Source organism: Podarcis filfolensis (genome assembly GCF_964270895.1).
Source record: "Podarcis filfolensis genome assembly, chromosome: 2".
Taxonomy (NCBI): domain Eukaryota; kingdom Metazoa; phylum Chordata; class Lepidosauria; order Squamata; family Lacertidae; genus Podarcis; species Podarcis filfolensis.
In genome coordinates, this window is record NC_139605.1 from 28471474 (window position 1) to 28532773 (window position 61300).

General features: G+C 42.3%; 1 protein-coding gene across 1 annotated transcript; it reads right to left on the bottom strand.

Moving 5' to 3' along the window:
• Positions 1-6888: 6888 nt before the first annotated feature.
• MDFIC2 (MyoD family inhibitor domain containing 2) lies at positions 6889-46812 on the bottom strand (the record flags this gene model as incomplete). Its single annotated transcript, XM_083602535.1, has 6 exons — positions 46725-46812; positions 45783-45873; positions 25233-25271; positions 17641-17709; positions 14189-14404; positions 6889-7148 (listed from the first exon to the last, which is right to left on the bottom strand). The coding sequence occupies exons 2-6, from the start codon at positions 45871-45873 to the stop codon at positions 6889-6891; spliced, it is 675 nt and encodes a 224-aa protein (XP_083458661.1). The 5' UTR covers positions 46725-46812.
• Between the last annotated feature and the right edge of the window lie 14488 nt (positions 46813-61300).

Here is a 61300-nt window from a genome sequence, read left to right on the forward strand (position 1 = left end):
ACCATTGGCCATGCTGGCTGTGGACTTGTAGTCCAAAACATCTGGAGAGTACTACATGTTAGTTTCTGTTTTGCCACTGAGCAGCTGCTTGGAGTCACAGGACTCTGTTTACATTCCAGAGACCTTCCAGTCTCACAGGAAAGGAGACGGGATGTGACGTTGGTGGTTTCCTGTTTCCTTTTTTTCCTTTGTTCCTTTGTTCAGTTGCTCTCTGTTTTCATAGAGAGAGGATGTCTTTTCTGACTGCGTAGCTTAGAAATAAAACTCTTTACGATGTAGCCCAAACCTCTTCTCTCTTCCCTGTGCTGGGAACTATGCTGAATGAAAGAATGTGCCTTGGAGCCTCATCAAAGGCTCGAGGTCTTTAAACACGTTGGAGGCGATTTCAAAGGCTCGGCTTGGAGAAAGATGAGGCCTTATCGGCTTCGCTGAGTGGAGATTCCGACACTACATTGGTTACCCTTGCCTCAGAGAGTTGTGAGTGAGTCCCACTCCCATTCATAGTTTTGGGATTAAAAACATTCACTAGTGATGTAAATAAAGAAGAATGGGTGGGTGGAGTCGTCCTTCTTTTTTTAAATCAAGTTTAGGGTACATAAAAGTAAAACAAATAGAACAATACCAACAACAAACAAGTGTGGGACAATCAAATTTTAAATCTATGAGATAGGTTCCATATCTATATCAAATATCGTCCATAAATGTCAGGGACTGGGCAGAGGAGGAATGGTGGAGACAGCCTCCCCAGCCTGACCTTTCCAGAGAAGAAGACAGTTCAGAATGACAACAGGGGTTTGAGGGAGATCACAGCTTAGAGGCAGATGAGGGGGAAAGCTGGGAAATAATGGGAGAGGACGAAGAAGAAGCACCAGAGGGGGACAGCTGACAGGCACAATGTCTTTAGAAAGCATTCCAAACCCCCACCCCCCGAATCTGGCGAGCATTGAAAGAAGGAGAGCAGAGAGCTCAGAGGCAGAGGGCGCTTCTCAGCACCCATAGTAATGACGCATGAAAGGAGAGAGGAAGGGGGTGGAGACTCACTCGGGGCAACACCATTATTCCTTTTATTTTAAATATATTTTTATTAAGTACAAATTAGAAAACATACATATTCACAACAAAAGAAAAAGAAAATACATCTAACCAAGGAAAAAGAATTAGAGAATATTTTGTCTCTTTTCATATTTACAGTTATTTATACCTCTGTAAAATGCTATTCACAATAAAGCAGTGAAATGAAAGATAACATATCAGAAAAAAGAAAAAAAAGAACAAAGAATAAAGAAGAAAAAGAAAAAGATCATAAGTGAAAATTTTTAAAAGTAGATAAGTACTCACAATACATAGCCGTTTCCCATCCATATTTATATTCAGTTGTATAATTTCATGTTGTCCTTATCTACCTTAAATAAATTGTTGTGGTTTTTTTTTTTTTTTTAAAAAGACTTCCACCGTTTACCTCACGCGTTTTTAATAATCCGTTCGTCAGAACTTCTGTTCTTCATATTTTCACTTTGGATTTCCTTAATGTCTCACTTTGTATTTTTTATATTGTGGGGCAACACCATTATTCCAAGAGGCTGCATTCCAAGACTCTCTCCGTGAATACTGAATAAAAAGCAGTTGGTAAGAACTTTTCCTTGTCTTATCTGCACTGGCGGAGGAAGATGGCTGTGGGGGATGCAGTGAGCACTGAGTGTTAGCCGTGAGAGTGGGTGACATCGCCGCGCCACCCACCACCGCTCACTGGGCAGGCGGCACCCCCAGAAACCTGCAGTGCGGGTGGAAGGCTGCTAGGGACGATGCTGCCGCAGGCGGCTAGAGGTGCCCCCCATGCTTGCCACGTGGGCGGCAGACGGCTAAGGACGCTCACCATGCAGGCGGCTAACCCTGCCCCCGCAGGCCAGCTAGCCCCGCCCCCCCACTGCTCTGGGTGCCGGGGCAGGTAGCTCCGCCCTTGCTTATCCGTTCCTGGTGGCCTGCCGTGGGGGTTGGATCCACTGCCGACCGGCAATAATGTTCTGTGGGTTGTGGGAGTCATACTTGTAGCTTCATAAAAGCAAGTGTTGTAGAAATGGGTCTTGGAAAGAAGAAAGAATAAGTTTCTTCCGCAGACCTCACAAGGAGAATTACACTGGTACCTCCGGTTACAGATGCTTCAGGTTACAGACTCCGCTAACCTAGAAACAGTACTTCGGGTTAAGAACTTTGCTTCAGGATGAGAACAGAAATTGTGCTCCGGCGGCGTGGCAGCAGCGGGAGGCCCCATTAGCTAAAGTGGTACCTCAGCTTAAGAACAGTTTCAGGTTAAGAACAGACCTCCAGAATGAATTAAGTTCTTAACCTGAGGTCAGTGGCGTAGCGTGGGGGGTGCAGGGGGGGCGGGCCGCACCGGGCGCAACATCTGGGGTTAGGGCAAATCCATGGGTTAGGGGGCGCAAATCCATGGGTTAGGGGGCGCAAATCCACGGGTTAGGGGGCGCAAATTACTTGCCTTGCCCCGGGTGCTGACAACCCACGCTACGCCACTGCCTGAGGTATATCCAGGGACATTTATGGTGTCCCATTTTGGATGGGATTATCTACATCACAGGCTGAAATTGGTTTAACAGGAACTCAGGGAACTGTGGTTCTCTCATGGTGGGGGAGGCTGTCAGAAATTTCTTAGCACTCTCTCCAAGCGCCAAGTTCTTTGGGGGAAGTATGGGTGGTATTCAACTAAATAAATGTGTGGGCAGAATGCCTTCTGCTTGCACAATGGGATTTCCCCCTTTCTTCTCTCCCCACGTGTCTTCCATGCTGCCCCCAAATCTGCTCTGGGTGACCTTGAGCGATACCTACCTCACAGGGCTGTTGTGGAAATTGAGGAGGAGGAGAACCACATGTGCCAACTTGAGCTTCTTAGGAGGAAAGGTGGTGTATAAACAAACAAACAAACAAACAAACAAACACACACACACACACACACACTCCCTCCTCCTGCAGTTTCCAGCAATTGGCATTCAAAGGCATTTTAGAGACAAAGATTTTAATAGTTGAGTTGATTAACTGCCCACCCTTTGAATAGAAGAACCTATATAGCTGTCTAGTAGACCGGCCAGATATTAGCTTAACAGCTTCCAGATGGGGTTTCCATGGTGACTTCCCATCAATAAGTAATCCTAGATATTTAAATCTGGGTACTTGCTCAAGGGTGTGGCCATCTAGAGTCACCCAGACTTGGTAATCCTCTTGCCCAATCCGGTGACCTTGGTTTTATCGTAGTTAATTTTTAGGTGCTCTTTTTTACACAGCTGTCCAGATTTAACCCACATCCTTCAAAGTCCGAATTTATTCTGAGATAGCAAAACTAAATCATTGGCATAGAGCAGAATTGGTACTTTATGATTCCCAAGGGTGGGAGTGAAAAAGGAGAGGGATGCCATATCAGGGATGAGATTATTTATATAGTAATTATATAGGAAGGGTGCCAGTATACATCTTTGCTTGACACCTCTGTTACCTGGAATTGCCTGTGAGAGGGCGCCTTGAAGGCCCAGTCTCACTTGCATGAGGTTCCCTTGATGTTGGAGGAGCCAGAGAAACCTTTTACTGATATTTGAATGGGCCAGTTTGTTCCACAGCTGTTCCCTGTCTATTAAATCAAAGATTGAGGAGTAGTCAACAAATGCAGCATAGGGAGTCTTATGTGGGCTTTTGGTGAATTTATAGATTAGGTGGTAGAATCTGTTGCATGGTGACATGTGGTGTAATTCAACTATGGGAGCTTTATACATAGACATATTTTGTTGCTAGCTTCAACTTGCAGATGAAACCAAAGGAAACCAGAGATTGGATTTTTTTTAATAGATTATCTGTAGTGTGGACATTGCCAGAAATATCCCTCTGGATTGTTCCAAAAGCACTGCAGTTAAGAAGGACAGGCTGTCAGTCTTCCCCAGAGCTCTTTGTAACTGAGTAGAACATGCACACAAACAAAGGAAGTTTGGCAAAAGCCACTTTAAGAATCCATTTCTGAAGAGGCCATTCCCCCGCCCTAGCACATCTGACTCATACACAATGATCTTAAAACGCTGTTTATTTATCTTTTAAGAAGAGACAATAGGATCTTTTCCATCTAATAAATAAATACAGTTGAAGATCAATCCTATAAACGCGTACTCAGAAGTAAGTCTCATTGAGGTTGATGGTGCTTACTCCCAGAATGGGCAGAAGATCGAAGCCTTTGCTCCATTTAATTTGTCTCCCAGCCAAACTGCTAAAAGGGGCTGGGGTTGGGCTGCTCAAGATATTCCTCATGCACTTATTCAAATCCCAACTGGAATGCATATTCCCCCCCCCCCCCATATAGATTTTACGTTTGAAAAAGGAAGAGCAATCATCTTCTTAATACCGCTTCCAAAAGATTTCACAATTAGCTTCACATGGCAACTATACTTAAAAAAATATCTTTGGAAAAGAAAACACATCTGTTTGTGTCAGAATATTGTACAGCTTAAATCATTTAAGTTGTGGGTTCCCTCATGGCAAAGTGTTTTAAATCAATTCAATTCCATTAAGAGAAACATGTAAGAAATCTAGCCCAGTATTCTGTTCCTAATATGCTCCCTTTTCCAGCTAGTTTTGCAGTTTTGAAAAGCCGTGGGGGGGGGGGGCTCAAACATCCCCAAAGCTGCCTGTCAGCATGTAGCAAGGCCACAATTGCTGCTCACTTTGCCCCTCTTCTGGGTTGGCTGCTAAATTTCAGTCAGCGCTTTTTAGGAGAATGGATTTGGATTAGGAGATTCCAGTTGCTGCCATATCCTTTTTATCAACCAGAGAATAGACTTCAAGTGTTTTATGAACACAGGTTATATACTCTCAGTGAAATCTAGATACCTGAAAAGTAAACAACATCTGCAAAGCAGTTTATAAATCTGCATTTGGAACAACTAACTTTGCATTTCTCTTTGCTTGGTATTTCACAGGATTTTAGCGTTTTAATTTGTATGACTCTCATGGGTTCATTTCTTTCGCAGCTCCAAGACCCTTTGGGGGGGGGGGAATAAGAATTTCCATTAAATCTCTCCAGACTATCGTTTTTAACAACAACAAAAGTAAACAAAATGTATTTTCTTCTGCTCATATCTGGAAACTTCTGTCTAATTCCCACCAATATGTTGGCACCCAGAATGCTCTTATTGTCTGTCATATGGCAGGCATGACCAAACTTGGCCCTCCAGATGTTTTGGGACTACAACTCCCATCATCCCTAGCTAACAGGACCAGTGGTCAGGGATGATGAGAATTGTAGTCTGGAGGGCTCATATGGTCATGGGGGGGGGCAGGATGGGGTGGTACCTGGCGAAATGTTTTAGAGCAACTTCTTCCTGAAATGTGGCCTCATTTTCTATTAAGGTCAATCTCCACTAAGAAGACACAAATAGGTATGACACATTATAATACAGTGAATACATTATAATACAGTGAAAACCTCTAATGTGAAAACACGGTTGACGTTCTGCAAAAGAAACAAACCCAAACACATTCTTTAAAACTCACTTTAGAAGACACCTTTGCTGTAATGAGTACCTGGTTTCTAATTCATTTAATTTTCCTTGACCCAAACAAACCCTGTATGTGTGTGTTGTAAAAGGTCATATGAATAAATCTTTAATTATCAAAGGATGTAACATCATCCATTATTGATAATAACCAACAATGTGGAACATGTGTTTATATATAAAATCCATTAGGAAGATAAGCTGACTCCAGTAAAAAAAATAATGCTAGAATTTCTCCTGCATATGGGGGAGGAGGAGCGATTGTTGTCAAAAATAAGAAAACAAAATTTTAAAAAAGTTATGGTTCTACAGCTAAAAAAGTTGTTTTAGAATTCATAGCCTGCCTGCATATTTTTGCTGAAATTCACACTGTTGCCACATCTAGCTCAAGTGTCAATTTACTGTTTAGCTGCTGTGTTTTATTAGGGTTTGAATTATTGTGTGTTTGTTTTTTTTATTATGCTTAAGTTGCTTTGAGTGGTGGGCTATGCTACAAAAGGTAGCCAGAACTAATTTTACGAATAAATAAAGTGTTGGGTAAAGAACTATTTTCTTTTGTCTACCCTAAAACAGCAAGCAATTGGCCTCACTGTGTAACCCTGAGAAAAAGATGACTTCTAACCACTTGCCAGAATTCGTCATATACCTGAAAATTTACCTCCTGCTAAAGGCATGGGATGTTCTTCACCTCCCTCAAAAGGTGAGGCAGGTGGTTGCTGAAGAGAGGGCCTTTTCAGTGTTGGTACCCCTGTTATGGAATGCTCTCCTGAAAAAGACTCACCTGGCACCAGTCTTTCTAGTGCCAATTGAAGAGCTTTTTATTTCCCCAGGCCCTTTAGAGATGCCCCACCCGACTTCCTGCTAAGTAGTAACAATCTGTAATGCTACCTGAACTGGTTTTTAGGCAGAAAATTGAACTGATTGTGTGGGGGGGGGTTTAGCAATGTTTTAGTATATTGTTTGAACACTTTGAGAACCCTGCAGAATGCACTGATTGGGCAGCCAAAAGACATTCTAAATAAAACAAACAAACATACAATTCATAAAATCTGTTGCAAAACTGTGAAGGGAATTTCATGGCTTCTGTTCTCTCCTCCACGCCCCCCATGCCCCACAGTTAGGAAATCCTTAAAAAACCAGAATCTTCTTTGTGCTGCTATACAGAATGTACAAGATTTATAACCAGATGCATTGACACAACCCCGGCTAGCAAACAGGATCTCTTCATACATGTTGTTTATTTATTATTTACTGCTATTATTCTGCTTTAAACGAGTATATCCTTCGGGGAGCTAGGTCTGTTTCAGCAGGGATGGTTCTTGGACATGCCGCCAACTGTTTTACATTAGTGATAACAGACTTGAGAGATCTCCAGGGCCAGCTCCAGACACTCGCTGGTTTCATGACAAGACTCAAGGATGCTGCAATCAATGTCACAATCACAGCTGCAGTCGCCGTTGTTTGTGTCGTCGCCTGAGGTTTGGTAATATCTATGGGAAGGGCAGCACACATTGGTCAACCAATTTTCACAGACATCGGGCAACATGAACAGAAAGTCCCAAAACTGGCAGAACAAGCAGGCCAAGATGAGTGTGGCACATTCATCTGTTTTCAAAAGGAGAAGAGCAAGGAGTGAGATTCACAGGAGGCAAAAATCCATGAACATTGTTGCCCAGCCAGTGCATGATAAAGCGAGACTTCCCACACTTTCCCGAACTCAACCAGAAACTAAATTTCTTTTAGTTAACACTCTTGTGGGTGTTATTATGTATACATGCACACACGCCCCTTAATTATTCCAAATTAGGGATGTCCGAATCTATCCGTTCTGTGTTACTTTCACATATTTCTTACCCATAATGCGCTTCCGTTGCATTTCCAGATCTATCACCTCTTTAAAGCGAAAAACCCTCTCAAACTTTTACAAATATTAATAGGCATTTAAAGGAATGTTTCACTAGCAACATTTCAGTGTGTTAAAATGATCACAACCTGATTAGTAATTATGCCGCACTCTGCACATGCATCTGAGAGGTGTGGATCAAGCAGGGATGGAGCAGAAATTCAGTATACTTTGCAGCTTAAATGGGCCCATTACAGTGGTAACTTGGTTCTCAAATGCCTTGGTACTCAAACAACTTGGAACCCAAACACTGTAAACCTGGAAGTCAGTGTTCCGGTTTGCAAACTTTTTTCAGAAGCTGAACGTGCTCCATTTTGAGTGTTACGCTTCCAATTTGAGCGCCACACTTCCATTTTGAGTGTTACGCTGAGGTCTGTCTGTTTTTGCTATTTATTCTGCGTTTTTGTTTTTGCCTGGTTGGAATCTGCACCCTGGCCACCCAGTGAGACCTTGCTTGCTTCACTTGCACCATGGCAAAGTTCAACACTGACCAACTCCCAAGTTACGGGTTTGGGGCTGTTGAAACCTGACAGATCCATTCTATCAACATGGGGCTTGTGGAAGGATGAACTGATCCTGGGACCCAATGCCATGCCAACCCTTACCTTGCCCGCTGCTGTCAATAAAGATTTGGCCTGATTTTATCCCATCAATGTTGTACAGTCTGGTTATTTTGCTGCTCTCATGGGTCACATAATGCATCTGCCTGGGCAATTGCATCCCACCTAATATAAGGTGGCTTACGGGGGGGCCTTTTTTGGGGGGAGGCGGTTATTGGGTTATTGTTTTTAATCTTATATTTATAAATTGTGATCTTGTTTGTGAACAGCCCTGAGACCTCCGGGTATAGGGCAGTGTATAAATTCAATAAATAAATAAAATAAAATTGTTCTTACCCCGCCCCATTATATCCTCACAATAATCTCATGTAGAAAGTAAGGTTGAAATTAAGTGCCTGTCCCAAGGTCACCCCATGAGGTTCATGGCTGAGAGGGGATTTGAACTCTCGTTTCACAGGTCCTAGTATGCCATTCTAACTACTACTCCACTGGCTCTACATAGACAGAGTGTATACAGTGGTACCTCGGGTTAAGTACTTAATTCGTTCCAGAGGTTCGTACTTAACCTGAAACTGTTCTTAACCTGAAGCACCACTTTAGCTAATGGGGCCTCCTGCTGCAGCTGCGCCACTGGAGCACAATTTCTGTTCTCATCCTGAAGCAAAGTTCTTAACCTGAAGCAATATTTCTGGGTTAGCGGAGTTTGTAACCTGAAGCGTATGTAAACTGCAGCGTATGTAATCCGAGGTACCACTGTATATTGCATGTTCTCACATCAGTGAGAAAATGTCAAGTCATCGTATTTATTTGTTTAGGAGTCAATAATGAGACCGCCATAATGGGCACATTAATGTTCTGTTAAGTTGGCTAATCTGCACTATTCTGCGAAGTGGTTAGAAGAATTTTAACACACACCTGCACCTTTGTGCAACTGAAGAAGCAGGCAAATGGTATAGTCTCCTGCTGCTTGCAGGGATATAGAGATTGCCAAGTGGCGATATGCAGACTACACTGTCTTGCCACTTGGTTAATTGTGATCTGTAATCACACTTTGATGTGCATTTATGCATAGAAGTCTCATTATACATCACAATCTCTTTAACGCAGCGAGCAGTATTAAACAAGAATTTCACCCCTAAGTACTTAAAAAAATAATAAGAGCCATGCAAAAGCTTCCTTAAACATCCCAAATGTTATATTAAAATGTAGTTTTACAATATCAGGTAATAACCCTAGAAGCACAGCATTGAATTAATTTCTATTAGTAAGCTATCACCCATAATATTATCAATTTTAATAGTTATCTAAATTTGTCAGGGATCTATTTAAGTTCAGACAAGCGAAAGTAACTTCCAAGTCAGTCCCGGAGAATGAAAATAACTAGATTTGGGAGATACTTAGTAAATTCATGCTTGTATTTTTTCTGAGTAAATGAACTGAAATAATTATCAAATTGAAACATTTTATAAGGTGACACTGCTGCATTTAATTGTATGAATTTACAGTGTAGAAAATGTAATCATTTTATCCAGTAGTCCATGGTGTAATTAAGGCTCTTCTCTTTTAGGTACTATATATTTATGAAATTCTTCCCTCCCCCACACCCTTTTGCACCAAGATAGAAGGAATATCAAATTTGAAATTACTCATCAATTAGGGATCTTTTCAGTTCTTACTTGAAATGTAAGCTCTGTTTTCCTAATAATATGCACGATCTTCAGTTTATTAACCTTGTTGGCATCTGCATAATTTTAATCAGAGAATGGATATTGCTCTTAAGACTTTGCCCATTATTCGGGGGAAAGTACCACACAAAAAGCACAACATTTTAATAATAAAGTAATGTTTTAGCACATAGACCGTGCCGTACACTAAAGATGCTTTTAAATCCCCATCAGAGCACACGCCATGAAACCGTGCTAATGGAGAGAACATATTTTGCAAAATCTGCATGTATGAGCCTTTTTGCTTCCCCCTTCCCCTCATTTTAAGTGGGCGATGTATAATAAATAATAGATATTAGCAATTAAGCATTCATTTCTATGCATTCGTTTATATATATTTGAAAATAAATTAGCCACAAATTACAGCAACGCAGATGCAACCCTTCTGTTTTCTCTTCTGCTTTCCAGACTGCTCGCAAAAAAGGGAAGACATTATTGCATTTATCTCAATAAGAACAATGACCTCACCTCTCCATTGGTAGATTAATTATTACAAAAAGAACTATATTTAATAATGCTGCTGGTCTGACTTCACCCTACATTTCCATGCTCTCGGTGGCTCCTGGCTGTCAATCCATGCTTGATTTGTGCTGCTATGTAACCTGATCCAAACGTACAACATTGATGTAGGAGTTTTCCAGTGATGTTGCTAGGCTGGAAAGGGACTTGCCTTCTTGCTTCCAATTGTAGCGCTGGGCTATGTGCCTGACTTCAACAAAAAATGAACTATTTCGGTGCTTGTGTTGTGCATTAATTGCATTTTAGTGACTTTCTCTAAAACAAAGATTTAAGTTTTTCTTCTTCTGCATGCATTGCGATTTTGAAAGGTTTAACCCCGAGGTAATGTTTTATCTCAAGATAATTATCATTTATCCCCATGTTTCATTAAAGGTAGGCTAAATCTGCCTCCTGATCGATTTGTCACATGCCTCTGGTTAATGATTTCCACCCCACTTGCTGCAACTTAAAGTGAGAGCAGCTGAATGCGACCGAGAGCCTTATATAATTCTCCTGATCTAGAGTTACTTACACACGCGCACACTTTGGTGCTTTCCTAGTACTTCTGTATAAGCGGATTTCACTAGTCAATGTTATTCAGCGGTAAAGATGCGCGTCCATTTGTGTGTACGGAGTTGTCCCTTCAATTTAAGTTAAAGTGAAAGGCAGAGAAGGCTCTAAGCCCCCACCCAGCCCTTGCAACGTATCAGTGCTCGAAGCGTGTGCACAAACTCTCTTTGGAAATCGATAGGTGCTTTCAGGTATGTGTGAACTGCTGCAAGCATTCAGAGGCAACATGTTTTAGCCAGAGATCCACGTTTGATAAGCTGAACATGTTGATAATTATCTTTGCTGTGGTTTAAATTCAGCGGTCCACGAGGCTATGTTTGGTAGAGGGCATCTACATTTGCTGAGCCCGTTCCCTTAATAGTTGCCACAACGGTTAAATGTTTTCCTGTTACGGGAGATAGGAGAATTCCAATTATTGCGAGAGATCAGTCATAAAATAGATGCGACCCTAATGGTTGCTTTGGAGCATTGTGGTTTATTGTGCTGATCTGTACTTAGTACTTCTTCGTTCAAGGATCATTAATATGATAGATGTGACAAGATCCATCTATTTGATGGCAATCCCTTCCAAGGCTGCTTTATAAATTGCAACATCAGCAACTTTTCATCCAAGGGCCAAACACATCCCAGATGTTATACTGGGGCATTTTATGCCTCTGGACTGTGAATGTTTAAAATTAAGGAATTAGAGGCAGTATAAACAAAGGCACGCCACTCTGCAGGAGCTAAAGAGCACTGGGCTTCCATAGCACAACAGACTTGAATCTTTATACCCTATTTACTCAAATGTAATGTGCACCTTTCAGGGGGACAAATTAGGTCACGAAAATCAGGGTGCACATTAGATGTGATGGCACATTACATTCGATTGCAAGCTTGAAAAACACTGCTGACATAGCAAATACTTTTTTGGTTTAAAGGTTTTGAAAACTGAGGTGCGCATTAGATTCAATGGCACACTGGATTCGCGGAAATACGGTAGGTGTCAGAAACACAGGGAGCTGCCTTATGCTGAGTGAGGCCATGGGTCCATTTACCTCAGTATTGCCTACACTGACTGGCAGAGGACTTCCGGGGTCCAGACAAGGGTTTACATAATTTTGGGTGGCAACTCGGGGTATGGGTAAAAAGTGAAAGTCAGATGGAAAGTTAGGAACAAAGCTGTCAGGATTGATGCCACATCCTGGAGCAATCCAATACCCATTGAGACACAGATCACATGGTAATGGCCAACAGTAAATACAGTGAAATACTGGATGTTTTGTTTATTTTTTCTTTTTAACTGTTAAATCAGTCTTAATAAGTTTCTGAGCACAATTTGAAGTCCCTAAACAGCCTCGGCCCAGTATACCTGAAGGAGGGGTCTCCACCCCCATCGTTCAGCCCAGACACTGAGGTCCAGCTCCGAGGGCCTTCTGGCAGTTCCCTCACTGCGAGAAGTGAGGTTACAGGGAACCAGGCAGAGGGCCTTCTCGGTGGTGGCGCCCTCCCTGTGGAACTCCCTCCCATCAGATGCCAAGGAAATAAACAACTATCTGACTTTTAGAAGACATCTGAAGGCAACCCTGTTTAGGGCAGTTGATGTTTTATCGTGTTTTTAATATTCTGTTGGCAGCCGCCCAGAGTGGCTGTGGAAACCCATCCAGATGGGTGGGGTATAAATGGATGGGGTATAAACTCAGCCCTTTCCTCCTGCCTCATTGCTACGCCTGGTGGCAAGCTTGTTGAAGGTGGAAACAGGGCGGAGAGCATTTTGTAACCGTGGGCAAGAACTCCATGCCCCCTGCAGCCCAGGGTTGTGAGCAAGGCTGAGCTCATCACTCACTCACCAGAGAATGGCAGCACAATTCTTGCGGCTGAGCAAAAATATGGAAACCCAATGTTCCCACACAACATGCTTGTGAGAACACGAACTACCGAATAATAATAATAATAATAATAATAATAATAATAATAATAATAATTTTATTTATTTATTTATTTATTTATTTATTTATTTATTTATTTATTTATACCCTGCCCTCGCTGGCCAGAACCGGGCTCAGACTGAGTCCAAACCAAAGGCCTGGCGGAACAGCTCCACCTTGTAGGCCCTGTGGAAAGATGTCAAATCCCGCAGGGCCCTGGTCTCCTGTGACAGAGCGTTCCACCAAGTCGGGGCCGGTACTGAAAAGGCCCTGGCCCTAGTTGAGACCAATCTAACCACCTTGCGGCTCAGGACCTCCAAAGTGTTGTTATTTGTGGACCTTAAGGTCCTCCGCTGGGTATACTGCAAAGAAGAACCTGGTGGGGAAATGTAGCCTCAGGAACCAGAAATGTAGGGCCAGCCAGGAGCAGAGGAAGTCAGATGCAGCCCCAACTCAGTATAATACCACTTTTCTTTTCACAATGGAGATGCCAAGAGATAGGATGATAACGTCTTAAGAAGGGGTGGAAACCATTTTGGCCGTGAGGTCTTCATGTGTTGGCGAGCAGCAGATGGAAAGCCTCTCTCTCTCTCTCTCTCTCTCTCTCTCTCTCTCTCTCTCTCTCTCTATCTATCTCTATCTCTCTCTCACACACACACACACACGTATGCATGTTCCCTAAGCACTTGCCACCTAAGTTGGCTGCCTTACTCTTTCTAATGGTGGAAAGATTGGATCTATTATTGGGACAAAGCTGCAGCAATAGCCTCCTGGCAGAAAGGGGAAAGGTAGCAGTGAGGTCAGGGCTGCACAGCGCCCCAGCAGAAGCACTGCAATTGGCTCCATACAGCCCTGACGTTGCAGCTGCCTCACCTCTCCTCGTAAGCAGCGGCAGCTTTGCTTAGAAAATGTCATCTTTCATGATCCCTCTCACAATCTCAATCCCTTCCTCATGAGTAGAAGAAGAAGAGGAGGAGTTTGGATTTGATATCCCGCTTTATCACTACCCTAAGGAGTCTCAAAATGGCTAACATTCTCCTTTCCCTTCCTCCTCCACAACAAACACTCTGCGAGGTGAGTGAGGCTGAGAGACTTCAGAGAAGTGTGACCAGCCCAAGGTCACCCAGCAGCTGCATGTGGAGGAGCGGAGACGCGAACCCGGTTCCCCAGATTACGAGTCTATCGAGGTCTGCTATGTCCAGCTGAAAGTAGAGTTAACCTATTTGCTAGAGAAGTTTGGTTGGTTTTAATCGGAATTATAGTTTTATGAATGGTTTTATTGTCTATTTTAATTGTTGCTTGAATGTGACTGCTAAAATGAAGAGCCACATAGAAATGCAGTAAATAAGTAAACACATTAATATAAAGAGTTGTGCAACTTAAAAATGGAAAGCGTGATGCTAGTATATGTGTTTGTGTATGTGTGTGTACAGAGCATTTAAATGGATTACGTCTAGGGCTCTGCACAGTTTTCAAAACGTACCATTACTGTCCCTCTCATGGACTGATGCATCATCTTCAAGGTAGCTGAACTGTGTCCTGCATTTCTCCAGGGACGACAGTGTAGATGCACTAGATTCTGACAGTTTTCTTTCCTTTTTGGTGTCCTTGGATGGCACATCCGTGATGCCGAATTCTGATACTGAGCTGAGAACAATACCTTTCATAGGCTTCTCATCCTTAATTGCTAGCTGATTTTCTAGAGTGGAGAAGATAATAAAAATGGTCAGGAAGCTTAGACATTTAGAGATTGCTCCAATATATAGCACACATGTCGTATGCAATGTCCCAATCCCATCAATGAAATGACAAGATTCAGGTAGTTCCTGCTGTAGCTAACATAATGTAATGGGCTCAAATATATATATTTGTAATTCAGAAACATTTTAATGCTGCCCTTTTACTGAAAAAAAATCAAGGCTATTTATTTAAATCATCATCATCATCATCATCACAAAACACAACAGAACAATAATCTATAAATCTTGTTACTCACTGACATATAGACAAAGATCATGAGGCTAGCAAACTTTGACTTAGAGATGTCCTGGGATTAGGAAACAGGGAATTGACTCAGAAGTTCAGGCTCTTAACCAGACACCTCTTACAAATTAAGCAAGGAAACTTCAACTAGATTTCCCCTCAGATCCATTTCATTTGCACACAGTCATATATTGCTCCTGTTCCTTTGAGGCCAAGTCCCAGAGACCCTTCCCGTCACTGTTTTTAGAAGATGCACAGGTAAGAACAATTTGGCTCTGGGAAAATTTAGCTACACTCAATTTAAAGTGTAACTCTCCCCCCCCCCTTTTAAAGCACCCCCTCAAATTCTGTGCAATTTCCAGTGTTCCCACTATGACCCAAGAAATGCACTTAAGCATTCAATGGCACTAGACGGAGAGAATCAGAAGGAAATAATCAGTAAATGCTAGATTAGCATTTGCTATATCCACAAGCTGCCCTGTGCATCAAGCTGAGTTTTATCCTTCAAGTGCTGTTGGAGAGGAAATCAAAATGAGAAGTATAAAAGGCATAGATTTAACCTGAATTCCCCATTACAACACCCTCAAAGAAAAGGGTAAGAAAAAAGCTGTCATTCAAGGACTTTTGTTTGTTCAAGAATGAAAATAGAGTGCATTTTACTGTCAGGCTCTTATTCTGAAAAGCTTCCACTAAGTAATGTTATACGTGTCTTGTTACAGCAAGATCAAGTCCTAGTACAATCACCATAACAAGCAACTTGCTATGACAAGCAGGATCCTGTCTTCCAGAAAACATTGTAGTCGAGAGAAAGCATTGCACAATTATAGGTCTCCATTTCAAATTTTTTTAAAATGCAATTACCCTCAGCTCAGCCATGGGCCCATCTACATTGTGTCTTTTATCAATCTAATGCTTGCAGAACGTGCCTACAGAAATATAAAGGAAGCGGGCCAGCATGAAATCACATGGTTACCTCTTTCATTTAGAGTCCAGTATTCTATGGCTATGATAATAGGTGCGGAGGGATGGGGGGATGAAATAAATGAAGTCTAATAAACATGCAAAATATATAATGCTTGGTTGCTATTATTAATGGACAGTTAAATGTTAGCTCAACAACAGTTTAAGTTACAATTAAATGTAGCCAGGATGTCCAATTCCAAACGCCAGTTTCTAACAATCAGAGCACACAGTCCAGCCTAACTGATACAGATTAATAACGGTCTGCAAACTCAGGAGTCAGATCAGCTTCCCTTCAACTGCTATTGACAGGAGTCAGCAAAACAATACTGAAACTAAGTGGCACCTTGATATGACTTTAAGCATATTTCAAAGACTTCCTTACTGGGGCACACATATTTTCCCCCCACCCTGGACTTTGAGGTCTGCTATGTCCAGCTGAAAGTTGTGCAACTTAAAAATGGAAAGCATGCTGCTGCTGGTCAACAAAAGAGGTTTAAAGACTCTCTCAAGGCAATGCTTTAAAAATGTAATATAAACACCGACAATTGGGAAACACTGGCCTGCGAGCGCTCCAATCGGAGAACAGCCTTTACCAAAGGTGTCATGGACTTTGAAGACAAAAGGGAGTAATAGCACCAAGAGAAAAAGAGGAAGGCAGTTTTGGCAAATCCTCACCGTGATCAACCCGGAAACCAATGTCCCCACTGTGGAAGGACGTGTGGATCCAGAATTGGCCTCCACAGTCACTTACAGACTCACTTTTTAAACCGTATTTAAAATCTTACTCAGCTACAAGTGATCTCCAAAGAAGAAGACAGCCTCCCCACTCCCTTTCCTTTGGAAATTAAGACTATAGGAAACCAAGAACATCTATACCACTTAGTTTGTCTTCAGCTTCTGGTAGCCTAGTCTGCAAATAAGGACACTTTCTGAAGAGGATTAGGAGCTCATGCTCGATGGCCGTGAGCCCATGCCTGAAAGGGATAATCACCTTATATCTAAGCTGCTTTAAACTGTTTTTAACATTTTGTTTTAATTGTTGTGACCCACCCTGGGACCTTAACGGCATTTCCGTGCGCTGCTCTGGTTTGCCAGAAGTGGCTTAGTCATGCTGGCCACATGACCCGGAAGCTGTACGCCGGCTCCCTCGGCCAATAAAGCGAGATGAGTGCTGCAACCCCAGAGTCGTCCACGACTGGACCTAATGGTCAGGGGTCCCTTTACCTTTTACCCTGGGACCTTAGGGTGAAGAGAAGGTAGCTAACAACAGCTAAATACTTTCTTCATCTATGAGTTGAGAATTGGATGTTGAGAGGCAATGCACTTCACATCAGATATTGCTTCAAGGCCTCCAGTGAGCAGCCTCTGAGACAACTAAGCTTGCAACACTTCTCAAAAAGATTCCACACTTTAGAAATTTTTTACTGTCTGGCTGCAGCAGCAATATTATCTATCAATCTTTACTGAGAGTATGATTCTCTTCTGCCAGATGTTTATCCAAAATGATGGTTACCTTCTTTGTAGCTAAAAAGCAGGAGGTATGAAAACAATCAACTGTTTCAATGATGTCCTAAGATTGATATAGATGCAAGCTTAGGCTTTAGGTATGTATGAGTGATTAAGGATTTGATTAAGACACTTACAAGTAACAAACAGAAATAGAAAATATAAATATGAGGGTAAAATGTTAAGAATGTGTCAATAAGGTATGATTTCAATTTCAGTATATAATTTCAATATCTAAAACTACACACAGAAGAAATGAATAAGTGATAAACCAAAAAGGGAAGCTGGGGGAAGGTGGGGGGGGCAGGAATAGAAATGTAAAATGCAATTTCTGGTTTTGTTTTTTATTTAGTATTGATTATGGTAAATATTGTTGGAAAATATTAATAAAAATATTTTTTTTAAAAAAGGTATGTATGGGTGACATTATTTGTGGGACAATGCTACACAATTATTCATGTGTTTCCACAAACAGAATCTTACCTGGATGATCTGCTGTATTCAGAATTACAATAGGGAGAACTTGCAGAGGAAGGGAGCTGTTGCAACTGTCTTGGTGGAAAAATAAACAAGGATACAATCAACAAATGCTATTCAGGGGTCATTCCTTAAGAACATAATACTTCAGAGTAGTAACTATTTGTAATAAGACAGGGAGGACTTATTGGGTGAAATATTATTTTTACACTCATTAATTTTCCTTCAGCACATTCATTTTGTTATTCTGGGGCAACTTTTCTTCCTCAAAGGGAAAGTACTTTTGGCCAGGTCAATAACAACCCCATGGGAACTTTTGTCTAGGGCAGGACTGACTGCTCAGTAGCCTCCAGATCTTGCTGAATCCATAATTCCTGAGCATTGGCTACACTGCTGGGAGTTGGAGTTCAACCAATGGGTTCAAGTTACAAGCAAGGAGATTCCAGCTAAACACCAGGAAGAACTTTCTGACAGTAAGAGCTATTCAACAGTGAAACAAACTCCCTCAGAAGGTGGTGGACTCTCCTTCACTGGAGGTTGGATGGCATGTGTCAGGGATACTTTAGTTGAGATTTCTGCATTGCAGGGGATTGGTCCTTTCCAACTGTACAATTCTATGATTCTTTGATTCTACAAAAATATAAATGGCCACAGCTTAGCCACCCCTGTTCTAGACTCTAGACCTTTCTGGATTATAGATGGGAGGTCTCATCTGATTTGATTCAGCTCTCATCTGTAGCCAAATCTATCAAAGCTGCACTTCCTGAAACAGCAGGTAAGTCAAAACACAGCTGTCCTTTGAAATTCACACTTACTTGCATTTTTCAACCACCAATAGTGCTGTCCAAATGCCTGATACCAATCAATCAATCAATCAATCAATCAATATATATTGCCCAATAGCAGGGATGATAAATCCTCCCTGGGAGAGCATACCACAATCATGGGACCACCATGGAAACAGTCCATTCTCTTGAGGCAGGGATACAGAGCAGGGCTTCAGATATTGATCTCAGTGTCCAAGTAGCCTCATACAGGGAAAGGTGATCTGTGAGGTACTGTATATAAGGCTTTATAAGTCAAACCTGAAATCACTTCTACTTGCACCTGCAAGTTTGCTTCCACTTGTCAGATTGCGACATATGTTCACAGAAAACCAGCAAACCACTGTGGATACACCAAGTTTCCAGAAAATACTTGGCTACAACAAATTACAATTCAAGTGTGTATGCATGTAGTGTGCATGTGTGAGAAAGAGATGAAAGACATGTGTGTGTAAGCACATAAGCAGCGCACTGGTCTCATTTTCAGACTGAATACCTGTGAAATTCTGTAAGCTACATATTGCACATGGTGCAAAGAAAATAGAAAAACAAACTCCAACAGAAACTAGAAGACTGAAATAAAGATCTGGTTGTGATCTGAAATTGAAAACAAATTGTGATTTGTTTTCATACACTCGCAACCTTTCTGTTTCCTATATTGAGGCAAAAGGATCTTAAGGGGGTTGGAAAGTGTTTATTTTAGTAGCATAGAAGCAGGAAACTGTACCAGCCTATAAATATACTATGAGTTGCTTATGACATCATTAAGCCATGCAAACCTCTTCTCTTTTGATTTATGATGATGTATGAGTAATTCAGATTGGTTTGAGTTTACTGGATTTGCTAATGCAGTAACAGGGAAGAGCTGATGAAAGGAACATATAATCGGAAGTGAATTTTTGATGTCACCTTTTAAGTTCATATATGAGTGACTGGGTAGATTAGAATGTTTTTGGTGGACTTTTAACTTTTATTTTTATTATTTATTAAATTTCTATAGTGCCCTTCATCCAGGCATCACAGGGTGGCACTTTGTCCCCATCCAAATCTCACATCCCATTCATTTCCATTAACGTCATTGTTATTAAACTATATCCTGTGCACATGAATGTATCCTCAGAAACCACCTGCCATCCCCATATAAAACTTGGCCTTTCAAATTATTCCCATCCTTCTGATGAATAACCCAAGCATATTTAGTTTCCAAAGAGAAAAGGTCCCAGCTTTTGTATGTGATAAGAGCACTATAGCCATTTTTGGCAAAATAAAATTTGCTGTTTTAGTAATAATAATAATAATAATAATAATAATGATGATGATGATGATTGCAAAGAAATTGTCTGACAAAAAAGGCTTCATTTTATTAAGAAATTCAGTTCATTTCATCTCTGTTCTATGTATGAAAAGCTGAAATTCAAATTAAACAGATAAGTGTTCAACTCTGATTTTCCATTGTGTAGCATCGCCCATCTGTATGCAAAAACCTCAATTATATAATGTTCATGTAATATGTAATGCCAGTAATGTGCAATGACCAACATGCAAGTAAAACCAAGCCGAATGTGAACCTATATGGCTGCCTTAGCTACAAATGGATTTTTCTATTTTTTGGTCACATCACTTCTTGTCCCATGAGTTAAAACCCTCCGACAGACAATATGCATTAGATACCACGTGTGTAACTTTGACTTTCTGGAGTAATCTCTGTTGCATACATTTTCTTTTTCTTTCTTTTTCTTTTTTTAAAAGAGCATGTTAACTTTGCACATATTACAATGTGACATGTTAAAAGTATTAAAGGTAGACACTTGAGACACAGAAGGTTAAACCTATTTTGAAAATATGTATCTTTTTAATAGGTCTCAGCTACTGGAAATATTAGAATAAATATATGGTAGGGCTGACATTTGGAGCTCTTTCGTCTCATCTCCTCCGCCCACTTTTTTCAAATAAAGAAATATCTCTCTTGGAAGACATTTTGTAGCCAGACTTCCTACAAAATAAAAAGTGGAGAGATGAGAGAGAGAGAGAGAGAGAGAGAGGATGGCAGGAAAGGGAAGTTAAGAAAAGATTCTCTCTCCCACATTCAGTTTAATAAAATTAAAGCAATTTACGTAATATTGATATGTCGATATGTTTTTTCAATAATTTCCCCCCTGCAATTTAAATAAAACTCTCATCACTTCAAAAATTATAATTATATGTCTTCCTCCCACTTTGAAAATGGCAGAAGGTGCTCATTTGCAGAGTTCTACTCTTCAGATTTTCCCTGAGAATAGAAATGTCATGACTCAGTTAACAATGCTTTATTATTCACATTGATCTTTTTTTATAGTGTTCTTTATCTCAAAAACATTGTAAATCAGATAGCTTCCTCCCACTCTTTTGTTCATTTGCAAATTTTTATTATTCTCGTTTAAGAAAGCAATGGAGTGTCAAAAGTCACTATATATTGTTTATATTCTTTTTCTTCCTTTAAAATTACCTTTAACAATAAAAAAATAAAGCTTAGCATTTAGGGGGGAAATACCTGAATTTTTTAACAAGCACAGAGTTAAGAAAGGAAGGAGTAAGATTTGCGGTAGTGCATGTGTGTGTTTGTGAATGCATACATAACCAGCCCAGCCAAAGACATTTTGCTGCCTGAGGCGAAGAAACATAAGAAGCTGCTATTTCCATAATCAGACCATTGCTCCGACTAGCTCAGTATTGTCCGCACTGACCGCAAGCAGGTACACACGGCTGTTGCTCACCCTGGCTTCTTCTTCTAATGCTTCACAAACACAACTTATTATTGTGAGGCGCCAAGTCCTTGTCATTCTTTCTCCCCCATTTTGCTATTTTTGGCAAGCCAGGGGTCGGGGTGGGGTCAGGAGGTTATCATGGCCATGGTGAGCCTCAGAAATAATATTTTCCTCCAACCCCCCAACAATGAATGAACTTGAGATGCCTGGGATTGGAGATTGGGAGAACACAGCCCAGCAGATTGAGGAACAGCTGGATATTATCTGGAACACAGCTAGAGGTTATCCTGGAGTGTATATTTTGAATACTTTGAATAATCATTATGTACATAGTTGGCAGGCAGAGAATCGGAAACCCTTCTCATTTCTTTTTCTTTTCTTTTCTTTTCTTTTCTTTTCTTTTCTTTTCTTTTCTTTTCTTTTCTTTTCTTTTCCTTTTCTATGACTTCTATTTTTTCTTTCCTTTCTGCTAACTCTATCTATAGTTATGTAAGAGGATGCAGGTGGCGCTGTGGTCTAAACCACTGAGCCTCTTGGGCTTGCCGATCTGAAGGTTGGTGGTTTGAATCCCCACAACGGGGTGAGCTCCTGTTGCTCTGTCCCAGCTCCTGCCAACCTAGCAGTTCGAAAGCACGCCAGTCTGAGTAGATAAATAGGTACTGCTGTGACAGGAAGGTAACTGGCATTTCCATGCACTCTGGTTTCTGTCACGGTGTCCCGTTGCACCAGAACCGGTTTAGTCATGCTGGCCACATGACCTGGAAAGCTGACTGTGGACAAACGCTGGCTCCCTCGGCCTGAAAGAGAGATGAGTGCCACAACCCCATAGTCACCTTTAACTGGACTTAACCGTCCAGGGGTCCTTTACCTTTTACCCTTATATTTTTGTTTTTTAAATGTTTAATGAAGATACACACAGGAAGGTGATGGGTGGAAGATGAAGGGGCAGGGTATGGGTGAACTCCCAGGTGACAGCTGGGAGGGCTCACTTTCCTTTGTGTGGAATAAGGGTTAAGATACAACCTTAAAGAGATTGCTCCATCTTCATGAACCGCCACCACCTGAGTCCTTTCAGTTGCGGCATCTGGTATTTGGAATGACCTCCCGAAAGAAAGACACCTGGCTTCATTCCTGCCTCTTTTTAGGTTGTGAAGACAATTTTATTTTGTCGTGCTTTTCAAGAAGTTTGGCTTTACTGTGAATTGTGTTTCCGTTTCAAAATTCTTGTGTTGATTGCTGTTTAATTTATATCTTTTAATTTTACTTTATGTTAAATCTGTTTTCTATTTTGGATTATATTGTCTTGAACGCCCTGTGAACAGCCCTCCCACCAGATGTCAAGGAAATAAACAACTATCTGACTTTTAGAAGACATCTGAAGGCAGCCCTGTTGAGGGAAGCTTTTAATTTTTGATGTTTTATTGTGCTTTTGATATTCTGTCGCAAGCTGCCCAGAGTGGCTGGGGAGGCCCGGCCTAGTCTGACTGTAAAGAGGTGCAAGGAAGTTGCAGCAATGAGAAATCCTAGTGATTTCCTTGTTCCTCCTCTGCCCTGGGCAAAGTATCTTGCTGGTGGGCTGCAGTGACAGCACCCCAAACAGCAAAAAGTGTTTGGCTGTTCTTTCAGTTTCCAGTGATGTCCCAGAATGCAATTTGGTTAGCAACATTGTGGGAAATGAAAAGATCCAACATCTTGGCACTGCTTGGAATGTCGAGCTGGAAAATATTCATTATGAGTATGCTTGGTGCTGGCACCAGCCCTGATGCTTAGATTGCTAGAAGGCGCAACTGGTGGCTATAGCCATCAGTTCAGACAGCAGGTACTACAGTCACTCAAAATCTGCTCAACATATGGCTGCAGTACAAACTGACCCAGTATTGCAATCCAATTGAGCTGAAGGTCATTTGAACTGCTAGTTCTGCCTGCCGAAGGTGTTTTCTTAAATGGCTGTCTACTTGATAAAACTGGATCTGATCAATCCTTCCTATATTTTTTCCCCTGAAGCTTGCTGAAACCATCTATCCTGAATGTGCAAAACTGGGCTGAAAAATCTGATGGGAAACTTAGCAGTTGCTCACAGCGCAGGCTTGAAATTGTCTTAAACTAGGCTTTGTTTCGTTGTGTGGTATGTATATGTCTGGCTGGGGTGTGCTTATTTGACAGGAAGTAGTCCTTCCGAGGACCTCTCTAAGAGGAAGGTGTACCAGCTTCTTAATGGAAGAAAGGCGTCTCTTAAATTATGGCCTGTATAGAGCTGTAACGCCAAGGGAGAGTCATGCATAAGATGTAACTCTGCTTCTGTATCAAAATTAGGCAAAACCCACCTTTATTCCCACTTGAAAAGAGGGATCTTGCTCTCCCTCTCCCTCTTTTGGTATCTGCTATATATTCAAAGCAAGCACTTTTTGCTGTCAGTATACTGCTATTGTTCACGACTCCAAATGTATTAAAAACACAAGGGCATTTTACGATGTGTATTGTGCATGAGAAATATTGTTACATGACAAGCTCCAATTGGCAAGTGAAAAGAGGTTTTATTGAAGGAAATCGCAGCAGCAAACAGTGAACTATGCAGAATAATGGTAATTGTTCCTTTAACATTGGCAGCACACGTTCACTTAATATGACTTGTTCCTCTGTCTCTGCCTCATCAAGACCCAGAGGACCTGTTAGACAAGCAGCCAGCCACCTCTCTCTGGGATCAAGCTGTCAATGCAAACTTGCTTTCTTTTTCTTTCTTCGAGCTAAGCTATACCCCCAGAGCTCCCAAAGCTTTTCCTGACTGAAAGCTTTTCTGAATTTTTTTTTTTTTTTAAAGCGAGCTCCGTTCTAAATTACATCACATGAGCACTTCTGTTCAGATTGACAGAACAAAAGAGGTGTGTTGGGAAAGGGGGAGGGGGGTTCCAAAAATATAGCCTGAGTTGCCTCCATTTCACCGTAGGATTTGCTTCGTTGCAACTGATCGGGGAGGTTGTTGTGTTAGGCCTGCTTTACAAACAAAAAGTCCAGAATGGAAGTGTGAAATTAGTCAAATAAACATAACCATGTTCCCTACTTTATAAAAGACAGCCTTCTATTTTAATGGCTTGGAGGACAGTCCTCTGTTTGATGGGTTGGTCTGGTCCATGTCCAGTTTAAAGAGAAAGAACCGTAAGAAAGTTAGAGCAGAGGCCTTGCCAATTGAGCTGGCACACAGATTACCTGGTCACCCTCTTCCCCACTATGGTGAGATGCATTGCATTTCTGTTTAATGATTTATATATTTGCATGATATTTATACAATTATAAGATGCCATTCCTATGCAAATCTGCATCCACTTTGGTCCTCTCTTGGGGCGATTCGTAAGACACACACATGCAGGACAGTGCAGTCCTGGAAATTCTTGGTTCACATCTTGCCTCTGCTATGAGCACAGTGGGTGATCATCAGTTGGTTTGAATGTTACTTAAAAGAGTTGTAGTTTAAACTAAGGGCATAATCCTAACCCTGGATCTGCCATGTTAGGATACCTCAGCCAGCAGGTTCCTGGCTCAGCTGGGTTATGTTGGTGTAAGGCACCAACCTCAGCTCAGCCAGAGATACGATAGCATGACTCTTTCATCGTAGCTCAGCCAGGGCTAAACTGAGACTAGCAGATCTTACACTGTGTTAATCCTTGAAAAAATGGCCATTCTGTTTCCCCTCTACCATTTTAAAGGCTTGTTTCCCCTTTAGGTCAACTCAGTCAGCAGTAGAGCAGTAATCCTGCTGCTGAATCAAGTTTGGATCTGCTATACTTTGCATCAGTTTAAATTAAACAAGCATAAATTACACTGGCTTTGCATATTGCTACCTCATGATGTATTTCTGCACACACACAACCTGAGAGCACGTCTTATTCAGCTTAGTAGAGTTTTGTTATCTGTTCACAGATAGCACCCATTAGATTATTGTGATGTGCTAAAACATGGAGTTGCCGGTGGAAACTGTTTGGAAACACTTAAATTCACCTCTAGTTTGCACTTTATGCTTAAAATCTGCAGTTACTTTGGTCTCCAAGAGGTTGGGAAATAGGTTTGGTCAATCCTTGGGATGGAGGGGAGGGAGGGAGGGGGGAAAGAGAAGAAAAATTACTATGTTTATAAACATGAAGGCTCACCGTACTTTGCAAATCGCACCATGGCACCTGGAGAAACAGTGATGTCCAGGTATCATGTAAAGGAACAACCCCTCAAAACACAGCTCAAAAGCAGCCTTCAAATTCTCTCACTGGAACAAACCACATTCTTTCTAACGCTCTTCAGCCAGCCAGTCTGTGCTTTGCTTGGGGTCTGGATAGCACAAATGGGGTTGGATGGTCGTCCAAGTGCATCTCATGGGATATATTTGAAGATAACAGCAGTTTTTATGGAGCAGAGAAGGTGCATGAATAACAGTGACAACAGTTTTCAAGGTTGTCTCTGCTGGAAACGTGGGGGTTTTTTTAGATTGCAGAGTTGAGGAACCCTTTTTATCGATCTCTTGCCCCAAAATCCTACATGAGTCTATATTGGGGTTGTTTTTGTGTGTGCCTTTTGATCATGGGAATGTATTGCTAAAGTCTGCTGAGGATTCCTAGTGTGACAGTTCTCTTGCCATGAATCTACTAGGGATTCTGTACCAGCGTTTTGTGGGAGGTCTTTGAAATGCCTTTCATGTAGCAATCCTTTCCCCCTTTCCTTTGTTGCTCTGAAATGGTGAAGGTGGTATCCTCCCCACCCCCTGCAGCTGTTCCTCTTTAGAGTAGATACTAGATGCTCCAAGGTTTTGAAAATAAACGGGAAGACTCTTCATTGCTTGGTCTCCGATTTCTGTTCAGAGTTCAGAGCCGACATTCCAATGCCCATTCTCCCCATAACAGTTCTGAGGCTTAAGATATCACAGGGGAACCACTGTGAGGGACTGCCTAGACCTTGAGGAGCAGTGAGTGGATACTGATGAGTGGGCACTGGGAAAAGGGGGCTTGGAGACTGACTAGGAAGAAGAGATCAGTTAGCTGGGGGACCCCATAGTATCCAGGAGATGAGAGTCAGAGGCAGGAGAAGCTGCGGGATTGGAGCATGAAGAACAGGTGGCGGCGGAGGGAGAGAAAGATCAGGCTGGTACAGAGTCAAGGGCTTGCACACCTCCTCCTCCTGCCCCCACCTCTCCTGCTCCACTGTCTCCCAGGACCTGACGAGGATTGAAGTAAGAGGAGCAGAAACAGGTTACACGCAGGTGAAGTATTTGCCTGCTTGTGCACAGCTCAAGTGGGAGAGATACATACAGTGAGGTCAGGGTGGGATCTCTCTGTTGTTGCAACTGCCTCATTGAGTGCACACCTAGGAGTAGCTGGGAGATGTAGGACTGATAAACATGCCTTTTCCCTAACTTATCATCTTTTGACCATTTTTTTTTGTTCATTCCTCACTCTGGACATCCCTTGCCTCGCAGTGCCATGACAACAACCCAGAGAACTTTCTGCAAATAGGAGGCATGAAAATGTTGTAATTAAAAATACAATAAATAAAATATAGGAACAATGTACCTCCCTTGAAATGGGGTGCTGACAAAAAACCGGGAGACCTTAAACAAAATGAAGATTGTGCTGGTTGAGGCTGCTTAGTAAAAGATCAGGAACTCTTCTAAAAACTGGCACACTGAAGAATACACACAGATTGACACAGAAAACCATCTGCATTCATAGATCTGTGTGGCAGAGTGTCATCTGAGCCTCTCTGCATGAACCAAGATTTATAAGTGACTATTGAAAATACATTGCTCAGTGGGAACACACACAAACACACATATACCCAGATCAATTATTATGTGAATTTTTGTCTGCTTAAAGATCTTCATTCATTCTTGTTCATGGGGGAAAGAACACATATTTCTGGCATATTGCTTTTGCTTCACAAGCAGGCTGCATCACTCACTAAAGGCTGCTTTCTCCATGGATCAAAATATCAGCATTCCACCTTGAATGTTCTATGATGCTCCAAATTAACCAGTCACTTGTAGCCATTCAAAATAATGTGTGAGGGCTCAAACTGCATAGGGCAGAGCTTTCCATACTGTTTGTCGTGACATGTTAGGGTGTCGGCGGCAGCGTGTAGGTGTGTCACGCGAACACTCCTCATGTCTTATAACGGGTTAGCTTAACCCCCCGGTTTGCTAGTAAAACTGAATTACTGTGTCACGAAATGATGCATGTCTAAAAAGTGTGTTGCCAACTTGAAAAATTTGGAAAGCTCTGGTGCACTGCCCCCAGTAATCCTATGCATGTTGCCTGGTTCCACGACCATTTCACTAAACAAAATCTTGCAGGAAGATTTTGAACATGATTAGAATCCTGAGTGCTCAGTGTTGCGTGTCGAGGTCCCCTGGGCCACCCCAATAACTCACACATCACACAGAATTTTTTAAAAAGGTTTTTGGCATAATTTTGGTCACAACTTTATTAAAATAAAAAATGTGAGTGGTTGCTTAGGCATTGGTTGCGACTATCTGCCTCCACCATGGGGGACAGACTGACATTCCGCACGATGCAAAAGTCAGAAAAGGGGAATACACTTGGGGGTAGCGACAGAGCAGGGAACCTGCCCTCAGCCCTCCCCAAATGCAACCAGGAGCTCATTGCTATGGCCCGAGCCCCCTTGACAGAGTGGACAAGCAATAGTTAGCCCCTGATTCCTTTAATGGAATCCCTTGCAGCAGCAGCATTAGAGAGGCAGGCACAGCCAACCCATGCCCTTCAACCAACCAAACCATAAAGCAATGCCTAACCTCAACCTTACACATTGTTCCAGTTACAGATAGGTAGCCGTGTTGGTCTGCCATAGTCAAAACAAAAAAAATTTTTCCCTTCCAGTAGCACCTAAAAGACCAACTAAGTATCTGAAGAAGTGTGCATGCACACGAAAGCTCATACCAAGAACTAACTTAGTTGGTCTTTAAGGTGCTACTGGAAGGAAAAAATTTTTTTTGTTCTTACACATTGTGACGATTTGCTACGCAGTAGGCAAAACCCAAATGGCCCCAGCCAATCAGCCAGATGGACAAAATTCCTACCGGGCCCCTGCCCCAAGAGCAGACGACCCCATGACAGGCATAGCAAGGTCAAAGCGAACAACCCTAATTCGGGGGGGGGGGCGGGCAATCCGATGCACGGGCGAAAAGAGGAAACCCTAGCCTCGTGCAAGAAGTTTTAGCATTTCTGGCTGTCAATCAACAAATGGCAACATTAACTTCTTCCCAACAACAAGGGAAGCTCCAATCGTATCAGTGGCCAACGATCAATTAGCCCGCCCCCAACTTTGGAGTGTCCTGGCGGCCCCCACCGCAACACGTGCTCTCCATGAAGGAGAACACGCTTCTCCAATTGCAGAGATTGGATTTCATGCTCAACTGAATGTGGTTAGATGGAATTTCACTCCAGACTTCCCTGGGCTACAGCTACCTCCTGTTATCACCAGGTTGGGCACCTTCTTCCATACCAACAACCCCAGGCCTTTCGACTGGGGCAGGGACGGGGTGCAGTTGTCACTGAAGTGCTGGTGGGCTTGGGCTGCTGCACAATGGTGAGTGGGGGATCTCCACTGTTTTTATTTATTTATTTTAAAATTAACGTGGTTGCATATTTTGTAACATTGGGAAGTGCCCTGGGATCGCTATGAAGAGTCCTCTCCAAATTCAGTAAATAAAGCCACCATTTTAGGGAGGCATATGAAACATATTATGGGACGCGGGTGGCGCTGTGGGTTAAACCACAGAGCCTAGGACTTGCCGATCAGAAGGTTGGCGGTTTGAATCCCCGCGATGGGGTGAGCTCCCGTTGCTCGGTCCCAGCTCCTGCCAACCTAGCAGTTCAAAATCACATTGAAGTGCAAGTAGATAAATAGGTACTGCTCCGGCGGGAAGGTAAACAGTGTTTCCGTGCACTGCTCTGGTTCGCCAGAAGTGGCTTAGTCATGCTGGCCACATGACCCGGAAGCTGAACGCCGGCTCCCTCGGCCAATAAAGCGAGATGAGCGCCACAACCCCAGAGTCGGCCACGACTGGACCTAACAGTCAGGGGTCTCTTTACCTCTTTACCTTATGAAACATATTATGTGTACTATTGAGAAATGGAAGGGTTTTTGCTGTTTTTGTTCAAAAAGATCAATTTGTGTTCACCCCAGGTCCTGATAAAAAGGCTTGAACCCTAGGGTTTTTTTCTTCCATTCATGCAATGGTTGGGGGGGAGCAAGTGGTGTCAATTCTTCTCTCCATCTGCAGACCAATACATCCCACATAATTCCTAAGTGTTTCCTTTTCCAACTCCCAGAAATTGGGGAAGGGGCACAGGAAAGAGGAAGGTGAACTCAACTTAATTCATGGAGAAGTTAGGATTGATACAAGTTTGTGTGAAGTGGTTCTTTTCTATGTTTCTAAATTCAATAGAAACAACATTTGATATTCTTTACACCAACATTATTTCCTGCTATGATTTTTACTAATGGTGCGTTCATAAGAAATTCAGAACAGAGAAAGGGTTACCACTGTATGTTAGCATGTTAGCATTTTAGATATAAAGAACGCTTCAGCTGGGAAAATTAAGAATTAGTTAATTGGTTACAGAGCTTTAATTAAAGGTTACACATGGGCTACTTCATATTTTTATTCTCTGTAGCCAACTGGCAAGAACTAAACTTCTGTGCCACAAATTAGAGCACAAGCTTGTTATTCTTTAACCTGCAGAAACAGTGCAGGTTGAATGTAATATATTTTATGTGTTGCGTGTGCTTTTCCCTTTCACTGTATCCACATCCAAGTCACAGGTAAGGTGATTTATATTTAATAGGAATCTTATGGGACCATCAAAAAGGGCATTTATTTGCTACTGAAATATCAATTAAGATAATATGCAAAGTAATACAGTAATCAAATAAACCTGATGGATAACATAAACTTTCTCCCCCCCACCCCCCACCCCCAAAGCTGCACAGGCATGCTAACAAATCTATTTGATCAATATATGGGATGTAAAAAAAGAAAAGGAAAAGAAAAGACAAGATTGACTGATGAATAAAATGAAACTGACACAAATAGGCTGACAGCCAGTTTCAAGTCTCTTTAGGGCAAATGCAATTAACTTAGAATAATAGACTCAAATTTGATGGTTAGAAATGCATTTTTATTAACAATCACAGCCTGAATCATTATGTGAGCTTATGAATAAAATTGTACTTATATTTAGCACACGTGTGTGTATATACATATATCAAAGTATATATTAAGAAACGGAGAGAACATTGTTTTTAAGCATCAGAATGAGAAGGGGGGGTGAAGAAACCTGATGAGATTTTAAATAAAGATACATATACAACAATATCTGTAAATATAGCAAGTATATAAGGATGTGGCGCTTAGATATACAGTATAGCATAGATCATCACCTCCCGCCAGCCAGCTAGTCCCCCAAACTCCTAGGCCTTTTGGGATATAGATCTGCAATCAGGGTTTTTACCAATTTCATTCTGAAGAAGAGAAGTCATTACTAGAAAACTATGCTCATTCTCTTTAGTTTAATAGCTTTTTAAAATGATTCATTTAAGGAAGAAAAGATTAACACTATATTTACCAAGTGTTTTATTTCTGCTAGCAATGCCATCACAGTGACATTTTGTAATCTATATTTAAACTTTTTCTTTCCTTTTCTAAAAAGTAGTGGAAGGATTGGTAGTGTCGACATTTTTTTTCTATGGCATGTTTGTCATTGGACCCTATTTGCACAAATAATGTTGTTCTAAAACAAAAATTGATGGATGTGAGAAGAGGAGGAAGAGGAAGATTTGATATCCCGCTTTATCACTACCCTAAGGAGTCTCAAAGTGGCTAACATTCTCCTTTCCCTTCCTCCCCCACAACAAACACTCTGTGAGGTGAGTGGGGCTGAGAGACTGGCCCAAGTGTGACTGGCCCAAGGTCACCCAGCAGCTGCATGTGGAGGAGCGGGGAAGCGAACCCGGTTCACCAGATTACGAGTCCACTGCTCTTAACCACTACACCACACTGGCTAGAGAAAGAGGATATGGGCTGAATATGATGTGATATTCAGGGTATAGTCTTCAGGATATGACTGTGAGTTGACGCAAAGGTGTGCCCACATTTTTTTTCATCTGGTCATAGCTACTTGTACTGCAGCAGAAGTTAGTCTTGAGTATCCTTCACTTTTCGAAGGAAACCTTTTAGATAGAGGGTGAAAGTAGCTGTGCTAGAAAGGGGGGTGGGATGTGATTATCGGTGTCAAGTCTTTACAGGATTCCAGGAATTGGGATTCCAAGATCCAGAGACAGCTGGCTGCTGGTCTAAGGGGGCCATAAGCAGGTGTATGGTCTCAGATGGGCAGAAGTTCCAAAACAGCAATCAAGGCTCAGATGGATTGGAAGCAAGTTTGCAGTCAAAACTAGGTATGGTTAAGTTCCAGAGCAGCAGTCAAGGATCTGGCAGACCAGGAGCAAGAACAGATTAAAAAACAGGCAGGCTGGCAACACCCAGAGAAGTAACTAAGGCAAGCGGTTAGGTCTGCCTTCCCTAACTTTCAGGTGTTTTAGACTACAACTCTCTGAATTCCTGACCATTGCCCAATCTCTCCATCTACTGGAGTACCACAATCAGTCATCTGTGGGGCAGGGAGGGCATGAGTCTTTTGCCTGATCTCTCCAGATTCTTCTTGTAGTCTTACATTCTCTCCTCCTTGTAGGCTGCATTCTTGGAGACAATCATCTCCCACTACACATGGCTAGTATTTAATCACTTCAGTAATACCACATGTCATCAAGCCCGAAGTCTTCCATTCCACTAGAAATTTTATACAGGCGTGAATCTTTTAACTTTCAGATTTCTTCCTTCTGTGCACAATGTACCAGAAGAGTATCCCTTAAAAGCTTAGTCTCCCTCCCCCCCCCCAATTAATCAACTTAAAGGTTATTTCCAAGAGTGAAAGCAGTCAGTCACTTGACTAAATTGCCTTCATTTTCATGTTTACCTGCATAGTACATACGCATAATGTCAGTTTTGTAATTTTAGTTTGCTATAATTTATTATTTACTTACCTTTCTTTGGTAATTTATCACCTGCTCTTCATTAGAATCAATGCCAGAGCAGGATATAACATAAAAATATATAACACATAATAAAATAAAACAATATTTTTTTTAAAAAAAAACCAGCCAGCACAACAATAAATCAAATTTATATCACGAGAACAATGAAACATCTAGCCAAATGCCTCAGAAAATAGAAATGTCTTTGCAAGCACAAAATGAATTGAGCCAGAATGGTTCTAAACTAGTGGCTGACTTGAATACTGTGGGGTGCTGAAGGCTGCATACGCATGTTTTGTTCTAGAATCAATGGAGGCTGATTTTTCTATATACACAATCTAGATCCACTGCGTATTTTTTTGCCCCTGAAAGTGCTTCATAAGAAGCTCGTTTATTTCAAAAATGAAAGCAGACAGCAGATTGGTTCTGCATTACTCCATAATGTGTCCATTTGATAGCAGATGGTCCTGTCAGGTCTCCACACCTGCCCAATGGTGTTGTGGGTGGGCGTCTACCAAGATCACAATCGCCACTTCCTTCTTCATTCACCTGCAACATGTGCAGGGAGAAAAAGGTGTGGATTACCTAATCAGAGAAGGGTTTTCAAATGTGTATTAACCACACCTATCCATGTGGACAGCAAAATCTAGAACCAACCTGGACTGAAAGTATCCAGTGGATAATGATTCCAGACTGAGAAAAACAACATTTTGGGGTCCTATAACTGGATTAATTTGCATGGAGCCAAAGTCATAAACAGGGACTGGTGGTGCCTGCCTGATTACTTTTCCAAATAATGGCAAAAAGAACAAACCACAGGTGCAACAAAATCACCAAGCCAGCACAGAGAGCAAGGTACCTCACATCCTTCATTCTGATAACCACCATTCCATTCCATTCCATTTGAGCACTTGAGACATTCCCCCCCTCCACCATCCAAGCTAAATGGTTTCCTAAATAAGCACAAGACCAGGTGTTTCTGATGGAGGAATGGAAATAAATTCTAAAACATCATGTGCAAAATTGGTAATCTCAGCTCATCAGTGCCAGCTACTGAATTTTTTTTTCCATATTAAAAAGAGCAAAGTGTGTGAGACTAGGGTGCACATTTTAAGACATGCTGCTTAACAGTCAGGTATCACCACCCCTTCTTAGAAATCTGAATTAGCCTCTGACATGATTCCCCCCCCCCCCCAGTATAATCAAGTTGAGACACAAGAAACATAAGGAGAAGCTTTATACTGAGTCAGGCTCTTGGTCCTTCTGGCTTGGTATTGTCTACACAAACTGGCAGGAGCTCTCTGGGTTTCCAGACAGAGCCCCTACCTGCTGGAATGCTGGTCCTTCTTCAGATGTTTAGCCACTGAGTGGTGGCCCTTCAATTCTTACTCTTGGTTGCAATTCAAAAGTTATTTACATGAGATCCCTGCATTGTAAAGTGTTTGACTAGATGATCCTCAGGGTCTCTTCCAACTCTACAATTCTATGATTCAGTGCATCTGAAGAAACAAAGGAAATCATGTACGCACATAGAAATGTCTGTATTTTCACTCCTACATCCCCCTCACTCAACAAGCAGAGTTCTCTTGCACACAACTGACTTCTCTGAATCACAGCCTATGTGAACTCTCCGTGTGATTCATAGCAACAAGCTCTACATCTATCTTGCACAGTCGATATAAGAAAAGGGGCAACCTAGGAATGGTGAGTAAAACAGGATTCTCAAGTTTCTGCTTCCTGTGTGTTGATAAGAACCCTGCTGAAGACTTCAGAACAGCCGGGAGAAGGAGAGCAGCAAAAAGCCAGGAGTGGGCAGAAGAAGCATCTGTGCTTCTGGAAAACCCTGTTCCTGCTGCCACTGGCTTGGTCTCAAAGATGCCTTGCATGTACAAGCAAGCACTTGTGCTTGTGCAAGGCAGCCCTGTTAAATCATTCTGATTTCCCCATTCCCCTAGACTAGAGTCTCCCTTGCCCCTCAGCTCAGCTACAGGTACTCAGGAGGGAGGAAAGAGGAAAGCTTCACTGTGTGAATAGAGTTTTGCACCACTCTTCTATGGCTCCCACCCCACATGTTTGCAGCTGCCTCTGCTGCTGCTGCTGCTGCTCCATAGACTTGGTGTCATGCCTTTATTTCTGCCGCTGCCAAGTCTGAAGCGAGAGGCAGTCCAGGAAACAGGGCATCGGAACGGCACCAGAATAATCCACCCCAAGTCCAGCAAACACAAAGCTCTGCATTCGATTAGCCTTTCCTCCCCAGAGAATCTCAATAATATATGTGGCTTCGCGTGTTTTTACGGACGGAAGAAAGACCATAGTGATCATTTGATTCAATGGCTAAATAATACAAAGCATAGAAATCCATCCAGTAATTCTTGAAGTGGAGGGAATTAACATCGCTGAGTGCATCAGTGAACAATGTCAAGCCCAAAGAGTCAACGCAAGGCCAGTTTTGCATCTCACATTTAGTGCTCAATCCCTTTCTTGATGAAGCGAAAGGGGGGGATTTGCTGTTGACTTTGATGGAAGCAGGATCAAGCCCTTTCTTTGCGAGCAGTGACATGGAAGGTGGTGTTATGAAGAATGATTATATTTAAAATAGCTGTGATGTAATATCAATGTCAAGTCCATTATTTAAACAGATGTAAATTTGCTCTGCTCTTGAACTCTGGTGAATTTTGATGGCAATATTAAAGGGATACTATTAAAACTACTTAAAACATCTATTTGTTGGAGAGAAAGGAAGGAGAGAACATGTGTACATGGCACTGGTGGGGACCTGGTTCAAACTGCTTCCTTAATCACTTGCTGCAATTATTTATTTGTAAAGCTTCTTGTATTCTAGCAAATTATAATATGAATAAGCAGCTAAAAGAGGAAGCAGCAAACATATATAGGATCATGTGCATGTACTTAAAATTAGCTTATTTAGGACAATTTTTTCACACATCTGTAGGTCTCCCTCCTTCCAATGAGCTCAGGGAACCAGAGATGGTATTATCCCATTCTGAGCTCACACAGCTATGGAGCCCACTCTCAATACCAGCCTCTGGCAACTGCCAGGCCCCCAAACCCCAGCCAGTTCTACCAGTACTGGGATTTGCCTTGAAGCCAATCCAGTATCTGGTGTTTGTGTCAGCCATTTACATTTCTAAACTATGCCCCTGACATAGTGCCAGTCCATGGCATTGTGGGAAATTTAAATGGCTGCCAGGTCCAGCTCACAGCCAGCTCAGGGATGATAGGAACTGGAGTCTTGCAACACCTGGAGCTGAAAGTTCTCCTTCCCTCCCTATAGCAATGTTTGAATTTAGCGTCAACAAAACGATTTGGGAAACTGGGGAGGGGGGCAATGAAACTATGAAAAAGGTTGTGTTGCCAAACTCCAAACCCCTCATATTCAGATTTTTCTCATCCATTAAAGTTGGCAGTTCTTTTAAGGATAACAAGCATATATCTCTCAGTCCATTATCACAATGTCTTGAGGAAGGGAACTTGCCATTAATAAATGCAGAGCGCACGGGTCAAAAATATCAATATGAAAAATGGAAAATATTTTCAAGTATTACATTAGTGTCAAAACTTCAGCTGATGGAGAAATCTGAGGAAAGTAATGCGCAGTGGAACAATGGAAGGAGAAGAGCGCATCGGCTCTCTGCATACCCTGAATTACAAGGATAATTGCTTGGTTTTGAAAATGCAAATATATATATATATATATATATATATATATATATATATATATATATATTTAAGGCTAATTGGAGGGAAGTGGCGAAGGTGCTCACATTTCCGAGTCAAATTGTACCATTAACAGGACATTTGGGGGCAGATTAGAGACTTCCTAAGATTCCAAAATTCCACAGCAGTCCCCCTCAAACTGAAACAAAACGAAGCTGACTGGTGAAGCCCCCAAAACTTGAGAAGGGAAGGGATGAAGTGTGTGTGAAGGGGAGGAGGAAGTGAAGGAATGAAAATGGACACATCTTTCCATCCCTAATAGGGAAGGAAGAATGAAGAATGTAGGTACTTGGGAAAATAAGCAGAGGAAGGGTATTGGGGGAAGACATTGCTGTCCCTAAGCAGCAAAGAGGAAGGGGTGTGCCTGCAATTCTCCCTGTCACAGCCACTATCTGCAAGGTACAAAACTTCAAGCATTAATATTGTTTATGCTGCATTGTCACTGTGAAAGGGCTCTGTCAGTAGTGCCTGCTGCGTTTTCCAGAATTGGCAGCGATACTATAAGGGATATCGAAGTACCCATTTTGTTGCTCTGGGACCCAGACATTTTCCACTGTCTGAGTATTATATACAATGGGACGGAAAGGTACAAATTAAGTCATTTTACGCATAAAACTGTTTCATTTGAAATCTAGTTAAAATTATTTTAATGACTTACGTAAAGTGAAATATCAGGTTTTCCCTTTATTCCTTCTTCTTGGCTTTGGCGTCACGCAGGCATATTAATGATTATTTGTCAAAGTCACACTGTTTGCTTACAAGGTATGAAGGCTTTTTAGACACTATGATGACAGCTTTTGATTCGCTTGATAATATTTGGAGTAAGCCATAAAAGCCAATCTCTGAACGAACAGACCACTTTTATTGGCTTTTAGTCCCATTACTGCTATCATAAGTGGTAAATTGGCCTAATTCAAGCAATGCTGCTGCGTCATACTGGAAAACCACTGCTTAGTTTTCAACTTTATTTATTTTTACATGGTTGTACTTTAAGATATGATGGTTAAAAACTAGTGCATCACAGCCCTACCAGAGGTCCCTTCTGGGGCATGGCTCCTAGCAGCCTGTGAGAAAGTGCGCACTCCTGGGTTCTACTGCTGCACCTATTTTGTGAATGTAATTTTCTCCGGTATAAAGCGTATTACAACGCCCAGGCAGGAACATATGGAAAGTAGTGCATAAGTCAAGCCAGGACTTCAGTTGCTGCCAAATTATAAGCACAGGCGGGCTTTGCACAACAACAGTGAACTGTACTGTACTCGATAGGCTGTCCCCCAACTTTGGGCACAGACCAGCAAAAGTACAGCTATGGTTCTCTGCAGTGCAGGGGCAGGGAACATTTATCAGCTGCATTCCCTTACGAGCAGCCACATTTCAGTGTGGTTTGATGTTTTGTTTTATCCCTTTGTATTTTATTAGAAGTCACCCAGAGTGGCTGGGGTAACCCAGTGAGGTGGACAGGTTATATGGAAGGAGGAGGAGGAGGAGGAGGGGAAGAAGTTGTTAATATCCTGGGAAGTCATCTTAAGGAGAGAACACACCACTGCCTCATTCAAGACAGATGGTAGCTCCCTCTTCTCCATTCAGTCCCTCCCTGGACTCACCCATTCAGCCATATGGCTAGCTCTAACTGTGGCATCCAGCTCTGTCTGAATCTGAGTGGTTTTAGGCCTCACAAAGTTGTTACAGTAGGCCTCCCAGGGTGTCAGAACAGTGCTCTTTTAGCTAGATGACAAAAGGCCATGTACCACTGAAAAAAGCTCTGCTGGATTGCTACTTGCAGGTGCAACAGTGCCAGAGAAGTAAGTTTTATTTGTGGTTCGAGGACCCGATCCCCGCTTTGTGGAATGAAGACACACAAACACAGAGTATAAGGTTAATGGGCAAGAAAAGGCCCAGTGGCGTAGCGTGGGGGGTGCAGGGGGGGCCGGCCGCACCGGGCGCAACATCTGGGGTTAGGGCAAATCCACGGGTTAGGGGGTGCAAATCCACGGGTTAGGGGGCGCAAATTACTTGCCTTGCCCCGGGTGCTGACAACCCACACTACGCCACTGAAAAGGCCACAACTTTATTGATTACAGCAAGTGAGAAGGTATTGGCTTAGGCATTGGACCACGACAGATTGACTCCACCCACTGGGAGAGGGGTGAGCCCAAAGGGGGTTTATTCAACAGAAGCCTGTTGATGCTAATACAACTATAAGCTCTCCCCTGATGTCACCGAGGGTCGTGCCATGGCCCCCCACCACACAGGCATCGGACAGGATCCACGACCGCCGGATTCCTTTAACGGAATACCCAAATTTGAAGGGGTAGGCGATGGCCACACCTAGCCCTTCCACACACGATCAACACATTCCAATGCCTAACCTAACCGCCAATACCAAGAAAGTTGTGACGATTGCTATGAGGTAGGCGAAAAAACCAAAAGGCCTAATGCTAATTGGAAAAATTCCTACCAGGCCCCCTGGGCGACCAACCTAAGGTCCATAGCAAGGCCAAGAGGAAAACTAAGCCCTAAGCTCTAAGGGAGTGGAGGGTGGGTGACTTGCGACGAGAAGGCGGAAAATGAGGTGGAATGGCTGGTGAAGCAGTAAGTTAAACTGCAAACCACACCCCCTCCAAGCCACCCGGTTGGGCGCTTACCTGTGGGCGTGGTGCACCAGCCAGGTGAGTGGGGCAGGGGGCGTAACGCCCCCTGTGTGACACAGAAATCGCATCCCGCCCACAACACCTCCCCTCTTGGAGGAGGAGAGGCTTTACCACCACCATGTGGTGGGCATGATGGTGCAACCTCACCTGCGTTTGGTTAGATTTGGACTGAGTCAGAGTCGGAGTCTGATGCAAAAGTTCACTCTCACACAACACAAACACACAGGAGTTTTATTTCAGACTGGTTTGTTTTAATGGTAAGAGATTAATATCATCTTTATTATTTATAGTCTAGAGAGTAATTCATGATTAAATAATATAAGAAGCCAGGCTACAAATTTACCTCTTAATTATAGATGCGGCAACACTGCTAAGTTGTGTTCCTGTCTCCACTAAGTAATCTCTGGAATCTAGCAGAAGAAACTTGGCACCTGAGCCATTCCATCAACGTCGAAAGAAAGTGTTCCCCTTCCTATTCAAACTGCTTGCAGGGATTTTCCAGCAAAGCTGAAGTGAAGTCTAATTTGTGCTAGTAATTAGTACAAAGATGCATTGTCAGCCATGAGGCCTTTAAGAAAAAAAATTGGCCAGAGAAGCCCGAAACACCCAACTACTACTTCCCTTGTCTTTTTAGTGGAATTGGTTAGATCTCCTCTCTCTCTCTCTCTCTCTCTCTCTCTCTCTCTCTCTCTCTCTCTCTCTCTGTGTGTGTGTGTGTGTGTGTCAATTTCAGGTTCTTCTTTTACTTTTGTCCCTATATTTGTTTACTTGCTGTTTCTCTTCTTAGATCACAAGTTGCTTTGGGATGCTTCCACGTCAAAAGTGACAAAATAACAACAACAACAATAGTAGCATCAGCAGCTTTGAATCACACATTGCTCCCATAGTGGTGTGTGGTCTATTTCATCCCAATTTCCCATCCTGAAAAGAAAAAAACCCAACTTTTAAGCCTCATCTCTGCCAATTCTGAAAATACCGTGTCTGTAAATGTTGGTTGATCCTTCACTTAGTTGCAGTGTATCATCTTCTAAGTACTACAGCTTGATAAGTGTACAGAGAGATGTTTTTAATCTCCTTCCCTGCCCCACAAGCCTCCTAAAAGTGTCTTCTGAATGATGTGGAATGGGGTGCAGCTATGTCGGAGTACAGTAGCAGTCAGTGGCATTGTCGCCACTCTGACCTCCCCATCTTCCTTCCAGTAAGGTAAAAGGTAAACAACCCCTGGACAGTGAAGTCCAGTCAAAGGCAACTATGGGGTTGCAGCACTCATCTCGCTTTTCAGGCCAAGGGAGCCGGCGTTTGTCCACAGACAGCTTCCCGGGTCATGTGGCCAGCAGGACTAAACTGCTTCTGGCACAATGGAACACCTTGGTAGAAACCAGAGCACACTGAAAAGCCTTTTACCTTCCCGCCACAGTGGTACCTATTTATCTCCTTGCACTGGTGTGCTTTCAAACTGCTAGGGTAGCAGGAGCTGGGACAGAGCAATGGGAGCTCCCCCCACTGCGGGTATTTGAACCACCAACCTTCTGATTGGGAAACCCAAGAGGCTCAGTGGTTTAGACCACAGCACCACTCGCGTCCCTGGCTCCTCCCAGTAGGCCTCAGCAATGCTGGTGATGGGAGGTCAGCTAAGTGTCATCCTAACTACTACTGCTATGCATGTGAAGAATATTTCAAAATGTGGCCAGGAGGAGAAAATTTCCTTCTCCAAACTTCCTCCCATATCTTACTATCCAAGCCTACCATTTTAAAAAAGTGGTAACAGGTATTATCAGGGAACCTGTGTGAAATCCTCAGTTGCAACAGAAATATTCTACTGGGAAGATTAGTTATTTCAGGCCTCCTCTGGTTCCTTGTTCTGCTGGAAATGGCAAGAATACTAAGGAAGGTTAAAGATTTGGAAAGGGCCAAATGTTTTTGAAAATGGGAGCTTAGATGGTGTTTTGATGGAAGCTGAGATGAGGCAAGGCCAGAGAAAAGCACACTGGACAGCTCCATGCAAGGCTCAGGCATGAGAAGAGAGCCCAGATATTGCTTCAGAAGCAGTTCCTTTCAGGACTGAGCCTTACATAGGAGCTACAGCTCCATCTCAGTAGCTGAGATGTGTATCACTACGTAATGCATATCATTTAAAAAGGGCCCAGTCATTGCTAGCAGAGGCTTGTTCCTATGGTGCGGGGAAGTCTTGAGTTGTCTTTGGGCCAGAGGGGTAGTGGCCATGCGCACTCCTTGCAGACATGTTCCCAGTAGAATCCCCCCTCCCACTGATTCCTAGCCACAAAGAAGGGGAGTCTGGTCCCAGGGTCTGGAAGATTTTCATAGGGACCATGGCAAGTGGGCTGGCCATATCCCCATCTGTACCCTGGAGCACTGAACCTGATCAGGAGTGGGGAGGGGGGAGGCACTACGGTGGCCTTTTTGCATTTCTAAAAAAACCACACACACACACAAAGGAGACAAATTTAGCATCGGATGTAGTTTAGCTCACAGCCTGGGAAACGGAAAGAAAAAGGAAACACAAGAACCTAACGGGCTGTATAACCAACAAAGCAAGTGTAGGGATTTCTATTTGTGCAACAGAACTTCTGCTTTGTCTCTGCTTGCCTTACGCCCATGCGCTCCCACCCTCCACCAATCTGCTCAAGGTGGTTGGGGAGAAGCCCAGAACAAATTGAGGGGGCATGTGACAGTAGGGCATGTTGAATTATTCAACTTTCAAATTCCCAAATGGAGGGGTGCGATGAAGTTGTAACATGACTTAGGTATTCGAAAGATTTTTTGGTCAGATTAATATAATTTAGTTTTGCTTGGTAAATAAATTGTGTGTAAAATTGCATAGAAATCATTAAAAATGATTGCCAAGTACTTGAAGTTGTTGTTGTTGTTGTTTAGCATTACTTGACATTTTCAGAAGGTAAGATTATTGTTATTTTGATTTTCTGGCAGCAGTTTATATGCTGCTTCATCAGACATAGACTTAACAAGCTAAATGTTCTCCAATCACATAAATAGTAGCATATTTGAATTCCTCACATCCAATGCATGTTCCAGCCATACAAAAGCACAAAAGAGGTAGCTGAGGAGAAAGTGCAGCCTGGGGAGAGTCCTGATGGTTCCCTACCCATGCTGTAATTCTTGAGCTGTTCAGTGAGTGTTAAAGGTAAAGATAAAGGGACCCCTGACCGGTTGCGACGTTCTTCTCGCTTTATTGGCCAAAGGAGCCGGCATGCAGCTTCCGGTTCATGTGGCCAGCATGATTAAGCCGCTTCTGGCAAACCAGAGCAGTGCACGGAAACACCGTTTACCTTCCCGCCGGAGTGGTACCTATTTATCTACTTGCACTTTGACGTGCTTTCAAACTGCTAGGTGAGCAGGAGTCAGTGAGAGTTAGATGGAGTGAAAAGAGTTTTAAGAATGAAACATTATTTAAAATAGACAGCCAGTATTGGGACGTTATCAGGCTGGACAGCATTTCCTACACCTCCCTAGTTACTGTAACATTGTTTCTCTGAGTGCATTTGAAATCCTTCCCTTCCCAGGAGATTGCATTGCAGAGTTCAAGAGCCACTCAGCTTATAAAACTGCAATTAATAGCAGCAAGCTGGAAGTATGCTACATTTGATAGACTCTGTGCCCACTGGAAGGGAGTCTTTAAATCTGCTTTTTTACAACTTAAAGGAAGGGTTGCATTGATTAATTCACTTGATCATAGGCCCGAAGCTGACAAGGCATCTTCCAGAGATTTTAGCCCTCTGGGATTGGCATCATCACTTTTCGGTCACATTTTGCCCTGCTCTTTAAAGTGGAGAGGAGTCACCTAAGGTTACACAACTTGTGGTTTAAATATTTTACCTGATGCCCCCATGAATAAGTAACTCTGCCACTAGCAATCTTTTGCTAAAATACATCTCTGCTCCAAACTTCAGTTAACTAAGAAAGCAAGCTGGTTTAAAACGGGGGAAAGACCCGGCTCTTTCCTCTGAATGACTGGCTGCATGCACACACATTCTTTCCAAAAAGCTCCAACAGTGTCCACAGGTCACCACATTTTGTCAGGAAGGGTCATAGCCCAGTGGCAGAGCATCTGCATCGCATGTAGAAAGTCACAGGTTCAATCCCCAGAATCTCCCCGTACGGCTGGGAAAGAGTCATTGTCTTATTGAGCTAGGTGGGCCAATGATAAGATAGCTTCTGGTGTTCATATGTAAAAATCCCAACGCTACTGGTCCTCCTAAATTTTCTACTGCGTGTCCTCCTTTAAAATAGCACAGGGGTGCCTTCCATGTGTGGTTGGACTACAACCTCCATAATCCCTGGCCATTGGTCGTGGTAGCTGGGGTTTATGGTAGTTGTATTCCTACAACATCTGGAAGGGAACACTTTGCTTGCTCCTGGAATAACACATGCCAGTGCTTTGTTAGGAGACGGACTGCAAAACACCTAGTCTCTATAATTTCCCCCATTTAAAATCTGCCCTTCCAGCAACAACAGCTTGTGCCGATGGGAATTCAAAGGGCTTAACCTTGGCTGGATCGTGTCCTACATTTGTGGCTCCTTCTCCTTCTCCTTCTTCTTCCAGGGGCTGATGCTACTGGAATCAAATATCAAACAACCTCCTCAAAAAGTGCATGGCTCTGTCTTCGGCTCAGCATTTCCTCCACGAATGAAGCGGGTTATGACCTTATAGCCAATAAACACTTAATGGATACATTATAAAGATCACAACCTCTTACTAGTGCACACAATGATGGCACTTGCAGCACATAACGTATTATTTTGCAAAATGTTTTGGAAGCTCTGAGGGCGCAAGGCACTATATAAAGAGAGCTACTACTCCATATCTTTATGGCATATTTCTTCCACTGTGTGGTTCACGGTTGTTGTTTTTAGAAGGCACAAGTAATCAATACAAAACCAGGAATAAAAATAACTTTCCTTTAAAACTGGATGCTAAAAGAACATACTGCTTTCTTGCTTTTGCAGACAGGATCAGGTTCTACTATGCAACTCACTCTTTTTGCTGAGAGACCTGAAAACTAATATTTTTAAGTGGTGTGGAGCACAAATAAATAAACATAAAAACCATTAATAAAACATTGGGGCAGCAGAGAGGGGAATCCTGTTCATCTTTCTGCTAGTTGCTTCCTAACACACCCAGTGCCCCAAATCGTCTGGTTCTATCCCTGCCTTCACATTGATGACTGGTAGCTTGCTGTCTATAGAGAAGCCAGAACTACATCTCCCTTTCCCATCACACCACAGAACTATGGGAACAGCCAAAGCTTAGAGGTGGAGCACCTGCCGTTTATGCAGATAGTCCCAGTTCCAATCACCAGCATCTCCTTGTAGGCCTGGATACATCCCCTATCTGAAACCCTGAAGATCTGGATGGACCAATCTCTTATTCAGTATGTTCCTAAAACAAGTCATATGTGTTTCAAGACCAATAAGCCCAAATCAGCCTCTGTTCGCCTAGGATTAGGCGTCCAGGAAAACCTTCCAGGTAAGAAACTCTGGTACCCAGAGGTGGTACACTGCACATTTCATGTTACAAACTAAGCAAACTGAAAACAGCTACGTGTTACTGATGACCACTCTGATCTGCAATGCTAATACATTCATCAAGGGTGGGGGACCAACAGTTCAAAGGAGTTCAAGGTGGCACACATGATTCTACACCTCCACAACTACCTGTGTGGTAGGTTAGGCTGGCAAACAATGGCTGACCAAAGGTTAATTTGTGAGCTTTATGGCTGAGTGGAGATCTGAACCCTGGTCTCCCAGGTCTTAGTTCAATATTATAACCTTACTGACCTGTTTTGGGGCACCATCAGCAGCAGATTCCCATGTGCTGCACTTCCCATTGGCACAGTGAAAGCCCCTACAGTGGTGGAGTCCCCTGCCGGTGGGCAGGCCCCTCCACCAAATGCTATTCCCCCTCCAGTAGCAAAGATAATGGGAGTTGCTCTCTTAGTTAGTATACCTATTGCACAGGAGTAATTGTGCTAATGCCACTGTAGCAAAAACAAGAGAGACCTGTAGCATTTTGAAGACTAGACTTTGTCTACGGTGAAAGGCAGTCTATACATTCTGGCAGTGCCGGATTTACATATAAGCTAAACAAGCTATAGCTTAGGGCCCCACTCTCTTGAAAAATTTCAAAGGAAAAAACACCTAGATGTACATTTCCAAAATATAAGATAAAAAACCAATAAAGCCAACATACTGCAACAGTATTTTGTATTGTGTAGGCTCCTATGATGTAAGTAATGGGCCCCATCTGCTATATAAAGGACCCCACTACCTTCAGTAGCTTAGGGCCTCATCAAAGCTAAATCCGGCCCTGCATACTGGAAATAAATAAATACATCATGGCATTACTTTTCATAGACAAAAGACGTTTTCATACTATGTGCACCATGGACGTTCAATGCTGCTGCCTGCAGTTTACAACCAGGATAGCGCTGTCATCCTCTCAGACTAAATGTGTTAGTCTTTTGGCAGCCACAGTTTAAAACTCTGTTGTTTCCATTATCATGCAGATGTGAGAACAACATGCAGCTATGTCGAAACATTGCGTATTTTTGAGACAAAACATGTTCTTCTCCTTTGCTCCTTCTAATTCTAATGTATTTTTCAAATGAATCTGAGCAACAGCAAACCAAATGCCACCAAGACATGCAGCCATCTTCCATTAAATCTTTTAATGTCATTATTTGCATTCCAGCCATAAACTTTTGCCAAGCATAATTTCGCAGATAGCATTTCTCTTTCCTGCATCCTTACTTTATGTCAGATGCTTCAAAAATTCATTTTGACTGATGGGTGGCACCTATGGCTAACATTCATATCACTATATCTAGAAACTAGGCCCACTTCCAATGGGGCACCTGAAACGTTCCTTATTTATTTTTTTACTCAGGATGAAAAATTTGATTACTGAAAAACAGGACTCTCTAAACTTTAGGCCAAACCCCAGAATAAGCAAAATGCAATTGCCACTGCTGTGGAGTTAGGAGTTAACCACTGTTGAATTAGACTCTGTTGTGGAGTATTACTGTTATTAGGAAGTATTTCCAGTGATAAACAGTACAACTCACCTTCTTTCAACAACGTTGAAGTATTTTGCTGGTCATTTTCAAAGCTCGGTGTTGTTCTAATTTTCGCTTTGTCTGTCTCTGCTTCTGACATCTACATGGCAGGAAGTAAGATAGTATCAGTAAGTTTGAAGTTTGAACATGGTGGAAACAATCCCAGCAAAGTTAAAACACTTTATGCCTCAGAGATTTCTCTACTCAAAAGTCCCACTGAGCTCTGCAGTGCTTGCTCTTCGGTATGCAGGTATAGGACTAAAGACTTAATTATATCCCACGACAATCCATGCAATGTGCAGTGTAATCCTAAGCATGTCTACTCAGAAGTAAGTATGTCCCACTCAGTTCAGTATAGTCTCCTCCCTAACAACTGTGTTTAGGATGGCAGCTGTACAACACAACCTTATTTCTGCATGTCTACTCAGAAGTAAGTTCCAATGAGTTCAATGGGACTGACTTTCAGGTATGTGCATACAGGATTGCAGCCTTTAAAGAATTTAGCTTTGGGTGGGTTTTTCCCATTCTCTATATTTATATACTAAGACGTTTGTGCCATGTTAAATAAAGCACATTTCCCCTTATTTTTCTAAAGATGCTGTATGCTGTAACATCTCTTGCATTAAACCAATATGCCTTTTCGCAGCGCTTTATTAATATTACATGCGTTCTTCGATGGCACTCCTATCAATTTCACGTTGAGTTGTATTAATAATACTTACGAGTAAATTACAGCACGCAGATATGCCGTGCTTGGGTAGGATGTACCCCTCTGCCTGCTTAATGTGATTCTAAACAGCAATAAAGCAAGCTATTAAGCTGCTCACAAATAAATATCAATAAAGAGAAGTTCAGCTAAAGTGTAACCAAAATTTTCTTTACTACCATCCCCAGCCATTTATCTCTCCTAATGAAAATCACCAGCCCCCAAAGCATGAAAAATTACAGTACCTGGGAGTGTTATGTGTGTACATTAGCCTGCTGAGTATTATCTGGATTTCCTGTTGTAGTTTACCTCCACGGATAGCTAGGAAAAAACAATAACACTGGGCTGTCCAGTCTTCTTCTAATTGATTTTCATCCTCTCAGAGTCCAATTAGCTCAACCATTGCCATAGGATTACTTGTACATTCCAAGCAAAAGAGGTGAAGATAATGAGGTCCAGGAGCCTTTGCTTAGTCTGCAGCCTCCCAGGTTGTGTAATGTCCAGCATTCCCTTACACTGACAAAACTAAAAAGATGAGCACGGCAGTCTCTCTTTCCTCTGCTGTGTAGTGTCAGATTTGACTTGCAGCCAGAATCAGCCAACTTCGTGCTAAAATGATTTTTTTTAAAAAAACAATCTTTTCTAGTTAAAAAGTTGGGTTTTTGAAGAAACTACATTACAACGCTAAGAACAGTACAGACCAAAAACTGCAATTCATCTGGCAGTGATTCTGTATAAAGGAAGAGACACGTGATCAGCTGTGCCCAATCTGAACGTTGTTGACCACTCGTGGAAGCTGTGGCCCTCCTTGAGAATGCTGGACTACGATTCCCATCATCCTTGACTATTGACCATGCAGTTGGGGGGTCATGGTTCAGCAACATCTGGAGGCTCCTGTTCAGCAACATCTGGAAACTCCTGTTTTCACAGAGTAAAAAATAAAAGTAAATGAAATGGGTGATATTTCTTTGAACAGCTATCTGAAAAACAAAGGTCCTGATCAAGTCAAGTATCAAGCTGTTGTATATTTGCATGACACCACTGAAATCAAGGCTGGACCTGGATTATCTGCAAGCCTTCCATGCAGCCAGTATGACTAAAGGTGTGTATACAGTTAGTTCCTGTTTTGAGAGGAAGTGCTTGAAAGGGGAACTTCCTGTAGAAGTGTGTGGGAGGAGGAAGCCAATGTGGGCTTGGGGGCTAATAATAATAATAATAATAATAATAATAATAATAATAATAATAATACCTTGTCCATCTGGCTGGGTTTCTCCAGCCTAAGAGAAAGCAGGGTTCCCTGTCTACTATACTTCAATAAAGCTGTTCATGTTTGAGTTTACCGAAGCAGCTGGAGTTTGTTTCTAAGAAAGGCAGCCCTACTGGTCAAGAAGGCAGATGGGGGTGGGGCTTGGATGGAACCATTGTCAGTCACATGAGCAGGAAGGGGCTTACAGAGAGTCCATCTAAGCAGTCTGGTTGGAGAGCTTCTCAATGGTTGCAGATGGGATGGTTCTTTTACCCCCACAGCTCAAGGACTTTCCTGAATTCTGTGGGCTAGTTTAGGGGGCTGCACAAGTGGCCTTAAAAACTAGCTTTGTGGTGCTTTTCTCCTCTCACTTCTTTCTAGTCTCTGCACCTTTGACAAAAGAATAATAGTAGTAGTAGTAGTAATAATAATAATAATAATAATAGTAGACAATATTGGAGTTGTGGAGGTTGAAAGCACACCTTTTGCATTTCAAGAATTATCCAAGCAAAAAGCCTTTTGTCTCAGCTCTATTAAATCCAATTAGCATATTCAACCCATACCTATTGCACTCTGGACAGAAAACTGGAAGCCAGCAATGGGTTTCCTTCTTACTGAACAACTGCATCGAAATCTAGCCAATCGTGGTTCATCTTATGGATGTAGGTAAATTGGCTGGGGGCTTTATTCTGTGAACTGCCCTGAAACCCCCGGGTATAAGGAGGTATATAAATTCAATGAATGAATAAATAAATAAATGATTTAAAAATAAAAAATTAAAGCTGAAAATTAAATGAGACTTAACAGGTTCCAGTTATAATAATGTTTGGCTGCTTACAAAAAACTATTCTGCTTCAGCAGCAGAGTCCAATATGTTGCATCTAACTATCTATTGTCCAGTTTCTTCCCCTTCTCCTCCTGCTTGCATTAGGCTAGTCTCTTGTGATCTGTGATGACTCTTTGAAGGTCAGGTTCAAGGTCATATATAGTGGACTGCTCTTACACCTTGTTTGAAATTCAGCGGGAGCTGGATCAAGTGCAGCCAAACAGAAAGCAAGTACCAATTCTCCTTTGCAAGATGTGAGTTTTGGAACTATTTATCGTAGAATAAATTCAGTGTTATCTTCCTGCAATATTTATAAAATCCTGTATGGCATTTGCCGCCCAATATTATAATCCCAGATCCATGCACTCATGTTTGTCCAATAAATAATAACATATTCCTTTTGTTATGACAGAAGCTGCTTCTACTCTCGCATCACATGTCATTCTCACTCGCAGGGAAAAAATGTTTTTGCTATGTGTGTATGTGTGCATTATTTCTTTCTTTCTATAACTTCATGGGCAACCTACCATCTCTGGTTAGTAGTGAAGTGTGTGTGTGTGTGTGTGTGTGTGTGTGTGTGTGTGGTGAAAACATTAGAGCAGCTGAATTTTTATTTCATATCATTTTTGACATGGGAACAATTTGTGCAAACTCAAGCCTGTAGTAATATAAGTCCCTGCAGGATACTTGTAGTTTCTCGCTCTCTCATTCTTTCCTTGCCCAGTACAGTGGTACCTCGGGTTACAAATGCTTCGGGTTACAAACACTTCAGGTTACAGACTCCGCTAACCCAGAAGTAGTACCTTGGGTTACGAACTTTGCCCCAAGATGAGAACGGAAATCGCACGGTGGTGGCAGCGGGAGGCCCCATTAGCTAAAGCGTGCCTCAGGTTAAGAACGGTTTCGGGTTAAGAATGGACCTCTGGAACGAATTAAGTTCGTAACCCGACTTACCACTGGACCAGCGACTGCTCAAGTGAGCTAGACTGAGTTGATGGATTATAGCCAAGTTAGATAATAACCTGATCCTAAGCACAACTACTGGGAATTAAGTTCTATTTAGATCAATAATTCCAAGTAAATGTGTTTAGGATTAAGGCAAATGACTGATCCTATGCTCTTCTACCAGGTGAAAATGGAGCACAGGAATAGAAACAGGTCCCTTCTTTCCTCCCTCAAGGATGTGGTATCTTACAGAGCATCTAGAAGCAGACTTTGGCCTGGTTCAGATGTAGCGCTGAATTATCATTAAGTGTTGTATGCATGAATCTCTGGCGCATGTGTACTTTACCCTCTGCTTTCCTTCTCTGAGACATTCCCCCCTTCCTCCTCCTTCTACACACACACACAAAACAAAACAAAACAAAACAAAACAAAGCACACCATGTTATGGGTTTCCCACCAACCCTCCAAAACAGATATATAGGACACATGGAGGGGGGAGTAAAGGAAGTCCCATTGCTTAAGTGGACCTTGTTCCATGCATGCAGCAACTGAGTTGAAATCCCAAGCACAGCATCTGCTTTGCGGTACCATTTTCTGGTACATTCTGCTTGTGGAACAGCACAATCCTAGCAATCGAAGTCCAAAATCCCAATCATTAGTACTCTTGCCATCAATATTCCTGGTCCATGGAAGCAGCCTCCTAATGGACAGCACCATCCATTTTTCAAGCTTTTTTTATTTTAGGTGGGAAATATTTGAAGTGTGCATTTTAGAATATCTGCTTGGCTTGTCTGAATATCTTTTAATAATTAATGGAAATTCAGAGTTAAAATATATTGATAATGTGCTTGAGGTGGGGTGGGGCAGCTATCTTTGCACATACATTTTGAAGAGCTTCCCAGAGTACTCCTTTTGAGTGTCTGATTAACTTCCAAAGAGGAAACACTACTCTACTTCTCGATCAATGACTTAACAGCAAATTGTGTTTTCCAATTTATTCCCAAGGCTCATGTTTGTTCTGAGTTCTATTACTGATGCGGAGAAAGTGGTTTGCAATAACTTTTTTCTTCAGTCAAACGTCGTTCCTGCAGCACATTATGTAGTCAGTATCATCATAACAAAGGTAAGGTGGGACAATTACACAACAGTTGAGCAGAAATAAAGCTGGACCTTTCCTGTTCTCTCTTCTCCATGGGCATCTTGTCTGTCCTATCATCAACCTGTTGAACCTGAAGGTGCTGCTGCAGAATTATGGCTGAGCTATTGGTGGGGGGGAGGGGACGACGACGACAGTGACCATCCAGAACTTGATCAGAGATGAGCATGCTGACTTGTCAATATTATCTGAGGAGTGGTGAAAGATTTATATGATCTGAAGAGAAACCAACCAAGGAAGAGTGGCTGATTAAACTGATGACTTGTGCCGAAATGTAGTAAGTAGCCAAGTAATCAAACCTATCCATTCTTAAGGAAATCAGCCCTGAGTGCTCACTGGAAGGACAGATCGTGAAGCTGAGGCTCCAGTACTTTGGCCACCTCATGAGAAGAGAAGACTCCCTGGAAAAGACCCTGATGTTGGGAAAGTTTAAGGGCACAAGGAGAAGGGGACGACAGAGGACGAGATGGTTGGATAGTGTTCTCGAAGCTACCAACATGAGTTTGAGCAAACTGCGGGAGGCAGTGGAAGACAGGAGTGCCTGGCATGCTCTGGTCCATGGGGTCACGAAGAGTCGGACACAACTAAATGACTAAACAACAACAAGTAACCAAGGAGGGGGGTTATTAAAGATTGGGGAACATTTGTGGAATATCTGAAAAATTATGGTATGCAAGTAACTGCATTAGTAGGGTTAGCTTAAACCAAGCAGTTAAAATCATTATCGAGATAAATGGTAGAATAACTAAAAAACAGAGTAAAGTGGAAAATGCAGTGTTAAAAATTTAAATAAGACAAGAAACTACAAAAGGGGGGAGGGAAGTCTAATATGCATTTGGATTGAAAGTATGTGATTGTAAGGCATGCATTTGTAAACTTTTGAAAATTGAAAATACGATTTAAAAATATATATATTATTTGAGAAATGTCTCCACTGGTGGTCACCAATGTGGGGCCCTCCAGATCACCTCTGATCATTGGCCATGCTGGCTGGGACTGGTGGGAGTTGGAATCCAACAGCATCTGGACGGCATTGCATTGTCTACTCTTGGTCAACACTTACTTGTCAGTTGTACTCTGTAGCTTCAGACAAGGATCTTTCTGAATCCTACCTAGAGATACCCTGGATTAAACATGGACCTTCTGGGTGCAAAGCATGTGCCCTACCACAGAGCTCTTCCTCAAAGCAGTCACTGTGGTTCATTGTAATTCCATTACCCTTATCAAGTGCCATCTTTAGTAAGCCTCCAAATTCAAGTTTAATGCATTGTTACAAATCTACTCCAATAGCAGTTTTCTTGCTCAAACTGACCAAAATGACCTCAGGTGTCATGTTGGTTCTGAAAGACCAATCTGCACCTTCCAAAATGTCTGCAGCCAAGATACTGCAAGATCTTTCATACAAAGATGGTTAGGTGCGCCTGTCAACAAGTCATAAAAATTTGATGTTTAATGCATTCTCATACATTTATTGAACAAACGACTGTGTAAAAAAAAAAGTGCAAAATCCAAATGATAATTACATTAGTTTGTGAGGCAGATATTAGGTCTCCCTTGAGTTCAATGGAGCTTCCTTCCTGATATTTCGTGCACAGCTTTATAGCCCTAAGGATGTATAGCACAATGGTAAAGGTAAAGGGACCCCTGGCCATTAGGTCCAGTCGTGGCCGACTTTGGGGTTGCGGCGCTCATCTCGCTTTATTGGCCGAGGGAGTCGGCGTACAGCTTCCGGGTCATGTGGCCAACATGACTAAGCCGCTTCTGGCAAACCAGAGCAGCTCACTGAAACGCCGTTTACCTTCCCGCCGGAGCAGTACCTATTTATCTACTTGCACTTTGACGTGCTTTCAAACTGCTAGGTTGGCAGGAGCAGGGACCGAGCAACGGGAGCTCACCCCATTGCGGGGATTCGAACCGCCGACCTTCTGATTGGCAAGTCCTAGGCTCTGTGGTTTAACCCACAGCGCCACCCACGTCCCAGCACAATGGTGCTTATCCCCTAAAGTGGGCTTAGTATTGCAGCCTTAGTCATCTTCCCTTTACTCCTAAATTACAACTCCACATGCAGGCACTATTCCAAATGTATAAATGATATATAATGGCATTATGGCAATTCTTCCATCAGCACAAGCATTCTAGCTCACAGATACAGGCTCTGCATTATTGGGACACTTGGTTGTGCAGGTGTCCCAGTTGCCTGGAACTCCTACATACAAGGAGGACCACACAAGTTACCTTCTATATATACAACCGCATACAACAAGTGGTTGATTAAAAAAAGAAGACCTGATACTGAATGTAGAGCCAAAAATATGGCCCTGCTCCAATCTGTACTGAGTAGGTGCTACATGCACCAACCTAACACATGGATGCTGTTACTGTCTGCATGTTTTTAATGTCTGAATCAGCAAAGCACCTTGAATAATTTCAGAGGTCTTCACTTTGGTTCTGGGTGCTTCAGAGATATCCCACATTTGCTCTCTTGTTTGCAGCTTCAGAGGGTGTAGTATTGTAACATGGTTACCATAAATACTTTCCAGGCATCCTTACCTAGAAATATTTGCAAACTAAGAAAAGGTCAGCTGAAGCCTGTGTTTTGTTAGCCCAAAATTGGAAAATGAGCGAGGTCCCAACCAAAGAAGATTGGCAACTTAAGTTGACAGAATATTCACAGCTTGCAGGCTTAACATATAGAATAAGAGAACATACGGTTAAAGAAGATTGGAAAACGTTTATTGAATATATGGAAAATAATTGTGCACAGCTGAAAACGCTGGCAGCATTAAGATAAATTCAACAGTGTAAATAAGTTTTGATGGATGTAATAATGGAAAACTGATTGGTATAGTTTTTTGTAAAATATGCAGGGATATAAGATATGTAAAATGAACCATGGAAAGAGAAGAAGGGAAGTCATTGATATCTTAAGTATGTACAATGTTTATCTGAAATTGTAAAACAGAAAATTTAATAAAAAAGCATATTTTGAAAAAGAAATATTTGCAAACTATTTATTTATTTACAAACAACCTTTTGCAAAACAAAACATCAGATTCAGGGCAGCAGAAGGAGAAAGAGCTGCATTGAAATGCTAATATATTTGGCCACACAAACCAAGCTGAGTCTGGTGTTTAGAACTGCAAGCTGAACAGAGTGAGAAAGAGCCTGCTATCTGAAAGAAAGGGTGAGAAAGAATTGAGTTATAGATAAGGAAGCAGGAACCTGAGAGGTGATGGTAAAATGCCAAACACTAAAGGGCAAGTTGCTGCTGGGTTGTTGTTTTTTTAAAAAAAGACATTTGTAATTATTTTACATTCTGATTATAAACTAAACCAATCCAGGCTAATCCAAGCCTCATTGCACATCCACACAGAGAAGGCAACCTTAGAGGACCACAGTGTTTAGCTAAGATAACAAGGATATGCAGATAGAGGGACACAGAATGAATCAATTAAAGGGATGTCCTGTTGATGCTTCAAGACCTGATGACCACGATGTATCTTATAGGGATGAAAGTGTTATATTTCCCCTCCCTAGTGCTCTTCTTTGTCAGCTTCACCCTTCTTGCCACAAGAATATCTCTGTGCAGGAGGGTGTATGAAACAAAGGCCAAGGAGAAATAGTGTTAAGTTCAATTAACAGGTGAAGCACTGCATGGGAGCTAAGGAAGAAAAGCTTATAATATTTCCTCCTCCTCCACCCTGACATAAGCAGGAGGGAAGGAGTCACTGCAGCCTCAGCTCCTCTAACAGTATCTTATGCACAAACAAATTATGCATGAGTTTGCCCAAGGGACTACTCAGCTACTCAACAGTAATGGGTAATTGCCCTAGCAAACTTATACCTCCTATCAGTGATACACACCAACACTTATGTCGAGAAGGAGAAGGGGGGAAAGATGCAAAGAACAAATTTCAATAGAAAGCACATTATTATTATTATTAGCAGGAAGATGGCATAGTTTTATTTAACTCTTTGCAGGCGAAACAAGAATCTTACTTATTCCTACATTTAAAAAACTCCAGATTTCTTTGTGAAATCTGATATTCTTCCCATGTATCCAGAAAGGTAAACTGCCAGGTTAAAATTTTTTGTAATGGCACATTATTATACACAATTCTTCCCAATATCCGAAAAAGTGCACACACTCATTAAACAAAGAAATGGACAAACAGGAAAACTCAGACCCTGTAAGGTACAGCTGCCCCAAAAGGTACCTTTGTCTATAATCTTTGGGAAATCTTGGAGAACAGGTGAGGACCCTACAGGCTGAAGGCAGCAAATGTGGGTCCCATCTTCGAAAAGCTTAGGATGAATCAACAGTATAAGTGCCAACTCCTAGGGGCTGAGGCACTTTGGGGGGCGTTGATTTGTTTTGTTTTTGAGGGGTTTTAGCCCTCCAATGTTCAGAGGGTGGAGGATGGCAAACATGGAGCCGGGCATGCTGTGGCTTTGATAGCTGGCAGCTATCAACCTTCTCCTGCCACCATGGGAGGGATGGGGGAAGCAGCTGTTAAAGAAAACATTTTTGTTGTTTAGTCGTTTAGTCGTGTCCGACTCTTCATGACCCCATGGACCAGAGCACGCCAGGCACTCCTGTCTTCCACTACCTCCCGCAGTTTGGTCAAACTCATGTTAGTAGCTTCAAGAACACCGTCCAACCATCTCGTCCTCTGTCGTCCCCTTCTCCTTGTGCCCTCCATCTTTCCCAACATCAGGGTCTTTTCCAGGGAGTCTTCTCTTCTCATGAGGTGGCCAAAGTATTGGAGCCTCAGCTTCATGATCTGTGCTTCCAGTGAGCACTCAGGGCTGATTTCCTTAAGAATGGATAGGTTTGATCTTCTTGCAGTCCATGGGACTCTCAAGAGTCTCCTCTAGCACCATAATTCAAAAGCATCAATTCTTTGGTGATCAGCCTTCTTTATGGTCCAGCTCTCACTTCCATACATCACTACTGGGAAAACCATAGCTTTAACTCTACGGACCTTTGTTGGCAAGGTGATGTCTCTGCTTTTTAAGATGCTGTCTAGGTTTGTCATTGCTTTTCTCCCAGGAAGCAGGCGTCTTTTAATTTCGTGACTGCTGAAAACAATAGTCCTGTTCTATTCTGCCTTGGTCCTGTTCAATAGTCCTTGTTCTATTCTACCTTGGTCAGACCACACCTGGGATACTGTGTACCCATTTCTGGGTACCACAGTTTAAGAAGGATATTGACAAGCTGGAACGGGTGCAGATGAAGGCAACCAAAATGATCAAGGGTCTGGAAACCAAGCCTTATAAGGAATGGTTGAAGGAGCTGGGTATCTTTAGCCTGGAAAAGAGGAGACTGAGAGGAGATATGAAAGCCATCTTCAGATATCCCAAGGGCTGTCACGTGGAAGAGGGAACAAGCTTGTTTAATCCTACTCCAGATGGTAGGACCTGAACCAATGGCTTCAACTTACAAGAAAGGAGATTCTGACTAAACATCAGGGAGAATTTTCTGGTGGTAAGAGCTGTTTGACACTTGAATGTACTCCCTTGGAGGGTGGTGAGTTCTGCTTCCTTGAAGGTTTTTAAGCAGAGGTTGGGTGGTTGTCTGTGATGGATGCTTTAGTTGTGCATTTTCAGCATTGCAGGATGTTGGACTAGATGACCCTCAGGGTTCCTTCCGACTCTACCATTATATCATTCTATGATTTTATTATTATTTCCATACTTTCCAATACTGAGGTCCATGGTCTGCTTTAGTCACTGCTACAGTGCAGCGTTGTCCACGGAAAATGGGTCTTCCAGTCACTTCAGCATGTGCCACGGGTATCTTACATCCACTTTTAAGCATTATTTTAGTATGTTGCAGATGTACACCATTTAATGAGGAGCCATAATGGATATCAAGCGCCAAATACAGCCCAGAAATCTGCAACTGTTTGAAACGAAGGCTGTGCCAAAATCAAGTGTTTAGGGGAGGGGCACTTTCAGGAGCGAAGTGAGTTTTTATACCCACTTTTGACCCACTTTTCAAATGATGGCAGCGGTGGACCTTGCAGCAGCCGCCCTCTGGAATAAAGCCATGTCACCATGTAGCATTGTGTTAAGAGGAACTGAGGGTTTAAAAAATTGTGACTGCTTTTTAAAATTGTTTTGTTAAGTGTTTTTGTTAATTGTTAAGAAGTTACGGCTGCCACATTTATTATTGTTTTTAAATTCACAGTATCCCTCCGAACAATGCTGCATGGTGTCTTTCATGGAAGCGTTGTGGTGGAAAAACGCCACCAGCTGGCAGCCTCAAGTGGACTTCAGTGGTGGCACTGTGCAGAGAACAAGCCCCCTGTGACAGGCCACCATAAATAGCTAGTGGGTTGATTCCAGGTTGGTCTTTCATCCAGCTGAGCAGGCCTAAGGTATGTTAACTCAAGGAGTAAGTAGTTTGCTTTCATTTTCAGCCTGGTAAGATTAAGAAGTTATCAGCAACCAAATAGTTGAATAGTTACTGTCCATAGGTGCTACTCTGGCTTCAGCCTAGATTTGGCCTTCCTTGTGTTGCAACTCATGGGCCAATGCAAATGCAGTGGTATGTCAAAATCAAGATTCAGTCAGTGGTGGTGGATGAAGCCAACTGCATCTCCACAAGCACTGAAGCACCTGAAAGTCAGGATGGGCTGAGACTTTCCCTCTTGTCAGTGGAACCTGTAGCATACCGGGTGCTGTGGGTTCTGACTCAGCTGGTGAGCCCCATTTTGGGGTAGTCTCCCGGCTGCCACTGCCAGGGCTGCCACAGATGGAAGGGGAGCTCTGCAGAAGTGAAAGGATGCTGTTGTAACTCCACAGGGGCCAGGCTGACACCTCTGTGCCTCGACCCCAAACACAAGCAGTACAAAAGGCATTTGGATTGCTCCGCCAGTCAATTATTGGGCCACAACCTCTAATATAAATATATTGCACAAAATCAGGAGACGAAATATAATATATATGCTATGAAGCAAAAGCATTCTTTCTTTTTATTCATTAGCATTTCTGTTGTATAAAGAAGACAAGTTTGGATTTGATATCCCGCTTTATCACTACCCTAAGTAGGCTCAAAGCGGCTAACAACCTCCTTTCTCTTTCTCCCCCACAACAAACACTCTGTGGGGTGAGTGAGGCTGAGAGACTTCAGAGAAGTGTGACTAGCCCAAGGTCACCCAGCAGCTGCATGTGGAAGAGTGGGGAATCGAACCCAGTTCACCAGATTACGAGTCTACTGCTCTTAACCACTACACCACGCTGTGTAACAATTTCATTCGAATTAATGGCTGCCATGTTCTGACATGCGTGTTTCGTTGATTTCAGCAGTGTGTACATCTGCAATCTGAAACATACTTGGCAATATGATTGTTGTCAAAGGCCTGCACAGAGATACACTTTCAGGATGGGGACCAAATGGACACCATTAAAATGTCACTTGCTACGAGCAGGGTCTGTTTGACCAGTTAGGACGGAATTTTGTCCCCACATAAGATTTGCTGGTGGCTACTTACCATGAGAGGCATGGAAGGTCAGTAGTATAACATGAGCTCTTTTGATGTATTCTAGGAGAGATTAGAATGTAGTCTGGGACTCCCAGGCTGGGAGTGAGGAGGGCCAGGTTTAAACCCCCTACACAGCCATGAGCTCATTGTGTGAGTTTGGGCCGGTGATTCTCTGGTGGAGTTAAGCCCATGGATGGACAGTCATAAGGGTGAAAATCTGGAAAGCAGAAGGTGAGAACAGGTAGGAAACACATAGGCAGAGTTCTAGTGAGATTAAGATTACTGAACAAAGGAGATGGGCGGCAGGCCTTTCAGGACCCCGGACAGAGCATTAGAACCAAACGGAATATGCCAATAATTTCAACTGAGTTTCTTCCGGCCATTTGCAGGGGGATTGAATTTGACGGAAACTTGTGTGAGTCTGGGTGTTTGGGGATTCAGCTGGTGGGTAGCTGAGTTCTACTTTTTACAATTCCAGTCCGATACTTCCTCAAAAGCCTAGGGGACCATGTTATATTACCCTGTTTCCCTGAAAATAAGACAGTGTCTTATATTAATTTTTGCTCCCAAAGATGTGCTAGGTCTTATTTTCAGGGGATGTCTTATTTTTCCATGAAGAAGAATATGGCACATATATTCCGGGAAGGCCTTATGTTCGGGGGAGGCCTTATTGTCGGGGAGGTCTTATTTTCAGGGGATGCCTTATATTACAGTGAGAGGCAAAACTGGAAGTAGGTCTTATTTTCGGGGGTTGGGGAAACAGGGTATTGTGTCCTCCCCTCAGTTTCCCAGGAAGTACAGAGAGCCACGGTAGGATGCCTATCTGTGAAGCATATGGGAGTGGTGTGCTGATTTTTAGATTTTATTTTCTTTTTTAAGATCAGTGAGCCTATTTTGGGCGCTCCACTGGCAGTTTCCATGACTTCCTGCAAAGCCCAGAAGAGGAAATCATAACATAGTATCAACCCCCTGGGCTTTCCAGAGAGCATGGGAGTCAAAGGTCAAATTCACAATTTCAGCTTGGATGTGGGAGATGATGTGATGCAGTGGCTGAAGTGTTAGATTAGTCTCTGGAAGCTCAGGCTCCGGTTTAGAGTTCTCTTTGTGACCTGTTTAGAACCAGCCTTTTTAGAACCAACCTGTTAGGATAAGTGTACTTCATAATGGAGGATTCTGCTTCACAATATGAATGGTGTTTGAGTCTTCAGAGGCAATTACATTTCTAAAGAACAGTCTCTGGGGATCACAGATAGGAGAAGTGCTCTTTTGCTCAAGTCCTGCTTGCAGACTTCCCAGAATCCTCTGGTTGGCCATTGCAGAGACAACATTTTGGCCTAGATAGACCTTTGGTCTGATCCAGAAGGGCTCCTACGTTCTTAAGTCTCTTTCTGTTTTACACTTAATTATTTTGAGTTTGGACCTCATGAAAGCAATTTAATTTTATTTGCAGTTTGTTTATTTTTTTAAATCTGAAAAGCATCCTAGAGATAATTGTTTAGCTGTGCTGGCTTTAAATCTCCTATATACCTTGAGCAGAGAGAAAAAAAGAACATAAAGGTTATTGAAACATCTATTTTCCTTAACTGTGATCCTCAGGCTCTGTTCTTAATGTGGAAAGAAGCGTTTTTATATAAATATCATCTCTGTTATCTGGGAAATAGTGCGACTCATATTCATGTTTAGAGAGTAGGCTAAGTGAATAGAGATCTAGCTTGCCAAAGACACATTTGTCAAAAAGAAAATTAGGACATTCATTTCACTTCTTCAAAGAAGAAAAAAGATCTAGGAACAGCAGCATCGTCTAAAAGCTATAGTTATGTGATTATTCTTGCTTGACTGCCCTCTGCTGGAATTGCTGAATTATACACAATACTCACAAAATGGCATCATAAGGCAACTTGATAATTGGTAAAGGTAAAATTACGTTATTGCAATTGTCTTCAGAAACTGCCTACACTGGACTGAAACTGAGAAATATGCAGTGCCTTGGTACTGATTTGATGAATCCCTGAATAGCTGGCATTTGTATTACTGAAAGAAAAACAAATGATAAAATAATGGGTGAGACAATTGATATGACTGAAAACAATTGCTGTTGTCTGAATCAGAGGGTTTTTTTTTCACATTAAAGCCTGCAAGTAAATAATGTGTGTGTAGGCTTCTAAATATGTTTAACAGTATTTTATATTCCTGAGCCAAGGGAGCAATTTTCAGTAGATATATATTTGTCTGGTAACTCTTATTGGAGGGGGGGGATGCATCTTACAATTTCTCCATGGCATAGCTATTAAAATATATAAAAGCACTGGCGTGGATGCTATGTAGAAGAGAAATGCATTCTCTTCGTTTGTTTTGTTTATTTGTTCTAGCTGACTGAGGCATACACCTTAGACTTACATATTCCACTCATGAGAGAACTGTAAACGACCACAAAATGGGAAAGTTTAAGGGGCTGTTTGAGAACATCAGAACTCTGTGTATCTGGAGGGTTTCAGTATAATGAATTTTGTTTAAAAGGCAAGCGGTTCAAATGTCAGCACATCCCTTACTGGTTCATGTTGCCATTTTCAACATGTAGTCTGCTTTAAATCTTTGCGCGGAAGAGGAATTTTCAGAACGTAAACCTCTGCGCTGTTGCACTGTGAGGGAAAAAAGATATATTCACTGAGATAATGACATTACAATTTCACTCATTCAGCTAGGAAACCTATTTGGAACTGTTTTTAAAAGAACATGTTTGAAGATGAAGGGTCAACAACTAGTGGCTCGTTGGGGGAGTGGTGATATCTGGTCCTGGGACCAAATCTCTCTCTCTCTCTCTCTCTCTCTCTCTCTTCTCTCTCTCTTCTGTGTGTGTGTGTGTGTGTGTGTGAGAGAGAGAGAGAGAGAGAGAGAGAGGAGAGAGAGAGAGAGAGAGACTGGTTGGACATAGAGCATGGGTAGGCAAACTAAGGCCCGGGGGCTGGATCCGGCCCAATCGCCTTCTAACTCTGGTCCGTGGACGGTCCGGGAATCAGCGTGTTTTTACATGAGTAGAATGTGTCCTTTTATTTAAAATGCATCTCTGGGTTATTTGTGGGGCATAGGTATTCATTTGTTTTCTCTCAAAATATCGTCCAGCCCCCCACAAGATCTGAGGGACAGTGGACCAGCCCCCT